Source organism: Homo sapiens, chromosome 13, assembly GCF_000001405.40.
Source record: "Homo sapiens chromosome 13, GRCh38.p14 Primary Assembly".
Taxonomy (NCBI): Eukaryota; Metazoa; Chordata; class Mammalia; order Primates; family Hominidae; genus Homo; species Homo sapiens.
In genome coordinates, this window is record NC_000013.11 from 26,768,123 (window position 1) to 26,840,211 (window position 72,089).

Sequence of the window (72,089 nt, forward strand, 5' to 3'; positions counted from 1 at the left end):
AAAAGGGAGTGTTCACCTGGAGTTTCAATCAGGTTGTAAAAAGAAGAGATTGTTCTTGCCTGGCCTTGTAATAAAGACTATTAACCCTGATTTGGGCAGTGTCGCTCAGATCGGTAGTGCACTGCCAGCTCAGGGTTGGAATGCACTGTGGCCAGGGATGCTAGGAAGTTATCTTCTCAGGTCTTGACACCCTCGCTGTGTCTGGGCAAGAACTAGAGGAGAGGAGCCAGTGATCAGGTATGGTATTGATTTTGTGAATCACTAATGACTTGGGAGCACTGTTTGTGCAACCAAAATGCTTTATACTTGAGTTGAAGAGTTAAACGTCTGCAGGCCAGCTTGACAACACATGCTTTCTCTGCAAAGGAGCAATCCTGGGAGATCTATCACTTAATGCACTGTGAATCATGTGTTTGCAATCTCTCTCTTTTCTTGTGACCTACATTTAATGGTACCTGATGTACTATGCTGTGTGGTTTGAAGGAAATGTGTACTGTGAGCAAAGCCACAGCCTTTTCTTCTGATGGGATTTTTAGATTCTATTGCCCTCCTGCTGGATGTGCCTTCTTGAAAAGAGAAAATGGAAGGATAGTCCAAGGGTGGCTAGAAGCAGGGAAGTAGAGTATTTTGCTGATGTGCTACTTTGCTTCTAAATTTTCTTTTACTATATTAGGAGACTTAGGCGGCCAATTATAATCAATAAATTTTAACCAAAACATGATGGTTCAGCATGTCCACATTCTGTAGCTCTTGAAATACTGGCTTGAAATGTTGCTGAATGAAATGGGAGAGGAAGGAATGGCAAGGTCCCAGGGTGTGGGTGCAAGGCCCTGCCCTGGCTTGTGAAGGACGCACCTCCTCTTCACTTCTACTCAACTCCTTTAGCCACACACAGAGGTTGGGGACACTATATTTACGCCCAAAGTTCTGCAAGGTATGTACCCAGAGTGTGATAATGTGTGATGAGAAGAGCTCTACCATGGTCTTGCTCACAGTGAAGAATTGTTAGTTCTCTGTTCTGTCTCCAGATGTTGCCTACCCAGGCCAGGGTCATATGTGGCTAAGTGATTAGCACATATTTTGGTTGGTAATAAAGATGACCCATCTATCCCAACTTTTCATCATTCTACATTTGATTCTACATGCTACACTTGAGGCTTGCACATAACTGAGTTTACAATGATCATGTAAGACCAGTGGTACCTTGATGTTTGGATTTCATGCATTGGTAAATTTCACCAACAGCAGCAAGTACAAAAAGGAGAGACCAACATGGAGTTGCCAAATTTATATTTTGCTGAACACACTCACTTAAATGAGCACACTTCTAGCTACTTTCATTATCATTTCACAGTAAAGACCTTTTTAGCGCGCACACACACACACACACAGACATATCTCACACAAAAGGAGAGTGCTTACGTTAAACACAACTTGTTTTGTAAAAACTCACTGTATTGTTCTGATTATTCTCATTACCCCCATATGGGTGAAAACTGCCATGGCTCAGATTAGTCCGGGGAATGGCTCTTGAGAACCACTGATGGCTGTGATGATGCACCTTTTGTATCCACTCAAAGGGATCATAGAAAACAGTTAATACTTTTTGTCAAATCAATAGGGAAAATGCACAGGCAAAATTGCAGATTATAAGCAGTTGTTTTCTTATGAACTCATGAGCATTCCTCACCTCTCTGAATCGATAGCCAGTGTTTATGGAGCACCTAATGTGTGCTGAGCCCTGCGCAACAAACTCAACCCTTTATGGGAATTAGAAAATACTCATGCCGCCAAAAGCATGTTGGGATGTTGTTGCTGGGGGAAATGGCTGGCCAACTGCCTCCCAAGAAGCCTCAGGAGGCGACATTCATTTCTCTTGGTTTAGGCCCTCACCTTCAACATTACACACTCAAAGACGTCATTTATGTCAGCACATTATGAGTGGCTTATGTTTGAAGGGAAGATTCACATTAACCCAATTATTATATAATAAATATTTACTGTCTTGGGAGCCAGATATGAGCAGACCTATGTGGCCTTGAGCAAGTAAACAACTCGCTTCAGTTCTCTCATTTGTAAAATGAGAATATTAACAGCACTTACTGCCTAGGGCTAGTGCTGCATTATATGGGCTAAGGCACACAGTATACTCATCCCAGCCCGGCACAAAGCTAAGGCTCAGTAAACAATTGTGATGACTGTTCTTGTCACTATCTCTAGTGCATTATCTCCTGTCTCCCTGTGCAAGTGAAGACCCACGTGAATCCCTTTCTTTCTGCTGTACTGGCCAAGTACTTGGCATTCTCCTTGGAGTCACTGCTCACAAAACATCCAAGCTGTCAGGAAATCCTGTCAACTCTCCCCTCAAAATACATCCAGAATCCAAATTCGCCAAAACGTGGGAGCAACCAAGATGTCCTTCAGTAGGTGACTGGATAAACAAACTGTGGTCCATTCAGACAGTGGAATATTATTCAACACTAAAAAGAAATAAACTGTCAAGCCATGAAAAGACACAGAAGAAACTTAAATGCACATTGCTGAGTAAAATAAACCAATCTGAACAGGCTACATCCTGTACAGTTCCAACCCTAGGAACATTCTGGAAAAGGCAGTGGAGACAGTTACTCTAAGGTAAAGATCAGTGGTTGCCTGGGGTTAGGGTGGAGGGAGGGAAGAATAGGTGGAGCACAGAGGATTTCAGGGCAGTGAAACTATTCTGTATGGTATTACAATGGTAAGTCCATGTGATTATACACTAGTCCAAACCCACAGAATGTACAAAACCAAGAGTAAACCCTAATGTCAACTACGGACTTTGGGTGATGACGACGTGTCAACGTAAGTTCATCAGTTGTAAAAAACACACCACCCTATGAAGGATGTGGATAATGGGGGAGGCTATGTGTGTGGGTGGGGGTGGGGGGTGTGGGGGGGCGGTTATATGGGAACTCTCTGTACTTTCTGCTCAATTTTTCTATGAACCTAAAACTGCTCTAAAAAATAAAGTCAATTTTAAAAATAACTAGTAGAGGAACACTGTAGAAAATAAATTCCAATAATGAATCAACCACAAAGTGATCACATAAAAAATATTTAAAATGAAAAAAAAATAGCCCCACAATCCCACCTCATCCACTGCAACCATCTTGGTCCAAATGAGTGTCACTGCTCACCTGGGTAACCCCAAGAGCTCCCCTCCCCTGCTGGCTTCCTCCAGCTGCTTAATGCTCCTCAGTCAGATAATGTTTTCCCTTGGCCAAAACTCTCCAATGAGATCCTGTCTCCCTGAAAGTGAAGCTGAAATCCCCTGCCCTTCCTGGTCACCTGGGCCTCCTGCTCCTCCACCTCTACCCCTCCTGTCCCTTTTCCTCTCAGCACCCTGGTTGTTGCTCCACCCGGAAGGCTCTTCCCCTGCGTGTCTCACGACTGGCTCCTGCCTCCCCTGGGTCTTTCCTCAAACTTCCCACTTTCAGTGGGTCCTGCCTCAGCCACCTTGTCTAACTTGCATACCCCAACACACATGAGTCCTCTTTGCAGCTTTATTTTTCTCTTTAGCACTTATCACCATTGATGTATGCGCTATTTTATTTCTTTCTCGTGTTGTCTCCTCTCCACTTTTCCACCAGGATACAAGCTTGACAAAGGCTGGGATGTTTGTCTATTTGGTATGTGACTGTAACTCCAAGGCCCTAGAACACTGCCTGGCAGATAGAAGGGCCTTATTTTTGATGAATCGGTCAATGAAATTGGAATAGGGAGCTAGGAAAATCGACTGTTGAGAGGTTGGCCTAAGACAGCGGCAGCACGAGCCTGGTGGCAGGGCGGGCCCTTCCCGGGGCCTGGGAAGCTAAGCATCTGGTGGCCCTGAGAGCCTCTCCCCGGACCAGCTGGGAGGGCCTCTGCTGCGGCGTCCGCCATGCCTGGGAAAGTCATGTCAGAGTTGGACGTGCTAATCTACAGGGCCAGGTTTGAGGCAAGTCCTGCTTGCATCTTTTGTCTTTTTTAAGTGACTTGCCTTAGTGCCAGCAAAGGCACAGATCATGTTAAGAGCTAAATCGTGTCCCCCCTAAATTTATATGCTGAAATTCTAACCCCCAGTACTTCAGAATGGGACTGTACTTGGAGACAGGTTCTTTAAAGAGATGATTAAGTTAAAATGAGGCCATCAGGACTGGGCCTTAATCCAGTATGACTGGTGTCCTTGTAAGAGGAGATCAGGTCACAAACACACACAGGGAAGATGAAGTGAGCATGCAGGGAGAGAGAAGACAGTCACCCGCAAGTCAAAGAGAGTAAAGAGAGTGGCCTCAGAGGAAACCAACCCTGCTGACATCTTGATCCTGGACTTCCAGGCTTCAGAACTGTGAGATGATAACCCTCTGTTTTTTTAGGGCCCCCAGGCAGGGGTATTCTGTTGTGAGTGGGCAGACCACAGTTGTGGCAGGATGTCAAGTTCTTTTGGGAGGGCCTCAGATGGATCCCCAAATTGTGTTTCAAGGGGCTCTGCTGCTCCACAGTTTGACAGCACATGTGGGGAAAGTGTACCTGCTTGGCACCTATGCCTAGCATGTCCCTTCCCTCCCAGGGCATCGCGGCCAATTCCTAGCAGTCAGCCTCCTTTCCGAGGACTTTGCCCGAGGACTTTCTGGCCTAGAGCCTGCTTTGCCACCTGCACTGCAGGTTGGAAGTGCCAGGAAAGTTATACCCCTGGGAGCAGTGGAATTGGTGTATAAATACCCCAGCTTCCTCTCTCCTTTCTGTGTCTCAGTGATAGGGACTAACAAGTCGCCATCATCTTTTCAGAGTGAAGAAGCCACCGCAGGCTGGAGGACATGTCAATTGCTGTGATTGTGCTGCCCACGCAGTTACAGCCAAGCATCCTAGCACTTTGCATTTATAGCCTATTATTGTTTGAAGGTTTCAAACTCAAGGCTACAGTTTATTTCCTGGTGGTTTAACCAAGTCCCTGGTGCATGCTTTACTCTGAATCCTGGCAGGCTTCAGTCCCAGTTACCCACAGAGGGAATGTACTAGGCAGCTCAGGCCGCCATAACAAAACACCACAAACTGGGCGGCTTAAAGAACAGAAATTTATTTTCTCACAGTTCTGGAGGCTGGAAGTCCAGTGCTAAGGTCCTGGCAGGGTTCAGTTCACAGCGAGGACTCTTCTCCTGGCTTGCAGGTGTCTGTCTTCTCCCCAAATCCTCACATGGCCTTACGTCAGTGCCTGAGTGCAGAGAGAGTGAGCTCTCTGTGACTTGTCTCGTAAGAACACTAATCCTATGGGACCAGGACCACACTCATATGACCTCATTTAATTACTGCCATAAAGGACCTATCTCCAAATACAGCCATACTGAGGATTAGGGCTTCAACATGAATTTCAAGGGGATACAAATGTCTAGTGCATAACAGGTAACTTGCTTTACAAACTCTTGCTAATTGCTGCTTTCTCTTTCCTCTCTCACTTCTCCACTCTCTACAAATGTTTCCCGGGAAGACCTCCAAAGTAAATTACTTCCATTGGATCTTTGTTGCTCAGGGTCTGCTTCTTGGGGAACCCAAATGAAGAAAAGCTGAATACTGCATGTCCTCCTAGAAAAATGATAGCACATTCTAGCATACTATAGGTTCCAAGAAGTCCTCCAGAAAGTTTTTTTTTTTTTTTTTTTTTGAGATGGAGTCTCACTCTGTTGCCCAGGCTGGAGTGCAATGGCATGATCTCGGCTCACTGCAACCTCCACCTCCCCGGTTCAAGCAATTCTCCTGCCTCAGCCTTCCGAGTAGCTAGGACTACAGACACGTGCCACCACGCCCAGCTAATTTTTGTATTTTTAGTAGAGACGCATGCATATAATTTATTTGTCTTACAATTATTGCTGGGTGAGGCTGGTGAACCTGGAGGCTGCTGAATTCTTAGGTTGGAGGAATGTGTGTAAGAACAGAGGTTCCAGAGCCGTTAGGATCTGCACTTTGCAATCCTGGGCACCTGCGTTTGTCATTTATCCAAACACACTGGGCTAGATGCTCCTGACACAAAGCCCCAAAGGACTTGATTCCTGCCCTCCTGGGGCTCTTGGGATAGTCAGAGAGAAAAAGGAATAGCAGCAGTTCCAGTAGAGTAGCCCAGGCTATGACCAGTGTCATATGTGATCTGCTACTGGCTCCTGGGACATTAATGATGGAAAAGAGAAGGGGTCATGTCCTACCATGGGCTGAGCCTCCAGATGCTGCAGAGATGCTTAAGCTGGGCCATGGGATGCTGTTTTATTATTCTGTTTTCAGATTTGTTCGTATTTCAGTCAACCACCTCTGTGGACACTAAAAATGTCTCTTTCATTTCCCCTGAGATGAATCAGATTAAATGATGTTGAAATAATATCTTCAGTTCAACACTGAATTGCACATATTCATATTCTGACTATTTAAAAGGATTATTTATAGGCCAATATTCTTCCTATTAAAATTAAGTGGCATGAGATTTGAATTAGCTCAATTGAACTCATATCCTTCGCTAATGTATTTATCCATTACTCAGAGGAGTCTGGTGAAAGGCCATCTTGGTTTCATTCAATAAGACACACTCAGCTCTGCACTCCCTATTGTGGACTTTAAAAGTAGTCCAGGCCTGGAGGAAGTAAAAACTCCCTGTCTCCCACCTTTAGTCTACTTAAGAATAAAAATGATGCTAGTTTCTTAGGGTTTGCTTTTTGAGACTGAATTAATCAACACATTTGAAACCCTTGGAGCAAAGCCTGGCATAGAATAGGTGTCCATGAAGTGCACAATAGCAAGACATTATTAGTTATATCACTCCCAAAAGTCTCCATTTATTCAGGCACAAGGAGTAAATACTAGAGAACTGGACGGGGAACCAATAGACCCAGTTTTGGATTTAGGTCCTAGCTTTGTCTTGGTGACTTAGGCCATGACCTTCTCTGTGGGTCTCAAGTTTCTGATCTATAGAGGCAGCAATATCTTTCCAGGTTGGAAAAAGCACCATGCGTGGCTGATAGTGAATTGATGTGGTTGTGCTGCCTACTGTGATGTGAGCCAGGCTGAGCTCCTTGGTTTTCCAACCCCAGCATTTTCAAGCTTGTTTGATATAGATTAGACTCCAAGCATATAAGCAAAATGAGTTGGCAGGTTTGTATGTCACTGAATATCTTGGATGTCTCAAAGACCAGGGCTCCGTATTGTCTTTTAGTGGCTCAGCCACCAGTTCCTTAGCCACAACCCGTTTATGGTCACCCTACACTAACGTGAGGATTAATCTGAGGTGTGGGTGGTACTTAGAAGCCACCTAATGAGTGTTTTCAAACTGCTGTTGGGACCCCCATTCATGGATCATATCAGTGAGCAAATTTCTTAGAAAATAAAATTAAATTTAAAATGAAAGAATGCATCACAAAGGAGCAAACATTTTTCATGAAACTTATGTTTCAATTCCACATAAACATACAACTATATGTATGAATGCCCTGAGTAGCAAGCAACTCAAATTTGGGGTGTAGTAAAAATCAGTCATACACACAACAATGTTTGGTCAATAATGGACTGCATATAGAAGTTAGTTCTGGCCAGCGCAGTGGCTCACACCTGTAATCCCAGCGCTTTTGGAGGCCAAGGTGGGTGGATCACCTGAAGTCAGGAATTGGAGACCAGCCTGGCCAACATAGTGAAACCTCGTCTCTACTAAAAATATAAAAATTAGCTTGGCGTGGTGGCAGGTGCCTGTAATCCCAGCTACTCCAGAGGCTGAGGCAGGAGAATCGCTTGAATCCGGGAGGCAGAGGTTACAGTGAGCCGAGATCACGCCATTGCACTCCAGCCTGGGGGACAAGAGTGAGACTTCGTCTCAAAAAAAAAAGAAGGTAGTTCCATAAGATTATAATAAAACTCACAAATTCCTACAGCCTGGCACTGTAGCCATTGTAACCAGTACATTACCTTTTCTATGTTTAGATACGTTTAGATACACAAATTACCATTGTGTCACAATTGCCTGAAGTACTCAGTATAGTACCATGCTGGACAGGTTCGTAGCCTAGAAGCAACAGGCTGCCTTCTTCTTGCTCTCTCTTGTCCTCCTGCCTCCCACCACAGGATGATGCAGCAAGAAGTTCCTCACTAGGTGCTGACTCCTTGATCTTGGATCTCTCAGCCTCCCAAACTGTGGGAAATAAATTTCTGTTCTTTACAAATTACCCAGTCTGTGGTATCATGTTATAGTGGCATGAAACGGACTAAGATACCATTTTAGAAAAATTTATTGTGAGGGTTGAAATCAAAGGAGTTTTCTACTGAATCTTTCATCAGTTTAAAGAAATTCACTGAGTAACCTCATCTGTGAATTTTAGATGGCTATAGATCTTCACAGCCTCCTGCCCTCATTTCTCACCCCATCCTACCACCATTGTGCTGGGCACACATCCAGAAAATAGAGTATATTGGGCCATTTTTTTGCATTGCTATAAAGGAATATCTGAGACTGGATAATTTTTTTTATTATACTTTAAGTTCTGGGATACATGTGCAGAACGTTCAGGTTTGTTACACAGGTATACACGTGCTGTGGTGGTTTGCTGCCCCCACCAACCCATCATGTACATTAGATATTTTTCCTCATGCTATCCCTCCTCTAGCCCCCCACCCTTCGACAGGCCCTGGTGTGTGATGTTCCCTTCCCTGTGTCCATGTGTCCTTATGGTTCAACTCCCACTTATGAGCGAGAACATGTGGTGTTTGGTTTTCTGTTCTTGTGTCAGTTTCCTGAGAATGATGGTTTCCAGCTTCATCCATGTCCCTGCAAAGGACATGAACTCATCCTTTTTTATGGCTGCATAGTATTCCATGGTGTATATGTGCCACATTTTCTTTATCTGAGACTGGATAATTTATAAAGAAAGAAAGTTTATTTGGCTCATGGTTCTGCAGGCTGTATAGGAAGTGTGGTGTTGGCATCTCCTTCAGGAGAGAAGCTCATCTCCTTCAGAGGGAGCTTCCAATCATGGGTGAAGAGGGAAGGGGAAGAGGGAAGCCAGCACATCACATGGCAAGAGTGGGAGCAAGAGAGAGAGTGGGGATGTCCTACACACTTTTAAACAACTATATCTCGCGAGAACTCACTCACTCTCATGAGGACAGCACCAAGATATTCATATTCATGAGGGATCCACCCCTGTGACTCAAACACCTCCCACCAGGCCCCATCCCCAACGCTGGGGATCACATGTTAGTGTGAGATGTGGGGGAGACAAACATCCAAAATATGTAATAGAGAATACATTTTTGAGGACAACATTTATATAGCTTTTGTTACTCTTGCAGATATCATATAGGGGATTATAGAGTTGCCTTAAAACCGTGATTCCCAACCACGGGTCCCAGCCTCACAGATTTTGATTTTGTGGGGCTGAGGCTCAAACTGGGCCTTGGGATTTTTAGACATCTCCCAGGTGACTCCATGTGTGGCCAATGTTTAGAACCACTTCTATAAAAGGTGAGAAGGGTGTGACAATTGAATCGAACTCAGCAGAGATGCATCTGGAAAACAACTTTGCACACTGTGATGTGTCATCCCTCGGCTTACCTGCATAGCAGATGCAGGTGCTGTTGCAGGCACCACCAAGAGGGCCAAGAAGTCAGACCATACAGACACTTGAGGCAAATTTAATCTTCATGGAATTTAACAATTTGCCAACAGCTGTGAGCAAAGTTCCCTGGTTCATTTGACATAGTGTCTGCTTTTATTTATCAACCAGACAGTTGAGAAAAAAGTCCAAATAAAACCAGTTGCACCTGTTTCTATAAATGATGCAGTGCCCTAGTTTTCCCCGAGCTGAGACTCACTTGATTCCCCCTTTCCAAAGTCATTACTGCTACAAATTTAAAATATGCACAGACAAAAACAAATTGCACAAGACCAAATCGAAGATTTTCTTAGCTGAGGTCATTGATTTCATTATTTTCTCTTGCTTTTTTGTCTTAGGTATATGTTAATGACTTATTCTATTATTTTTGGCTTATGTTGGTACTTGAAGCACAAAGCATTTTTGCAAAACAAGAGCTATCCTTGTGAACATTAGCAGTTTTTTTTGGATTGTGGAAAAATGTACATAACATAAAATTTACCATGTTAACAGTTGTTAAAGGTGCAGCTCAGTGGCATAACTCTGCTCATATTGTTATACAACCATCTCCACCATCCATCCCCAGAACTCTTCACTCACAAGACTGAAACTCTATATCCATTAAACAACTCCCCATTCCCCCTCCCACCAGCCCCTGGCAACCGCCATTCTATTTAATACTTTCTGCCTCTAGGATTTGATTAAATACTTCATGTGAGTGGAATCATGATGTATTTGTCTTTTTGTGTGTGACTGGCTTATTTTACTCAGCATAATGCCCTCGAGGTTCATCCACGTTGTAGCAAATGTCAGAATTTTCTTCCTTTTTCCCCTCCTTTTTTGTAGCAGTTTTTTTTTTTTTTAGCTTTTATTTTCAGTTGTGGCGAAATGCATGTAACAACATTTACCATCTTAACCATATTTAAATGAATGAATTGGACTGGGTAGAGATGCATGTGGAAAATAACTTCGTGCACCGTGATGGGTCACCACTTGGTTTGTAAATTCACATTGTATGTTAAGTACATTCACCTTGTTTTGCAACCATCATTGCCATCCATTTTCAGAACTCTTTTCATCTTACAAAACTAAAACTCTACTCATTAAACAACTCCCTCTTCCTCCTTGCCCCAGACCCTGGCAAACGCCATGCTACTTTCTATCTCTATGGATTTGACTACTCTAGGCACCTCGTATAAGTAGGATCATACAGTATTTGCTTTTTTGTGACTGGTTTACTTCACTTGGCATATATCCTCAAGGTTCATCCATGTTGTCACACGTGTCAGAATTTTCTTCCTTTATAAAGCTGAATAATATTCCATCACCTGTATATACCCCATTTTGCTTATCCATTCATTTGTCAATGGCCACTTGGGTTGCTTCCACCTTTTGGCTATTGTGAATAATGCCATTGTGAGCACCGGTGTGCAAATAACTTTGGCAATTCTCGAGTGAATTGTATGAGGCCTGGAGCATCGACCCACAGCAAAGGCCACCTGAGAGACATGAAGTCAGCAATATGCAGGATGGGTAAAATGACTTCATATCCCTGTTTGAAATGTCTGATTTCATTCTGCTGGACTGTGTTTTGAATATTTTATTTCCTGGCATAAACAGTCATATATAACCGTGGGCTACTTCAGAAATTCATCTGCAAACTAGAAAGCATTTCTTGTGAAGTCTTGTGAGATTGGTTGCTTGGGAACCATTTGATAATCCTCATTCACTGAACCAATGAATAAAGGAAGAGGAAGCTGCTCACTGTCTGGAATGTCTTTTTTAGTGTTCCTCCATCAAACGCTAGAGGCTCTATATTTTTTGTAAATCTCTCAGGTTGCGGAGGCTGCAGAGCTGCGTAAGACACAAAACTGTTTTAAGAAGCCTAAAATCCATCTAGACAACTTTTCTCTGTGCCTGAATGCTCCTGTGCAGGAAAGGGATTGCAGCTACAGGTCTGAGAGTAAAAACTAGTGTGTCAGTTATACCTGAAAGGGGGCTCATGCCTACAATTCCAGCACTTTGGGAGGCCAAGGCAGGTGGATCACTTGAGGTCAGGAGTTTGAGACCAGCCTGGCCAACATAGTGAAACCCAAACTCTACTGAAAATACAAAAATTAGCTGGGCGTGGTGGTACATACCTGTGGTTCCAGCAACTCAGGAGGCTGAGGCAGGAGAATCGCTTGAGTCTGGGAGACAGAGGCTGCAGTGAGTCAAGATCGTGCTACTGCAGCCTGGGCGACAGGGCGAGACTCTGTCTCAAAAAAAGAAGAATGGTAAGATCAGGGAAGAAAAGAGATAAGGCTCCCATGTCAGACCATTACCATGAAAAAAGGAAGGAAGATATATGAAGAAGGAAGAAAGATGTAATAACTGATTTGTAGTATGTAAGTGAGTTAAAGAAATTGGAAATACATACCCACAATCCATTATTTACAATTTCAATGTTCAAAACCTGAGAGGTTTTTTTTTTTCTTTCTTTCTCATTTGGTAGAAAAACCTGACCCAAAATCATGTGAGGTAAATTAAGGTCTTAATTCATTACACTATTCATACCCCTTGCTGCAGAAATGCTAATGAGTTTAATTATGGGGTACTAGTCTCAGACTGGCCCCAAAGGGAGTTATATAAAATATGAAGTTTGTATTATATTAGAAATCTGAAAATTTCTGAAATCAGGAACATATCTGGCCTCAAAGGTTTTGGATAAGGAATTGTGGATCTGCTTAGCATACCTAGGAGGCAGAGAAAAGAGCCTCCAAAAATGACAAGCACAGGAGGAAGCCTGGCTGCTTCCAGTAGACTGTTTTATCTGTGCGGTTCCCTCCTTGGGAAATGAAATAGCATCATGATAATTAGATACGCTTCTGCTCTTGTTTTCTGGATGAAAGGCTTCAAATGTATGTTTTTTTCCTATGGCACCGAGTTCTGAGCAAAGTGTTGGATGAAGTGAATAATCAAGGAAACTGAGCTGGCCTGGAGTTCTGAGTGTGGCCAGCACGGACAAGATGTGCCCCCCACTAGTCACAACACACATGTGTGTGCACACACACATGCACACAGTGCTGATGACTCAAGACCAGCAGAGTCTTTTCCCTGGGGTGGAGAGAGGAAGTGGAAGTGTGGAATTGGAGGGTGGCAGGGAGAAGCAAGACAGGGAAAATGAATCAGTCATTTGGTGGGATACAAAGAAATGAAGACCAATTTATAGAAGGTAAATGTGGAGTAAGACTGCATAAGTGTGTAAGTGTATGTGTGTGTGTGAGAGTGTGTGTGTGTTGGTTGCTTTTTATCCTCAGCCTGCAAGCACAAAGTCAGCATCCCAAGTAAAACTAGGGAGCTGTCCTATATACGCTTCACACACGGGGATTTTAAGACCAGCCCTTTTGCTGTCTACATCAGTCTCCAACAACAAAACGGATGCATCTGTTCTCTCAGAACCTTGGCTAAAGTCTCAAAGCTGAGTGACAAGAACTCTTTAGTCTAAAAGAAGGTTCTGGACTCATCCATGCAGAAGTTGTTAAAATATAGCTAGGTCAGCCCAATAACTTCTCCCTCAGGCTTGATGAGGAGACTAGAGTTTTACTCTGGAGAAGTCTTTGACGGGGATTTGTGGACACAGAGTGCGGTGGCAGTTCTGTTCTATGGCAGGGCAGGGAGGGTGCATCTCCCCACTGACCTTGAGCTGGGCAGAGGAGCCCCAGGAGAGCACTCCACAGACATGGAGCTGCTGTAAGTGCCTCATTTCACCGCCAGCTTGCTGAGCTGTAAGAACAACTCGCAGGCCTGGCCCATGCTGGAAAGGGTATGCTATGCATCCCTTCGAGTTTGGGGGCACACATGAGGAAAGCATCTGGTATCTGTCTCTCTCCTGCATCTTTCTGATGGGGGGTATGGCTGGAGCCAGTTATGGCAGAATGAAGAGAAGTCACTGTGGGACAGGCTGCTCTCACACATTTGGGGTCCCATGGAGGGAAATGAGGCTCACATCCTCTTGGAGGACCCCACCCAAGAGCACTGACTGCTAGGACAAGGGATTTTAGCCCAATGAGCTAAAGGTATATTGCTGAGGTGTAGGTGCTACAGGAGTGGCCAAAATGGAGAAGCCCAAGAATGTAGCTCACAAAAGAGCACCAAAAGAAAAATCAAGGAAGAAAGAATGCATTTGAAAGTCTACCAATGCAGAAGGCAATGGCAGACAAGGGGGAGTATAAACAGCACTGGCTAATCATGAAGGTCCTTTGTCACTATAACCTCCATACTCCTCCCTCCTCCCCCATCTCATCTCAACTTTGAAGGAGACAGAAGTTATAGGAAGGGGATGAAGGTGGATCAAAGAATGTTATAAGTCAAACCAAGCATACCCCTCATTTTCCTAACTCCTGTTCTCCTGAACTGTGGTTGGGTATGAAAAGGAAAGAGAAGAGGTTGCTGATTATTCCTGTTGTTGAGTAGTTGGCTATCAACCTAATTATCTTTCCTGATTGGGATACATTGTGCCTCCTAGATCCATGGATTCACATTGTTCATCCATTCTGGAAAATTATCTCTTTATATACTGCCTTTCCTCCATTCTTTCAATTCTTTCCTTCTGGAACTCTGATTAGATGTATCTTAGATGGTCTCATTCAATATTCCACATCTGTTATCATTTCTTTAATAGTTTCCACATCTTTAACTCTTGGCTATATTCTGGATAATTTCTTTGGTTGCAATTCCTAGTTCACAATTGTCTCTTCAACTGTATCTAATCTGCCATTTGACCCATTCACTGAGTTTTTATTTCAATTAAGATAATTTTGGTGTTGCTTCTAGAATTTAGATTTTTAAAACTCCATCTGATTATTTCTAATCATTTCTTGCTGTTTGATAACCTTTGTGGTTGCATTTCTAATTTCTTTTATCTCTAATATGTGGCTATTCTATATCTTCTATCTGATGATTCCAATGTCTACAGCATTTGGCTATCTAAATCTGTGGTCTGTTGTTTTTGCTAACTCTCTCAGTTACAGTACCTTTCTCTTGGATTGTAAGTGCACTGATCTTAATCTGTGTGAGTATTGTGGGTCTAAACTGCGGTTTCCAGAAGCTCTCCTGCAGAGTATTTGCTTTGACTTTTGCCAGAAGCCTGGGTGCAATCATCAGCTGAAGATTTGTTTAGCCCCTGTTGTGAATTTAGGCTCAGTTTGAGAGTCCCTGACTCCTCTTCTCAGCCCTTTTCTGACTTATCTCCCATACGACTGCTGCTATCAGTGATTGCTGAGAGGGAATCCTTCTCCTTCCTCCTAGCTTCCTGCCACCCTGGCCTGATCCCTTGCCCAGCAAGTGGGTGTTTGCAGAGCAGGGTCAGGGGCCAGGACTAAGAGTAGACAGAGCCTGGGAAACAGGGAGGTCCCTGGTGTAAGGGGGACACTGGTTACATTTTGGGAGTCAGGCTTGAAGAACCAGGAATGCCGAAAGTCAAAATGGCAAAGTTCATAGCCTAAATGGCCAAAGGTCAGGAGTTCAGGGCAGAGATCCCAGAGCATCTGATTTTCAGGCCCATGTTCTTTGCACTTCATGTGCATCCTGTGGTGGAGCTGGCCCTGTGACCATGACCATGAAGGTGCAGAACTGTGCAGATGCAGCTCCTGCCAGAGCAAATGTGCAGGAAGGCTGGGCGCATGATTACTGCCTCTCCAGGACCAGCCCTACACAACCTGCCTCACTCTGGGAGCCCCCAGTACACTGGCCTCACAGGTGTGTGCAATCCCATGAAATGTGCTGTGGAGCTAAGAAGAGCTTCTGTGCCATGTCAGATGGAGCTCCTCTGACACTCAGCAAAACTTGTGCTGGGAAAAGAGTCTCAGGTTGCCCCAGAAGGCTCCAAGGCCTTCAGTTCAATGGCAAGGTGTAGTCTCACCTGGAATTCATTTAATTAATTCCTTGGGGGGAAGCCAAGGATCCCCTCCAGTTTTGGGGTTCCCACAGCTGTTTGTTGAGTGAGGGTCCCACAGGAGCCCATACAAAGCCTGGGCTGAGCTGAGAGGTGACCTCGGTGGTCTTCAGTTGGCTGTGACTCAATCTTACTGTGGAACGTACATTTCCATAGAACTAGGGCAGAAGTCGTTGTCAGAGTCACATAGGTGCCTTGAGGAAGGAGCCAGGACTTGAGACCCTAGGGCTGATGGATTCTCTTTGCTACCTGAAGCACGTACACACCAAGTATGGGCAAGCTTGTCTATGGAATTAAATCTGAATGTTGATGATGAAAGTGAGAATAAAAGCATAATATGAATTTTATGTATTGCTAGGGATTTTTTTTCTCATAAGAAGGAAAACATGAGCATATTCGTAAATATAGTTTTCTTACATCAGGACAGATGGATATGACCATTTGAATAAGATTGGAACCTTAGCTCTTAAAGCAGGGGATCGGCTTTCTGTCTTTAACAAACTCAGATATGCAGAGGCCAGAAAAGTAGGATCATTGTAGTTAAAAACACGAGTCAGCCACTGAAAAGCATCTCTCTAAGCAGTTGGATTTCAGCTGATTTGGTAAATATTAATATAGCCCTGTGTTTCATTTACTCTTGGATGCATAAAGCATCAAGTCTTCTTTTTCTTATGAATACTCTAAATTAATTTCCTGAAGACAATTTTAGAAGCCTTGTTTTAAAACGTTTAGGGAAAAATGTCTACCAAGGTGATTATTCTGCAGAAAGCCATATTCCTTTTGATGTGTATCAAGGCATGTTTAACTTGACTCGGTAAGTAAGCATTGAGCACTCTGGACATGAGAAATACAACAGTGAGCACAATGAAAAGGCCTCCATCCCTGAAAGCTCATCACCTCGTAGGGGAGGTGACAAAAAGTAAATCAACAAACACAACAATTGTGATTGCAGTAAGTTTTGTGAAGGCAATTTTTGTTAGACAAGAAATTCTGTTAGAACAGGAGTTTGATAAAGATTCATGTCTCCTCTGTGGGTGCCACATGCCCACTGTCTGTCCCGGTCAGGAGGGGTGATCTGGTGGCAGGACAGGCTGGTAAGTGCAGTAGAGCCAGGAAGCTGCAATTGAGGAGCTGTGCACTGGAACTGAGGAAGCAAGACAGGAAAAGGAAGCCCACTCCACCCCTAGTCATGGACCTGCCTCTAGTCACGTTACCGTGGAAGTTCCCAGAACACTCTGTGCTTCTCTCCACTTAGCTCCTAGACTTTCCGCTGGCTACTGTACTCTTAGGTTCCAGGACCAAGAAAAGCCTTAGGTTGTCCCACGTGGTACCTTTTATTATTAAGATACAGGAGAGGAAAAAGGAAATGGCAACCCCTATGCAGTGGCCTTGAGTTGGCAGTAGCCTGGTGGTGCTGCAGCTCAGGGGTGTGCAGGCAACGCGGTCACAGCCCCCAAGCAGGAGGTCCCCACTGCATCTGGCTCAGGCTCTATCTCCAGTGTGATTCAGCTACACCACTGCTGCTGCAACCTGACACACCCAATCACTACAGCATTCCTTGTGCCCTGTCCCTTGGTCAACCTCAGTCTCCCTACATCTTATGTTCTCACTCTGATATTTTCTGCCTGCCTGGGCTGCTCCTCGTTTTGTATAGATGATTTGTAACGGACAGAACTTTGCAGCAACTGTTCAACCCTCTGGGTCAGGTGCCCATGGCCGGTGCTACCACCTGCAGTGCCTGTGAAAGGGGAAGTTCCCTTGTTCCCCTCGCAGGGCGTGCGATGGGGGAGTGGCTTGCTTCTTCAGTGCCCCGCTGCTCAAATCTCTAGGGGAGCCTACAGGCGGGCAGGCTGTGGGGCGCCGACCCTACAGCAGTGTCTAGATGAATGTTTACAGCTCCTGAAGCCCCGTGGGCATGTGCTACAGGGTGCTTTCTTAGTTTGCTGTCTATAGGCGCTTATGTTAGCTCCATTAGACCCTCTACCTTGTCGCAAGGACAGAGAGCTTTCTGTATCCCGGGTTCTTGCCTTGGAGTACCAGAAGAATCGGATCACACCTGGGCTTGGAGAATGAGTGCAAGGTTTTGTTGAGTCGAGGTAGCTCTCAGCATATGAGGGAAGTCAGAAGGGGATGGAGCAGGAAGATTTTTCCCTGGAGTCAGGCCACTCAGCGGCTCAGCAGCCTGGGCTCTCCTCAGACTGCCTCAGCCAAACTCTGCATCGTTCTGCTTCTGCCTCAGCCAAACTCTGCATCATTCGGCTTCTACCGGTGGCCTGCCGGCATGCAGGCACTGGAGATCCAGCTGTCTGTGTGTCTGCCTACTAGGGTATCCGGGTTTTTATAGGCACAGGATGGGGGCATGGCATTTGGGCAGGAAATGCCTGTCCTCCCCGACGTCGGTGGGGGTGGAGCCCTAGCCAGGGACCACGCCCTCCTCTACCCAGCACTTCCCTTCCCCGTATCGTTTAAAGGGACCAGCTGTTCCCTTCCCAGCACTTCCCTATCACCTGCAGGCAAATTGGAGAAGAGATTCCCCTCCAGAGCAGATGATTCTAAAAGGGCTTGTCTTTGGGTGGACTAATTCAAAAAGGAGCCCTTTCCCCAGGCTGTGGCACCCCCAGCAAGTACATGCTTTTCGGCAGCTGAACACTGCCTGGATTTCAGACCTCAACTGCCCTCTAGGCCAAGTGTCTTCTTCAAAGCACAACCTGCACATGTAGTAGCCCTGCAGGTGTGAATTCTCGATCCCAGCAGCTTACTCACGGAGGTGGGGTCAGGTGGTACAAACATGCCCTCTGGGTAGGAAGCCATTCAGAAGAAAGCTGGGGCTGGAGTGGACACCCGAGCCTTCCCAGACTGGTCTGTGGGCACTGTCACTACAGGAATTGCCGGACCAATGGAAAAAGGTATTCTTTCATCTTCTCCTGGTGGCATGGACAACCAGGCCTTTGGGTTCTAGAACTGTGGGCTCCCTTGCCCTAGAAGTCATAGGGAGTTGGTCCAAGTAGCAGAGATTTCCACTTTTAAATAGTCAGTGAAGGGCAAGACAAAAAGCCCATGTCTCAGTGAACTGCTGACCAGCAGCCCCTGCTACAGAAAAGAGACTGCATTCACATTTCCAGGTAGCTTGTGTGGGGTTGTTTTAAACAGATAAGAGAATGCCCTCTTTTGGTGGCAATTGTAACATTTTATAGCAACTGAAAAGCTAGAATCTTTGATAGGTGTGATTTACAAGCAATCTATTTTTTGTGGTCAAAAAAAGTTCAAATAAATGTTTCCAGGTGTCAGCGCCTGGTGGTGTGGCTTTGACTTTTAGACAAGAACAGATGGCTGGTATTTTGGGTTATGCAGATCCAAATTCATTTTGGAATCAGGGAGAAGACACAGTTCATACTAAATCTTCTCTGCATGAAAATAGCCTGAAAGCAGAGGAAAAATTCTCTGACATCACTTCCCAATTATTCCTGACTGGGTAAGCACCGGAGTGACCCAAGGAATAGGGGAGGGCTGGGGAGTCACACTGTCAAATAAAGTCTGGCTCCAAGTTGTCACTTGCTCCCAAGGATGAGTAGCCACTTGGAGCCAAATCTGGTTTGGTTTGGAATAAAAAGAAATGGAGCACTTCCTGCTCTGTGTGTTGGGAGTCACACAGCAATTCGTGCCTGTTCCAGCTGCTCCTCCACCACCAGCTCCTGAGTCCAAGTCACTTCGTGTCTTCCCTGAACCACTCCCATAACTGCCTCTGGGGGCCTGCATTCACGAGGTGCCCTCCAGAACATTCTCCACTCTGCATCCAGGGACAGCTTGTGAAGGCAAACATGCTAATTTCACCAGCCCTGTGCTCCTTCCTATTCAAACCCCCTTCTGTGGCTGCCATTGCTCTGTGGCTGCCATTGCTCTGAGAACCCCATTCTAGATACTGGAATCCAGAATGGGGTTCATAGGACACACTAGCTGCATTTTGCTCCACACTCCATCTTGCTCTCGGAACTCTATCCTACTACCTTCTTTCTCCAAAAACACCCAAATCCCTCCCATCTTGAGCATTTGCATGCACCTTCCTTCCCCTGGACTGCCTTCCCCTTCCATCTAATGCACACCCATCCTTAGACCTCCTGTCAGCCCCGACTCCCCAGGGCAGTTTTTCCAGAATCTTCTGATGGGTCAGATCATGTATTTATTTGACATGATTAAATAGATACAGCAATATAGCTCTTTTCAGTATAGATCTTTGTCATGCAGGTGTCACAGTTGTGAGCTTACATTTGTGATATGAATTTTACCAATGCCCTTCCCCACAGTCTGTAGATACCATGTGGGCAGGGTCCTCTGTGAGCATTCGCTCCTTAATTATTTTGCTCACTGCCATATCTTCAATACCGCATGCTGTGGCCAGCATAAGTAGATCTTCCCGTACTGTTGCCACATGAGTGAATCAATGACTATAGAACCATCAAGCATTTGTCAACAGATGGCCCATGAGGACTGCCAAGGAACTTGAGGCAGTCTGAAAACTCTAGGATCCAAACAGTCTGAAAGCATCAAGGCTATGTGATCTCAAAGGGCCTGTTAGGTCATAAAATGGTCTAATTGTATGATAATGAGGGAGGATTTTTAGGCAAATGATGGATGGAAAGGAACAGACTGGAAATGAGCTAATAGAAAGAAAGAAAACAGAAAACATGGCTAAAAGACTTTTTTTCCTTCCCATGCTTTTATGGTGATTTCACCTTATTCATTGCTTCTCACATAGTGACTTCTGCTCACTCCTTTCTGCCTTACTCAGGGGCTGTGTTTTATTTCCCTGTATATGCTGAATGTTCTGAATCATGTGCAGCAAACAGTAGGTACTCAACAAATGCCTGCTGAATAGAAAGATCAATATATCACTTAAACAGATATGAACACAATGACATTATTCTCCAATGTTAAATCAGATTTTATAGTAATAACTGATTGTGGTCATTGGATTATTTTACTGTGGTTTCATTAACTGTTTGGGAATCTGTGTACTGTATTAACCTCCTGACCTGTTTCATGTAACTCAATGGGTGACTTGAAAGGGTTTGTGATAACAGGGCTGGGAAGGTTTCATGCCCTCAATCTGACTATCTCCTTTTGGGCAGGTAGCATGGTTTGCACACCCCTGGGCAGTTGATCTCTTGCACCACCTCTCCTGTCTGCTCCTCCTGGCTCTAGTCACTAGTCCTTCCCTCATCTCTGCTCCTGTCCTGTGTTTGGTAACAGATGCAGCAACCACTGTAGGATAGAAACACATAGCTTTGGAAGCTACCAGCTCTGTTTCTGTAAAAATGTATTTATTTAACCTAAGAGTTTACTCAACTCAGTTTGACCCATTTTGTTCAGAAATATGTCTGTCACTACTTTCTGGATGGTTCTTAAAAAGAGTTTCAGCTAATGCAACCAACTTGTTACCCTGAGACCGAAAGCAGGGGGTCTGAAATTACAAACACTTAGAGTGGATATTTGGTTGGATTTGGGCAGTTGCCAGGGATCGTCTGCTAATTTTCCCTTCCCTAAAGAAGCTGTATCTCCAGGCCTTTGCTCACGCTATTCCTTCTGCTTAGAACACCCTCTCTCTGGCCCTCCTTGCCTCACTAAATTCAGCTCATCCTTGAGTTCTCAGCTTAGACTGCACTTCCCTCTGGAAACCTCCTTGGGCCCTGACACCCTGGGCAAGGGACTGCTCCTCAGAGCTCCCGGCACCTGGTGGGTTCCCTGGAACAGCTTCTAACACACCATATTTACTTATTTCTATTTCCCATTACACCTAAAGCTGAGTGAGCCTGTATCTTAGCTCTTGCCAATTTCCAAGGACCTAAAATAATGCCTGGCACGTAGTAGAGACTTAAATATTTGTTTGCTGCTAGATGAACAGATCCAGGAGTCCTCTCATTTCACTGTGCCTGGGAATAAGTCTCCCTGAGACACAGGGGGACTGACGGAGCTGGGCTTTTCCTTGGGGACCAGAGGTTTAGGACTAACTTGGGACTGAGGGCCGGCCTGGAGCTCTCCCTGCATGTGCACAGTGAGATAGGTTACAAGTGAGCTTTTTTTTTTTTTTTAAATCATTTTCTTTGTTTGTTTGAAATGGAGTCTCACTCTGTTACCCAGGCTGGAGTGCAGTGGCGCAATATCAGCTCACTGCAACCTCTGCCTCCTGCATTCAAGCGATTCTCCTGCCTTAGCTGCCTGAGTAGCTGGAATTACAGGCACCCGCCACCACACCTGGCTAATTTTTGTATTTTTAGTAGAAATGGGGTTTCAGCCTGTTGATCAGGCTGGTCTTGAACTTCTGACCTCAGGTGATCCACCAGCCTTGGCCTCCCAATGTGCTGGGATTACAGACGTTTATCATTTCATTAGATTACAGCCTGTTTATCATTTCATTAGAAACCTCTTTTATAACAATTTTATTTTATTTTGTTATATACCTTAATGACTAAGTGCTTATTCTCATTGATCATAATAAAAATAACAAAAAAGTTTGTGATGAAAAGACAGAAACCATTTAGCTATAAAATATCATATCAATTTGTCTCATATAGCCATATATTAAGAGCATTTTTTGGCCAGGTGCAGTGGCTCACGCCTGTAATCCCAGCACTTTGGGAGGCTGAGGCGGGTGGATCACAAGGTCAGGAATTAGAGACCAGCCTGGCCAATATGGTGAAACCCCTTCTCTACTAAAAATACAAAACTTAGCTGGGTGTGGTGGCATACACCTGTAGTCCCAGCTACTTGGGAGGCTGAGGCAGGAGAATCACTTGAACCTGGGAGGCGGAGGTTGCAGTGAGCCGAGATCTTGCCACTGCACTCCAGGCTGGGCAACAGAGTGACACTCTGTCTCAAAAAAAAAAAGAAGTTAGCATTTTTTATTAAAGGTGACTAGATTCTTTTGAGAAGAAGAATCTCTCTCACAGTTGCCATTTAATTATCTTTCTAGATATAATTTGTACAAAAGTGTGTGGGCGTTTTTTTAAAAAAAGAAAAACGCATTCTATGCACCTTTAATGTTGAAGGAAAACTTATTAACAGTATTACATCATCTTTTTGGTTCATCACAGTCTGCTAATACTTTACAATTCAAATAAATGGCCTGGAGGCTAGATAAGACCATTTTCATAATTTTAAAGGGAAATAAATTTCTGTTCTTCTTATTGTATTTCTAATCAGGCACTCACCTTTCAGAGGATGCCATATCCCAGATTAATTCAGCAAATGGCACTTCTATGTGGAATAATGCATGACTGTGTGCCTTTTGGTTTTCAGGACACAGCGTGTAGAGGGCTTATAACAAAATTCTCACCCTTTTAATATCAAGGGATGGTGAGGGCATGCATTTTTTTCCAGGCAAATTCCATATTGTATATCATTTGTAAAAACATTGACTAACTGCCTCTTTTAAAAATCAGGGAGTGCATTGCACTCAGGCACACAGAAAAGAGGTAGCATCACTTCAGTGAGCAGAACTATCTTATCCGTAAGATTTCCTCCAGCAAGGTAATTCTATTTATTTTACCCCTGAGGAGGGTTGGGATGGTTTTTAATGTAGCAGGTAGAGCTTCGAGGGAAGACAGATTCAAAACTTGCTCCACCAGCCTTGACAGTATCATGAAATACAGGAATGGTGTTTGCACTAACAGAAAGGAGCCTTTGTGTCTTCTTAGTTGCATTTACATTTCAGGTGCGCTGCTGTGTTTGGGCTGCAAGTAATTAACCTCATCGCTCATCAGAGGACATGGACTGAGCACCGGCCTCTGTGTGCGAGGACTGGCAAGGTGCAGAGTTACTGAGATCTGGAAACCCCATCTCCCCTCTCCAGGAAATTACATGCACAGGAATAATACAAAGAAACAAAGGAGGGACTGGAGAACACAAAGCAGCAATGTGGGGAAGGGAGGAGGCAGTGCCCACAGGAAGCCAGGGTGAGGTCCACTCCCTGCTCTCCAGCAGGCCCTCAGTGCCTCTCAGTTCTGATATGCTTTGGCTGTGTCCCCAACCAAATCTCATCGTGAATTGGAGCCCTCATAATTCCCAACTGTTGTGGGAGGGACCAGATGGAGATCATTGAATTATGGGGGTGGTTTTGCCCATACCGGTCTTGTGGTAGTGAATAAGTCTCATGAGATCTGATGGTTTTATAAATGAGAATTTCCCCACACAAGCTCTCTTGCCTGATGCCATGCTTCTTCTTTGCCTTCCACCATAATTGTGAGGCCTCCCCGGCCATGTGGAACTGTGAGTCCATTAAACCTCTTTTTCTTTATAAATTACCCAGTCTCGGGTATGTCTTTATTAGCAGCATGAGAACAGACTAATACAAGCTCCATCCCCAAGCCTGGCCTTCCACGTGCCACCCCTTCCCATTGGAAGAGCTCCCTCATTCTCTGCTGACAAACTCCCACCTGTCTGAAGGTGGCAACAATGGCATCTCCTTCTGAAGAAGCTGGCAACAATGGCATCTCCTTCTGAAGAAGCTGGCAACAATGGCATCTCCTCAGACAGCCCTTCTGGACGACTGCCCCCTCTGCTACCCTGGGTCCCCCTTAGTCTCTCCTGGTATATACCTACCTAACAGAGTTGTTGTCAGACTGAGCAAGCCTAGATGCAGGGAACTCAGGGCAGTGCAGCTACGGTGGATGCCGCCTTCCCTGGAATATCACTCCCACCCTTCAATTCATTCCGCCATTGTTTTCAGTGGTGTCTCCTGCCTCTTATCCTTTCTCACGGAATTCGCTGTGTTGGGATGCCCTCCACTAACCTGGCTGACTTCTTTATCCTTCAAGACCTTTGAGATGCACCTTAAATGCCAGTCCTCTGCGGAAGCTGACCTCAGAGCTCCAGTCTGCATTCCTCCCTGCATGCTGCGTGTACCTCTGTAACAGCACTTAGTTCCCCTTCTCCTGGTGAACTCCAGTATTGCCCATCTTTGCAACCGAAGACCTACCACAGAATAGGCATCTCTGCCTTTTTTTTTTTTTTTTTTTTTTTTTGAGATGGAGTCTTCACTCTGTCGCCCAGGCTGGAGTGCATTGGCGCGATATCGGCTCACTGCAAGCTCCGCCTCCCGGGTTCACGCCATTCTCCTGCTTCAGCCTCCCGAGTAGCTGGGGCTACAGGCATCTGTCACCATGCCTGGCTAATTTTTGTATTTTTAGTAGAGACAGGGTTTCACCGTGTTAGCCAGGATGGTCTCAATCTCCTGACCTTGTGATCCGCCCACCTCGGCCTCCCAAAGTACTGGGATTATAGGCGTGAGCCGAATAGGCATCTCATAATTATTTTTGTATAAATGACATTGATGGGGTTCAGGACACCTTACTCCAAAATATGGTATGATGGCATTGAGGAAACAGCAGAAGCAGGAGGGTTGCTCTTAGACCTTCTCCTGTCCTTCTCCCCTAAAGCAGGCCATAAAAGAATTCTCTGACCTTTCTCTCATCCAAGAGGTGGACCTCCCAATACACAGAGAAAAAGAACATCCTTACTTCTGAAGACACAGGGATACAGAAAAGACTCTGAACAAACAAGCCTTCCAAAATTCCCCCAGCGTATTGCCTTTATTCAAGGTCACACCCCTTTATTCAATCACACTTCTCCATGATTGTCCACTCTTCATCAAACCTATGCATAAAAATACACAGGTTTCCCTGTGTCTTTGGGTCTCCATTTCCTTATGAAGACTCCCATGTCACATAAAACGTATATTAAATGAATCCGAATGTTTTTTCTCTTGTTAATCTTTCTCTTTTTTCAATAGATGCCTCAGCCATGAACCTTGCAATGGGTGAAGAAAAGATATTACATTTTCTCCCCCCACAACATCATCTAGACTAGTCTAATCGCTTTCAAATAAGAAAATGAAGTACAGTTGTCCCTTGGAGTATCCATAGGGGATTGGTTCCAGGACCCCTTACAGATAACAAGATCCAAGGATGCTCAAGTCCCTGAGATAAAATGGCATGTTATTTGCATATGACCTTCACACATCCTCCATATACTTTCAATCAGCTCGAGATCACTTATAATACCTAATGCAATGTAAATGTCATGTAAACAGGTGCTTACTGTTTTGTCTTTAATTTATATCTTTTATGTTGTATTGGTTTTGTTTTTTGTTTTTTGAGACAAAGTTTCACTCTCGTCACCCAGGCTGGAGTGCAATGACGATGATCTCGGCTCACTGCAATCTCCACCTCTCGGGTTCAAACGATTCTCCTGCGTCAGCCTCCCTAGTAGCTGGGATTACAGATGCATGCCACCAGGCCCGGCTAATTTTTGTATTTCAGTAGACAGGGTTTCACCATGTTGGCCAGGCTGGTCTCGAACTTCCAACCTCAGGTGATCCGCCCACCTTGGCCTCCCAAAGTTCTGGGATTACAGGTGTGAGCCACTACGCCTGGCCTGTATTGGTATTCTTTATTGTTGTTTTTTCTCACATACTTTCAATCTGTGGTTGGTTGAATCTGAAGATGTGGAGCCCATGGATACAGAAGGCCGACTGTGCAAGGAGGGGCGGTTTCTCAACCATGGTCACACAGCTGGTTTGTCACAAGGTTGAGATGAGAGTCGAAGCTCTTGAGGGCCATCCCCAGGCCTTCCTACCGGGTCAGGTGATAGTTATTTCCAGGCTGTCTTTAAGGTATTGCTGTTTAAAGGAAGACTGAATATAAAGAGATATAAACCATCTCTAATGAGGGTTCAAATAAATATTTATGATGTGGATATTAGCCCTAAAACTAGCCCTACAGATATGAAACAAAATGTCATTCAGGATTAGTAACTTGCATGTGTGTTTAAAAATGCAGAATGGACTGGGCACAGTGGCTCATGCCTGTAATCCCAGCACTTTGGGAGGCTGAGGCAGGCGGATCATGAGGTCAGGAGATAGAGGCCATCCTGGCCAACATGGTGGAACCCTGTCTCTACTAAAAACACAAAAATTATATGGGCATGGTGGTGCGTGCCTATAATCCCAGTTACTTGGGAGGCTGAGGCAGGAGAATTGCTTGAACCAGAGAGTCAGAGGTTGCAGTGAGCCGAGATTGCACCACTGCACTCCAGCCTGGTGACAGAGCAAGACTCTGTCTCACAAAAAAAAAAAAAAAAAAAAAAAATGCAGACTGTCCTCTTGGCCAAATGGTGAATTTGAGGAGTATGAGGGGTGTGTGTTCACTTATGCATTCTTCACTTGCCTACATTCACTGAATGCCTATGACATGCCAGGCATGTGTTATGTGTCTATAGTCTACCGGTAGAAGGTGGACATGGGGCAGATAAGTGAAGTATGCATGGGGGGGTGTTATGAGCTGTAAGCACAGAAGGGAGCACTTGGCACTTGGTGATTGTTTGTGAATAGATAAAATCAGGTGGATAATTGGAATGGCTTCCTGAAGGGCTTAGAGCCCCCTCAGAGATGGGGAGGACAGGTGCAAGCCGCTACCTGGTGAAGCGGGAGACAGGTGAGAAGTATGCCCTAGGCAAGGGCAGAACACACAGTGCCTGAAAAGTATTTTGGGGCTCAGGTTAGTGCTTGAAAATAGTGTTCAGAACACATCAGCCCAAAACATGCCACTTTGTCATCTTGATTATTTTGAGCTAAAATAAATTAAGAACCACCAGTGCAAGAGAAGTGCTTTACCCTCAACTGCTGAAAATAAAGTATATGTTCTCCCTTCTGTAAAGGACGTGTAGGTCTAGAAAGGCAATTTTCATTAGTAAGGGTATATGTACCAGGAAAGAGACAATGTTTATCACCTGACAGACTTCTGTCCTCATGACCAGGCAACCTTTATTCGCCATAAGTTTCCTCACCTTGCCCTCCCCTAATTTGCCTCCACCACCTCCCAGAGGCCCCAAGCCCCTTCCCTTCCGTAGCTCAGGATGCTACACAAGCCTCGACCATCCAGCCTCTTTTTTGAGTCTCATATTTTTGTGGGACTCCCATGCCTAGCTACATAATCAAAATGTTTTTTCTCTTGTTAATCTGTCCTATGTCGATTTAATTTGTAGACCAACCAAAGAACTAGAAGGGTAGAAGGAAGCAATATTTCCTCCTCTACAGAGACAGGGATACAGGGAGAGGGAGAGTGGGGACTTCTGAGGCTGGACATGTAGGTAGAGGCCAGAACAAAAAAGGCCATAACACTATCACAGGCCCTTTGTAGCTCAGGCTGAGGTCTGGTGGCTGTCGCTCTGTTCTGCACACGAACATTCTAGTGCTACAGGGTATTCCGTGTGTGTGTGTGTGTGTGTGTGTGTGTGTGTGTGTGTGTGTGTGCAGGTGGAGAGGACTCAGGAGAATAATGGTACTGTTCCAGCACTGTTTTACGATTCCTAATAACCAAATTCTCCTAAGCAAAGGCTGGTATGTAGATGATAGTGTCACACTGCAAGAAACATTTGATTAAGTTATTGAGTGATCAAATGATCTTGATGCACTCACTTCATCTGCCAACCTTTGTCATGCTTGAATATAATTCAAAGGGATAAAAAACAGGCCCTTTTCTGGTAGTCTTTGCATGATTTTCATACTCTTAAAATGTTTCTGTAGACATCCAAAACATTTCCCCTTTGCTTTAGATAGCTTCTTTCTAAAAAAGAAAGTACCTGTTTAGAAACTATTCTAAATGGAAGCTTATTTATGGCTGAATTCATTGTAAGCCTCGGTCTTTCTATGGCAAATGAGGTCATGTCTGTTCCTAAAATCTAATGTTTCCAACTGCTCTGCTTAAGCCAGAAAGTCTGTGCTCTGGGTGGATGATGGATTTCTTCACGTGTCACATGGTCCTGAGCATATACTATCTTCTGTACCACTCATGCCTATTGTATTGTGGTTTTGTTTTTATTTTCCCAGATCCGTGTGTGTGATATAAGGTTATTTAATAATTCTGGATGCCTGGTGCCATGGCTCACGCCTGTAATCCCAATGCTTTGAAAGGCCAAAGCGGGAGGATCACTTGAGCCTTGGAGTTCAAGACCAGCCTGGGCAAAATAGCAAAAACTCACCTCTACAAAAAATTTAAAAATTAGCAGGCTGTGGTGGTATCCACCTGTGCTCACAGTTACTTGGGAGGCTAAGGTGGGAGGATCACTTGAATGCAGGAGTTCAAGGTTACAGTGAGTTATGATTGCACCACTGCACTCTAGCCTGGGTGACAGGGCGAGACTCTGTCTCACCAAAAACAAACAAATGAAAGCAAAAAAAAAAAAAAGAAAACCTGGAAAGTTTAATTTTAAATTGGAATGAAACTTTTGGACATTGGTTTCACAGTTTTGACAAAGGTTACCTACATCCTCATGTTGACTATCGTTAGTTCTTTGGATAGATTTTTTTTTAAGTTCTGAATATAAGTTTTCTGGATTTATCTTTTCCTTTAATAACTAAATAAAATTACATGCTGCCCTCCCTTCCAGTCAGGGAAGTCGGTGCCTATCTTGGTGCTTTGAGGCTTTCCTGGGCAAAAGCGTTTCCAGGGCAGTAAGAGTGTCACCTCTGGCCCATCTGCTGGTTTGCTGGCTGATTCTTCTAGCCCTGTTGCCCTAAAATGTGAAAATTGCTTTTGGACTTCTGCTTTTAACAAAGTGACTTCAAGTTTTATGAAAGGCTTAGAGAGTTTGGAGTTAAAGGAAAATCATAATAAATAAACTAGTGGTCAAACAAACAAACAAAACAAACCGGGAAAAACACAACCAGGAAACTGCTAAAAACCTCAGCCACTCTTCCCGTTGGGAGCTGGCTGTTTCAGCCATAGCAATCTCTCCCGTGACCTGACCTGATCAAGGTTTTCTCCTTTACTTCAGACACCTTTCCCCCTTGTCTTTCCAAAGGGTCAGAGCCCCCACCCCCTTCTATCTCAGGGGACAACTGAATATCCCTGTTAACTGGCAGCCATCAGGGAGCTAGCAGGAAACAGGTGGAGAACAAAAGGGTTTGAGTGAACAAAGTTGGACGAACGGGCTCTTTCCGGGGGCGAAGGGAAGCAGCAGGGATGGTGAAGCAGGAATTAGCAATGGCGGAAGGATGGAATCACTCCTGGGCCTGACCAACGTTGCCAGAGCCTGGGGAGGGCTGAAGGGTAGAAGAGAGGGCCCCAGGGTAGAAGAGAGGGCCCCATCAGGAGCTGGGGCTCTAGAGAAATGCAGCCAACACTGGATCCTTGGGGGCCGGCAGGGATTGGGGATTGGAGGTAGTGTGCGATAAATACATTCACCGCTCTCTCCTTGCCTCTGCTTTTCTCCTGCAGGTGTCTCCCATTGACTGAACCCAACTGGAAGCCACAAGGCGGGGAAGCCTGGGTAGTACCCTCCCCAGAGGTCAGCTTCCATGGGCACAGAACGAGCAGTGGGGAGGAGCATTATAAGGGCAGGGAGGTGCCAATAATAACCAGCACATTTGTTAGAGAGAGAAATTTTACCTCCGTCTTTGTTTGAACCTCTCTCATTCAGATTAGTTTTATATTTGTGGTCTTTGCATAATCAAAATTCCGTCAAGTATTTTTCCCCCAAACTAAAGAGCAGCTCTCTCCCTAAGAGAAATTCTGCCATTTGCCCACAGCAACTGGCTCAGACTATACTAATGTCAAAAAATGTGTTCTTTCATGCTTCATAAGGCTACTACTCATCTACTGAATCCTTTATCTGTGTGTATTTTTTAAATGATCTTGTTGAAAACCACACACACACACACACACACACAATCTTAGCTGTCCAACACCCAACTCACAGTGTTCTCTAGCTCACTGAGAACCACCTCTCATTGTCTTTGCTCATTAATATAGAGGAGGAGAAAGAAGAGAAGAAGATGTGGTGCTGATGATCATGGTTCATAAACCGTTAAGTGTTTGGTGGTGGTATTTGCTGTCCCACTCTCTGAAGAGGCTCCGTTCTCCCCCATCTCCATGGGGTCACAAAGGTACCTGCTGCCAGGCAAGGCAGCATGTACACCCCAGGACCCACTTTTGCTATAAAAAAGGTTGGTGGGTATTCAAAGAGAGGTAAAGGATAGTTGTCATGTACTTATGGAATTATGGGCTTCCTTAATCCCAGCAGAAGAATTAAAGTAAGATTGGAAAGGAAGGTAGGCAATTGCCTGTGACTTTTTTCTTTTGGTCAAGAATAAGTACTTGCTGATTGTTCTCTTCCAGTGGCTTTTTAGGACATGTCACTAAGACCAGGCCAGTGTTTTACATTAGTTTCCTTCCTCTGTCAAGACAGAGGTGGCTAGACGTTGTACTAGGCAGTATGACCTCTGCGGGCTTGGTGACTGCTATCTAAGACGAGACAGAAGATGGAGAAAAAGCAGTAAAAACATGCCGCGTGTAACCACCTTCCCTCTCTGTGTCAACAGCTCAATTGCTTGGTAATGATACTTGCTGAATCTCCACCAGAAGATGGTGAGACAAAATGATATAACATACTTCTGGCTGGGTGCAGTGGCTCACGCCTGTAATCCCAGCACTTTGAGAGGCCAAGGCAGGTAGATTACTTGAGGCCAGGAGTTTGAGACAAGCCTGGCCAACATGGTGAAACCCCATTTCTACTAAAAATACAAAAGTTAGCCGGGTGTGGTGGCAAGCACCTGTAGTCCTAGCTACTTGGGAGGCTGTGGCAGGAGAATCACTTGAACCCAGAAGGCAGAGGTTGCAGTGAGCCGAGAACATGACACTGCACTCCAGCCTGGGTGACAGAGCGAGACTGTCTAAAACAAAAAAGAATTTACTTCCTAAGAGAGGCAAGGGACTATCTAGAAATGCTGTGGCTTTTTCTCCTATAGCACTTGTATGACCTGCTGCGTTCATTTGGCACATTGCGGGTTATTTATTTTCTGGTATCTCAGTTTCCTCATCTATGAAATAGCAATGTTTCACTGGTTTTTGTGAAGTTTAAATGAGTTAATAAATGCAAAGCACTTCAAACAGTACTATTACTATTTGTGTTAGTCAGAATAGTTGAGCTACTTAATTCTTTTACTTAATATGTAAAATTTATTTTTCACTCATACAAAGTCTTCTGGAGTCCAGTGACTCTCCAAGGCAGCTCCCTTCCATGTGGAGACTCAGGGATCCAGGCAGGTTCCATCTTGTGGCTTTGCCATTTCATGAGAGGGAAAGATGAGTGAATGTCCTCAGACTCAGGGGAAACATCTGAGGCAGCATTCATCCCAGGATGTGTGCCCCCATTTCCACGTTCCATTAATCTGTAAGAAATGGAAATGTAGCCTACACATCCTTGGGCTTGACATGATCGAACAGTAGGACCTGGGAGCTCAGCTCTCTTGGTAGATATTTAGTGCTCTTGCACAGAAAGAACCATGGTATGTAGATTCTGGACAGTAGGAACCTTGTTTTCAGTTCCAGTTCCAAGCAGGGAAAGAATAGGTCTTATCTTTCACCCTCTAGCCTTTCTGTCACTGTAACAGGAAGCACCAATCCAGAAGGCAGGCAGAACTGCTGATCATGGCAGAAGGAGCATGGGCCCAGACACAGGGCACACAGATGCAAGATACTGAGGCATGGCAGGCTGGTGCACCTCTAGTCTTTGGAAGCTCACATTCAGGCAAAGCAAAGCCTTCCCTAGAAATCAGTCAGAATAGGCACAGCACTTCCAGATTTTACTGTAAGCAGGAATATGAGCAATGGCCAAGGCTAATCATCAGGTCACAGAATCTAGAAGCAGATATCTTGGCACAAGAACACCTAGAGACACCAAATAAGCAATTCAGACTAGGCCATGACCATCTATTAGCCATAGAGATAACTGAGTATCAGAGAAGGAACTGGAAGTGTATTGAGCATTTGTAATGCGCTGCAAGTGCCTTCCATGTAAAAACTCCCTTAATCCTCACAATTTACAAGTTAGGTACTATTTTTATTCATCACTGAGACAGAAGTTACCCAGCTTGCCCTCAGTCTGGAGCAAATTTTGATATGACACACATGTTCTAAAGACTGACTCAGCCAGTCTCAAGGAGTCCTTCCACCATCTTGGTCAGCAAAGCAAGGCACAAGGCCTTCTAGGCACAGTTACTGAGTGGGCTGGGGATGGAGAGGCCCTGCAGGAATATTTGAGAGCAGCTTTTGGCCCAGAGAATTTCACTAGTAGTTTTTCCCAACTGATACACCAAATAGAGGTACAAATTATTAACATTATTATATACAGAATGTAGTGCAAGTTAATGGTGCACATTATAGCTGTTCTCCACCCCTGAAGAAAACCTTAAGACTTTTATAGACAGAAACATTTCCATTCAACTGGACCCTAAATCTCTCCCTCACTGTCCTACATATGGTATTCTTATAGGTGCTCGATAGCTCAGGGAACACGCATTACAACAACTCCCTCAGACCAGGATAAACTAGCATATTACCACTCCAATGCATGTGGGGGCCTGTGCAGTATTGCTTCTCCCTAAAAGTCTCATTTTCTAAGAATAAATCAGAGAGCAATTTAGGTCCAGGGAAGAAGGCTATTAAATGCCACCTAATCCCTCCTCAGACTGCGGGTGCAGGGGTCTGGCTAACAGCAGCCTGTGTTTGTCAGGAGTTTTGGGTTAGTCTGGGCCTGTGTGGCCGTTTATAGAGCACGCCGCCAGGTACCTATTTATGTGACAGAACAAGGGGTCTCCTGGGACAGAGCAAGCCCAAGGGAAGGACCCTGAGCTCAAGGATGATGATAGCTCGTGGCAGCTGGAGGCACAGCAGGGCCCCAAGCCTCAGGTGTCCTCCTGCCTGGCTCCATGAACCTGTTCCACTCTGAGCTCTGGGAGGGATGTGAGCAAAACCAAGGAGAACAGCCTTCTCCCAAATCATGGTGAATTGGGGGCACTGGTACAGTGAGAAGGAGTCTCCCTGAATTGGCAAAGATCCATCTGATTTGATGCCCTGAGGACTCCAGCAGATTCCATGAGCAGCGTCAGCAATGCCAGAGGGTTTGGGCTTACAGCAGTGGGCTCAGCGGTCAGCACAGGGTTGACCTGGTGGGCATGGGCAAGAGCCGGAGTAGGCAGTGGCAGTTTGGGCTGTGATGGGAGATGTTTTTCTGTGACTTTGTGGGGGCTTTTGTTGGCTTTTTGGCACATGTTTGACATCAGGGGTCTCAGCTGCAGGGGCCTTCCCTGTGAGAGGAGAAAAATAATGAGTGGAGGGTGGGGAGGGAAGCCAAAGTATGATATTTATTCTATTATACCCCAGAGCTGGGTCTAAATCCACAGGCTGAAGGAACATTCTTTTCTCCCCTGGCTCCAAGCAGGAGCAGAAACCCCACAACATGGAGCTACAAGGGGCCTATGAAATCTTCCTTGGCAACCCCTACCACAATAATTAGGGTAAGAATAAGACATGCAGATGCCCTGTGTAAGGCAATAATTTAGCATACTTGGGCAGGGTCATTTATCATCCCTTCCAGCCAATATTCTTCAAGCACATGTTCAATGTCTATCTGAGGGAGACCAAGCTGTTGGTGTTGGATGGGACAATTCTTCCTCATGCTGATTTTCCTGCACATTGCAGGTGTCCAGCATCCCTGCCCACTGCCCACTGCATGCTAGTAGCTCCCTTCATCTCATGCTTCCAACGCCTCCTGGGGAGGCAGGATCCCCTTGCTGAGAACTGGCCCCACACTTGCCTGCGTCCCTGGGTGAACAAGGCCTTTGCCAACAGCCAGACCTCCCCCTTAGAAAGAATCTTCTCAAACATCTGAGAACATCAGGGTATACTTTTTGGGGGTTGTTGTCCCCCAGATTGACTTATCAAAACTCTACTATCAGCCACATCTAATACATGCTTGAGAGGTTGTAGCAAATAAAAATTTGTGTATCTCATTACATTTAGTACAGCCCCATTGAGTCTGGCTGCCTGGCTAGCCCACCCTGGAATATAGCTCTGGGGGCATTTCTACCCTATCAGTGCTTTCTGTTTTATAACCAGTGCTTTCTGGTTTATTTTCTATGCATTTAATCCTGCTTACAGATTTCCCAATCCATAGCCTTTTACTCAGTTTTTGGTTGAGGACCAAACTTACTACTTTTAAGGGCAGTGCATTCTTAAAGTCATCTCTTTATTCTTTGTTCTCAGCTCATTTATCAGGTAAGTATAAAAGAGTTTACTCAAAGTTCCAATTAGTGAAGCCATTGAATATTTGATTTTATACGAGTATACTAATTTGATACCTTTTTCTGCATCTCCTGAACCAGTAGATTCCGAAAACATGTCTGTAAAATGAACAGCAGCTCTTATATCTCTCAATGCTCATCCCCCCTGGTGGCTCCCGATACCCACGTGATAGAAGTCAGAATTCTCTAGCTTCATATTCAAGCCATTCATGATCAGACTTCACCTTCTTTTTCATCATTCTGTTCAAGAGTTACTCCCATGCACTTGATACCCTACCTACACTGAAAATGATGAGCACACCAGGAGCTGTGGCTTTTTCAGGATCACAAGAAAAACCTCTAGAGACAGATACCCAATTATCTGGTAGAATCCCAAGTGACTGTGTGGACTTTCTGATACCTGTGGGAAAACACAATGTGATGGGATATCTCCAGCCCAGCTCATACAGCTAAACACTGATGAGTGCAGCAGGCACCAAACCCAATGCACAGTTCAAAATCGTCCACAGTCTCCTTGTTGTTCAGCCGCCCCCTCTATAACCACAGCAGCCTAGGTCTGATAATAAACTGAGAGGACCCTCCACAAGAAAGTGAAGGCATTACACGTCGATATTTGTTCCTAGGTTCTTGTGTAGTTGTCTCATTCTTCTCCCCTCGGCTTCTTGATCTGTGGTCCTTGGAAGCCACATCTGAATAAGGGCATGGAAACTTCCATATCATCTGACCATGACGGAGTTACAGGATTCCCTCTAGCCTTAAACAACTAGAAAACTGGGCAATGTGTATGACAAAAGAGCTTTCATTCATTCATTGGGAAGTAAATGAGGCAAACTCTACAATTCCCTCAGTTTACTGCATGGAGAGAGTTTCCAGGCTGAAGCTCAGGGACAGGGAGTCTAGATAGGGCTGGTGGTTTGGCTGAGTGGAGGAGAAAGAATTCAGAGTTCAGGGAGGTCAGAGTGGTTGGAATTTCCAGGGTAAAATACTGGGGAGGAGGGAGCTTCACAGAGAGAAAGAGAGAGCTCCAGAGATCTGCAGAGGGGTCCCCTTGAGATTACGGATGAGAACAAATCTGTGTGTGCGTAAAAGGAAACTCCCTGAGGCCAGGAAAAGAGCAACCAGAAAGGAGCAGGCAGAACAGTCCCTGGAGATCACACAGGGCTGGGAATGATTTGTGCTGCCACCCACTAGGGTGGAAAGACCTCATAACACAAGCAGTATTGAGCAGAGGTTTCAGAGGTGGTAGCCTCAGTAATGGGACCACATTAGCCCTAGATCTGCCTCAAATAAAAGCAAGCCTTGGAAGGATTAAATTGCTGCTCAGAACAAAACCTAACAATATACAAAGGAATACAATAGAATCCAGCAACCAAAAGCATAAAATTTACACTGCTCAGCATCCAGTTAAAAATTACCAGGAATGTAAAGAAGCAGGCAATATAACCTATCACTAGGAGAAAAAAATTAATAATCTAAGTAGATTTTTTTTTTGAGATGGAGTTTCACTCTTGTTGCCCAGGCTGGAGTGCAATGGTGCAATCTCGGCTTACTGCAACTTCAGCCTCCTGGGTTCAAGTGATTCTCCTGCCTCAGCCTCCTGAGTAGCTGGGATTACAGGCACAAGCCACCATGCCAAGCTAATTTTGTGTTTTTAGTGGAGACCAGTTTTCTCCATGTTGGTCAGGCTGGTCTCAAATTCCTGACCTCAGGTGATCCACCCACCTCGGCCTCCCAAAGTGCTGGGATTACAGGTGTGAGCCACTGCACCTGGCCTAAATAGATTTTTAAAAAGATACAAATGGTAGAAGTAGCACACAGGGATGTTAAAGCAGCTATTATGAACATACTCCTTATCTTCAAGAAGATAAAGGAAAGCATAAACATGATGAACAACATGGAACATAAAAGCCCCCAATCTAATTCTGAGGGATAAAAAATATTATATCTTAAATGAAAAATTCAGTTGATGAGAATAACAGCAGATTAAACATTGCAAAAGAAAAGACCAATGAACTAACTTGAAGATACAACAGTAGAAACATTTAAAAGGAAACAGAAATGGAAAAGATTGTAAAAAATTGAGAAAAGCACCAATGAGCTGTGAGCTAATATCAAACAAGCAATCTAACAGATGTATAATTAGAGCTCTGATGGGGGAAAAAGCAGAGCAAGGGAGACAGAAAAATATATTTGAAGAAATGGCCAAAAAAAGTCCAAATTTGATGAAAACTATAAACCCATAGATACAAAAATCTCAACACACCCCAAGCACAAAAAATATCTTACAAATTACACCAAAGCACATCATAGTCAAATTGCTCAAAACAAATGATAGAGTGAAAATCTTTAAAGCAGCAGAAAAAAGACATTAACACAAAGGGAAATAAGGACTGCAAATTTCTCATAAGAAACTATGCAAATCAGAAGACCATTCCATCACATTATTAAAATACTGAAAGAGAAAGCTATTAATATAAAATCTATAGTCAAAAAAAAAACTTCAAAAAATGAAGGCAAAATAAAGACTTTTTCAGACAACTAGAAATTGAGAGAATTAATTACCAGAAGACTAGCATTATGAGGAATGTTAAAGGAAGTTTTTGGTGTTTTTTTTGGGGGGGGGTAGAAGAGAAATGCTGCTGGATGGGAATTGGATGTTGCACAAAAGAATGTTGAGCAGTGAAAATGACAAAAATGTGGGTATGTGGAAAATACATTTTCCCTTCACTTTTTCAAATATCTTTTTATTTTATTTTTTTTAATTTAAATTTATTTCTTAAATTTATTTCTATTAAATTTTCTTGTAACCATGTACAACTAAGTTGTTCTACTTTAATTTTTTTTTTTTTTTTTTTTTTTTTTTATTGATCATTCTTGGGTGTTTCTCGCAGAGGGGGATTTGGCAGAGTCATAGGACAATAGTGGAGGGAAGGTCAGCAGATAAACAAGTGAACAAAGGTCTCTGGTTTTCCTAGGCAGAGGACCCTGCGGCCTTCTGCAGCGTTTGTGTCCCTAGGTACTTGAGATTAGGGAGTGGTGATGACTCTTAACCAGCATGCTGCCTTCAAGCATCTGTTTAACAAAGCACATCTTGCACCGCCCTTAATCCATTTAACCCTGAGTGGACACAGCACATGTTTCAGAGAGCACAGGGTTGGGGGTAAGGTCATAGATCAGCAGGATCCCAAGGCAGAAGAATTTTTCTTAGTACAGAACAAAATGAAAAGTCTCCCATGTCTACTTCTTTCTACACAAACAGCAACCATCCGATTTCTCAATCTTTTCCCCACCTTTCCCCCTTTTCTATTCCACTAAACCGCCATTGTCATCATGGCCCGTTCTCAATGAGCTGTTGCGTACACCTCCCAGACGGGGTGGTGGCCGGACAGAGGGGCTCCACACTTCCCAGAAGGGGCAGCCGGGCAGAGGCGCCCCGCACCTCCCGGATGGGGCGGCTGGCCAGGCGGAGGCGCCCCCCACCTCCCTCCCGGACGGGGCGGCTGGCCAGGCGGGGGCTGACCCCCACCTCCCTCCCGGACGGGGTGGCTGGCCGGGCGGGGGCTGACCCCCCACCTCCCTCCCGGACATCAAATATCTTTTTAATTGATTAAAAAATAGTTGACTGTTTCAAGCAAAGTAATAATTAGTCATGTATTTAGGGATATATAGCATATGTAGAATTAAAGTGTATGTCAATCATAGCACAAAGGCCAGGAGAGGGATATGGAAGCATACTGTTAAAAAGTTCTTCAACTATACAAAAAATGGTATAACATTATTTGAAGGTAGACTGTGATAAATGGAAGATATTTATTGCAAATCCTAGAGCAACCACTGAAACAAAACAAACAGTTCTAGCTAATAAACCGAGATGAATTGATTAGGATACAGACATGCTCAGGGTCATTAATTAATACCCAACATTCTTATATCAAAATGAAGCAGACACAAAATTACTGCAAATATGGGGAAGCTAGAAAGGATCCATGTACCTGTCTAACTGCCTAGTCATGACATACTCCTACAAGTGCATTCCTAAGGTGCATATCAAGGCATTCTAAGAGAAAAGGTAATGTAGGATACCACTGGTACTACCAAACTTAGATAAAGATATATATGTTGTTAGAGAGGGCAAACCAAAAATAAAACTTGAAGCCCCCCACCCTGCCACAGTCATTTGAATGGACTTTCTCTTCTAGGCAAGTGCCCTCCAAGTTTAATCTGAAAGACTGGTTTGGGCCATGACAAGGAGGGAGGTGTTGGACATGCCTCATCATGCCCTCCTCCCTTTTGGAATTCAGGAAAAGTCAACCAGCATTAACATCAACACAGACCTTAAGTCTGATATGAAACATGTACAATCTATTCTCTCTGGAGTCTTCATCTGCATGGTAAAGCTTTGGTTTCTACAACCTCTTATTGTTACCTAGACTTTTCTTTCTATAGATAATAACTCTTTCAACCAACTGCCAATCAATCAGAAAATTTTTAAATCTACCTATAATCTGGAAGCCCACCCACCCTGCCCCTTGAGTTGTCCCACCTGTCTGGACTGAACCGATGTATATCTTAAATATATTTGATTAATGTCTCATGTTTCCCTAAAATATATAAAACAAAGCTGTGCCCCAACCACCTTGGGCACATGTTCTCAGGGCCTCCCAAGGACTGAGTCACTCATATTAGTGACAGGCTAGTGTCACTCACATTTGGCTCAGAATACATCTCTTCAAATATTTTTCAGAGTTTGACTCTTTTCGTTGACAACAGTGATATCAACTTTCACAAGACACTACCAAGGAAACAAAGAGGGAGAGAAATTCAGGTCAAATCAGTGAGACAGGTTTATGATATGGACTCCGCTTTTCCCCTTCAACTGAGAACTCAGTCTCAGTCAACCCCATTCCATTTTGAGTATCCTGTTTTTAAAACCCTCACTACACGGACTACCAATAGTTACTCAAACACACATGCTCCTCTTTCACATATTCTTTTTTTTTTTTTTTAGACAGAGTCTTGCTCTTCACCCAGATTGTGTAGTGGTTCAATCTTGGCTCACTGCAATCTCCGCTTCCCAGGTTCAAGCGATTCTCCTGCCTCAGCCTCCTGAGCAGCTGGGACTACAGGCGTGTGCCACCACGACTAGCTAATTTTTGTGTTTTTAGTAGAGATGAGGTTTCACCATGTTGGCCAGTCTGGTCTCGAACTCCTGACCATAGGTGATCTGCCCACTTCAGTCTCCCAAAGTGCTGGGATTACTGGTGTGAGTCACTGCACTCAGACTGTTTCACATATTCTTGCCTTTCCTCTGCCTACAATACCCTTCCCTATCTTGTTTCCCTGGCAAAGTCCCAGTCATCTTCCAAATCGATTAATATGTCATCTCTTCTGTGATGCATTCCCTGCCTTTCCCTGGTGATTTCTACTGGGTCCCCATAGCACCTGGAGTACAGCTCTAGTTTGACATTTATCACAGAGAATTGTGTTTTCCCTTTTTATTTTCCCCTAGAACAGTAGTTCTAAAACTCCAGCATGCATTAGAATCACCTGGAGTGTTTATTCAAACACAAATTCCTGCCATCTCCTTTCCACCCTCAGAGTTTCTGATTCAGTAGGTCTGAGGTAAGGACCAAGAATTTGCATTTCTAACAAGTTTTCAAGGGATGCTGATGCATCCAGGGACTACATTCCAAGAAACATTAATCAAAACAGTGAATTCTTAAAAACATGAAAAATGTTGTAAGAGATATAGGAAAAAAACAAACCAAAGTGTTCTTCCTACTCTCAACACAACACTGCTGACCCCAGATGTATGGGGCACTTCCCCATGCAGCACGCGGTCAATTTGTCCATGCACAGCAGCTGGGCATCCTTTAATTCAATCCATTTCAATTCAATTCAATTCTAACACTATCTACTAGGATACAGCGTTGGATTCCACAGGTTGAGGGCTCAGTCCCACAAGACTCCCCACTTCAGATGTCACTTGCAAGCCCCAGGTTGTGTTCTGTGCTTCTGACAGAGTGACTATAAATTGCAGGTTTGCATGACCTCCTCCTTAGGTGCGATTAATTTGCTACAGTAGTTCACAGAACTCAGGGAAATACTTCACCTACATGTACTGGTTTATTACGAAACATATTAGAAAGGATACAGATGAACAGCCAGATGAAAGAGACATATGGGGCAAGGCATGTGGGAAAGACGCAGAGATTTCCTTTTCCTCTCTGGGTGTGTCACCTCCACGTTCAGATATTCAGAAGCTCCTGGAACCCTGTCCTTTTGGGCTTTTATGGAGGCTCATTATGTAGGCATGATTGACTATATCATTGCCCATTGGTGATCAACTCAACCTTCAGTCCCTCTTCCTTCCCAGAGGTTGGGGTAAACTTAAAGTCCCAACCCTCTAATAACATGGTTGGTTCCCCTGGCAACTGATCCCATCCTGAGGCCATCCAGGAGCCCCCAGCCAAAGGTCAATCATTAGAATACAGATACGTATCCCTTTGGAGATTCCAGAGGTTCCAGGAGCCAAGTAGAGATGAAGACCATATTTATATAAACACACACACACACACACACAAACACACACACACAATAAATATATAAATATACAGGATACAAATATATAAATATACAAATATATAAAATAAATCACAACATCACAGATGTAATGTTCATGTTTGTATCCCTCACACCTAGGATGGTGCTAGCACAGAGTAGATGCTTAATATACATTTCTGTAGAGTGAATGGATAAATGCATGAATTAAAGCATAAATGTGATACATTATGTGATATAATGATATAAAATAATATAGCCTACTAGCACCCCTAGCAGAAATCACTGCAGCTTTTTTACCAATGCCATACTGCAGTAGAAGAGTATATGTGTAAAAAGCCATCAAATAAATATTTAGCTATTTGCCATTTATACATTTGTCACCTAATAAGAAATAAAACTCTGCAGAGCAGCAAATAATGGAAAAGGCATTTTAATCAGTCTTAGGAATTGCATATTGAGAGACACAGATCTAGCAAATAATTAATGGTCCTGTAAGGGCTGGTAAGGGAGCTAGAGTGAGTTTATACACTGGACGGTTTTAGCACAGTTCATGATTGATAATGGCTGATTAACAGTTTAGGATATCTTTAGTTGATCAATTTAGTTTCATGTAGTTTTCTCCCAAGGAGGTTGATGGTCAAGCCTAGTAGAAGCAGCTAAAGTCCAATGTGGCTGCTTTTATGATATCTGGCCCAGCCTAACAGGTCAGATTTCACCGGGTGTGTATGTAGCTATGTAACTGAGTACTCCCATTTTTTCTAAGAAAAAGAGAATGAGTTATTATTATTTTTTTAATTTTCTCTTCTCTTCTCTTTCCTTCTTTCCCACTGTTCCCGACTTCCTACTTGGCCCTTTAGAAATGCAAATATGACCTTTTACCTCCCCTTCACCAGACACTCCCTACAGGACAAGTTCACCTGATTATGTGCACCAAGGCAGAACTCTCCAGGAGAGTTAGCAGTTGATTTACAGAGCAAAGCACAGAATTCTCACCCACCAGGAGGTTGCCTTGGAACTCCCTCCTATTTGGGGAGTTTTTGGCCTAGTCCTGCCCACAAAGGTGCCAGCAGTCACCAGCTGAACTGCCCAGTAGATAAGACACCAGAGCTAACACAAAGACTCCCCACTTGATTGCTTCCTTTCCTGCCTTTTAAAAGTACCCGTTGTCAGCTCCAAAAGTGAAGCAATACACTTAAGGCAGGATGCCCGTATTTCTTCCCCTAAGCTAGCCTTGGAATAAATCACTTTTTTTATACCAGACCTTGCTCTTGAAAAGTGGACTCTGCAGGTGGCAAACAACTAACCTACAGTTTGGTTACAGCTGGGGTCAAACTCCCATGCCTCTCTGACTCCTTTTAGATACTTCTGACATAACCATCGGTAACTTGGTTTTTTTTTTTTCACACGTTGTTGTCCTACTTTCTTGCAAAATAGTTTTGAGACAGTTTTAAAAATTGAAACACACATAAAGAAGTACATTTAAAATTTTTTTAATGGAGTAAGAGTAAAAACAGTTCAGAAATTTATTACCCCAATATTCTACAGAAAATAAATTTCTGAACTGTTTAACCATTTAAAGACAAGTAACCATTTAAGATTTATTACTCCAATATTCTACAGATAAGTAGAGTATTGGGGTAATAAATATCTGAAGTCAAAGACAAAAAATAAGATCTGTTTCAGGACCTAAAGCAAAACAATGAATACTTGGAATAAAGAAGGTAAGCAAAGAAGACAGATAAGACATAAATGAAGAGGAAAGCCAAATGCAGCTTTAGTTCCATCTCAACTCCTCCTTGTCTTTAAACCAACTTTCCTATGTCAACACAAACTTCTTCAGTGCATCCAGAGAGAGGTATCCTCCATTCCTCTCCCTGGTCCAAGACCCCAGGCATCCTTCCCCCAGTCTGGTGGGAGTGCATTCCTTCCTCCTACCATGATTTTCTACTCTTCATTTCTACCTTTGCCCATAAGGGCAGCCTCTGAATGCCTGTGAGGAAGTGTGTGCTTTGAGCCCTTTACCCTTCTCATGTATCAACTGCAGAATGCTGGGAAAGCTGGAGGCAGTTCTCAGTGAATGTCTGCTGCACGGTGGAAGGACTGAGGAGACATTCTGTCAACATCAAATGGGGGTTCCCCTTGGGAGCAAAATTAGGAAGAATCCATACCAAAGGGACGGAACCAGACTTTTATAGAAATGTCACATCCCAAGAAATGGTTTTGGCAGCTGGTGTGTTGGGAGGTGTTTCAAAAAAGAAGGATTATCTCAAGTGATTTCAAGTGAATGGAGAAAGCCAGCCTAATTCTAATTGATGGCATGGTGCCATAGCTGAAGAAAGACTAGGAGCAGATGGTTGATGGGACCCTTCAATGGGGGTGGGTAGGAAGGCTAGAATAAGGCTGTGTCTCCAGTGCTGTCCGGAGGGTGGCACCTGACTCTCTGTTGGAAAGAATACCGTGGCCCCTCTTCCCAGGCTGCACACTCCAGTCCATCTGGCAGGCTTACTTCTCACAGTGAGTCACGAATTTGCCATTTTGGTTGCTGTATGGTGTTCTAGGGGCTGCCAAGTGGAGGTTGCCTTCACTCTCAAAAACTGACTTTGTTTCTCTTTGATTGCAAGTGGATGAACGTTGCAAGCCTCCAATAGATAAAGACAAGATGAAGAAAGGGATTTACCCCCCCCCCTTATATTGACCAAATACAGTGGCAATAATGTGCAGATATTACCCCACTCCTCCTGCTCGATGCCTGGTACTTCATCTCTGAATGGTCCTGGGTCCCAAAGCAAGGGTTGTTCAGGGGGACCATTCAGGGGACTGTCAAGGGGTGGCCTGAGACTTACAGCCAAGTCTTAGCAAGCATGAGCAGGTACCAAAGAAAGAAAGAAAGACATTCTGAGTCCTTTCCATTAATCTTCTAAGAGCAGAAACTATGAGCCCGTGGTGAGGTATTGCGGTGACTCTCTGACCTTCCAAAGGTTTTGTAAGAATGTAAATCCTTGTATTAAATCCTTATATCCTGGAAATAGCTAGGGTGGTATCTGTCTTCTGCAACTAAATCCTGATTGACTGACATACTACGAGAAGAAAAATACATAAAATGGAGGTGTCAGCTTCTTGGGCCCCGTGGAGGTGATTTCTCTAAGGATCTCCCTTCCAGTTCTTCTCAGCATGGTTGGTGGGAGGTGGCCCTAAGAGACTGAACAAAACCCAGTTCCTGATCTGAAGCTGAAACCAATCTTGTCCCGTGGTCAGTGAGGCCTTGGTAAGTTGTCTTCTTAGACAACATCTAACCACAAACACAAAGGTAGGGAGTTTATAATACGTCGTAGATCACATATTATACTAGGCAAGTGTTACTATTTTAATCTCCATTTACAGGTGAGGCTTTACCTGTAAAGCTGAGTGACTCATGCACAGGCCCAAAGTTTGATGATGGGGCCAAATGGACCCATTCCTGGGACCTGCTAATGGCCCATGGTGCTCATTGTCTACAGCAACTGTCAGTTTTTTGTTGTTGTTTATTTTATTTGTTTACTTATTTATTAGAGACAGAGCCTGACTGTGTTGTCCAGGCTAGATTGTAGTAGCATGATCCTGGCTCACGATGCCTTAAACTCCTGGGCTCAAGCAATCCTCCCACCTCAGCCTCCTAAGTAGCTGGGTTTACAGGTTCACACCATCATGCCTGGCTAAATATTATTTTAAAATTTTTTTGTAGAGATGGCAGTCTTGCTGTGTTGCCCAAGCTGATCTTGAACTCCTGACCTCAAGTGATCCTCCTGCCTCAGCCTTCCAAAGTACTGAGATTACAGGTGTGAGCCACCACGCCTGATCCAGTTTAGATTTTATTTCTAATGGTATTGTACTTCTTCATCTAGAAATGCTACCTATTTTCTCATCTATATTTGCAAGTTTGACAAATGTCAAAATTAGAAATAAGCCCACAAAAAAAGTATATTTTTGAGAGGAAAAAAGTCTAACTAATAATGGAAGAAACAGAACCGACTTAGTCAATTTTCAAAATTGGCTTTAAATACAGTATTAAGCTCCACAATTCCTTTTATAATAGTCATGTCTTGGGACTGGAAGGAAACCTGTTTACCATCTGTTATGCTTTCACACTCAGCATCTTATGAAATGTTACTTTCCAACAAAGAGCTGTCAGCAATTTCAGGTCAGGAAAAGTCATGGCTAATAAATGGTTTTTATTTCCAAAGAAACTGTAGAATTTTTGCTTATTGTATTATATTCATAAATAAAGGATATATTTTTTAAAGTAAATCAAGAAGGTATTTGAATTTGTGGATTTTCTTTCTTATAGAACACGTACAGGGCTTTGGCATTCTGTTAAGGAAAAGAACTACATTCTTCCGTCTCCTCCAGTAAGAGCAGGTTTCTTCTTGCACAAGAGCCAGCTCTGCCTCCTGCTTGGGCAAATCCAGGTTGCCAACGCCGGCTCAGCCGGCACACGTCCCTGTTGATTTATAGCATTCTGCAGGGAACTAGCCCTGTGTCAGTAAGGTTAAACATTTCGCGACATAATCAATTTTCTTGGTCAGTTTCTCTGCTTCGTCTGATTACAAACTCTTTCCTCTCTAAATTTCACTTTACCTAATAATCAGGTAGGAGATTTGACCATTCGTCACTCTCTCTCTCTCTCTGCAATAACTTTTATTCTGTAGTGTGTGATGCAGGCATTGGGCCCCAGAAAGCCCTGCTCCGTGTCATCTGTGATCTAATCCTTGTGGGGATGCTCGGGCCTCTGCCTGGCGAATTTCCTTGAAGCCACACTTCTAGAAAGTACAGGTGGTGTGCAAGTTCAGGGGGCGGTGGGGCAGGGCATTTAGACAGAGACCACCCCCATATTGTCTGTCAGATAAGCAGAGTTTAAGCTTTTTAAGCTTCTCTTATAAATAGCTATTCTTTTTCTTTTTTTCTTTTTTTTTTAAACGGAGTTTTGCTCTTGTCACCCAGGCTGGAGTGCAATGGCACGATCTCGACTCACTGCAACTTCTGCCTCCCAGGTTCAAGCGATTCTTGTGCCTCAGCCTCCCTAGTAGCTGGGATTACAGGTGCACACCACCACACCTGGCTAATTTTTGTATTTTTAGTATGCCAGGTGCAGTGGCTCATGCCTGTTATCCAAGCACTTTGGGAGGCTGAGGGGGATGGATCACTTGAGGTCAGGAGTTTGAGACCAGCCTGGCCATCATGGTGAAACACTGTCTCTGCTAAAAATAAGTAGCTATTCTTGGTTGAGGGCCTATTATGTTCTAGGCCCTGTTCATATATGATTTTGTTTTAGTTATTAGATCAAGCTTCCACAGGTAGATACTATCCTGCTTTTTACCGCAGAAAACTGCAGGGCATAGTGAGGTGAAGTCACCTGCCCAGGGTCATGCGAGTCTAGTTGATGCCAAAGTGCACGTCTTTTCACCTCCACACCCAGGCACCCTGCTGGCTGCTTCTCTCTGCTCCTGGGGCTCGTGAGGCCGGGGCCCTGCTCCCGTGGGAGTTTCCTTTCTCCCTGTCTCACTGCCCCCTAAAATTCCAACCCAAAGAGAAGATCCAGCTGGGATTCTCGCCTTCCCTCGGTCTTCTCCTGCCCTCCAATTGCTCTCTATGTACACGCCCATCTTCTCAGCCCCATTTGAAGCTTCCTGAGGGCAGAGACCCTTTGTGTCCAAGAACTCTGGGCATATGCTGGGTGGTTGGTGGTCAGGCCCGTGGGCACCCACCTGCTTGTGATTTCATTCGTTGTAACTGATTTCAGCACAGCTGCACACCTCTCAGGTGAATTGCAATCTTTACTTACATTCTTATCCTTGTATTCTCCAAGCTGCTTTGGCTGCTTCCTGGGGTTTTGTGTTCTCTTCCTGGAGATGATGTGGAGGTGTTGTGGTGAAGGGTCAGATGCATCCTTTCCTCTGTCCACTTGCTGGGCAGGGCACACGGGGTTCCTTCAGCACCATCCAAGTGGAACCCTGCAGATGGGGGTGTCCGGAGCACTCACAGAATGAAAGTCAGCATTGAGTCTGGCTCTGGTGCTTTCTTATCTAACTAATAATTCTCCACTTTCAAAAAACAATCTGCTAACAAGTCAGGTACATCTTTACCAGCTACTCCTCTTTCTTAGCCTCCTAATAATGCCCATCAGAAGATGACCACTAGGTCATGGCCTTTGGTCTTTCATCAAGAATTCATGAGCACTGGTTCGTGTCTTGCACTCCCACTGGGAGCAAGGTCTTGAGGCTTTCTCAGAGAGGGCACTGCAGGGCTGCAGGGGCACAGATTTACAACTGTGGTTGTTGATTAAACAACAATAACAGCAGCACAGAGCTGGAAGAGAATGAGACACTCTATTTTCTGAATGCTTGCAGCATGTCTGTCTTTCTTGGCTGCAGCATTCGTCATCACAGGCCTAGGGAAGAGCACGTCAATCCTGGTGAACTTATCGTGCAGCAAAGTGTCCCAGGAGAAAGGGTCTTCCTGCATCTCCTCTCAGCTCCTGCCTGTCGAGGGCTGTGCAGTCTAATCGGGGTCAGAAAAGGAAGGGAAGGTGTGGATGCCAGGTGGATCCATAAACACAGTCACAAGCTGTAGGCTTCTACTGGGGTCAGTCATTTTTCTCTGAGTTTAATAATGGATCCCCATTATTAAAGCCAGTGGACTCCAAGTGGTGGAGCACAGGAAGGGGGGTCCCTAGATGCTCCCTGAGGAGCCACACCCCAACCCCCTGCTCACCCTAAGTTACCTCTGAGGGGAATGGTCACTCGGGTATCAAACACAGAAGTAGCAACTGGACAACAGCTCTGTTATATTTCTGTCAGTGGGACAACAGCTCTGTTATATTTCTATGTCAGTGCTGCTGGGACAGGACACCATCTGGGTGTGGCAGCCTGGCCAGGTGAGCTGATCACTCAGAGTAGCCAGAGGCAGAAGGGCTGGGACGAAAGTGAGGGTGGCCAGCAAGATGGGCGCGAAGTGCAAGGCCCGGTCAGCAAGCTGTGCTAGCTGGCTGGGGCTGCCGCAACAAAATGCCACAAATGGAGCAGCTGAAACAACAGAAATGTCCTGTCTCACTGTTCTGGCAGCCAAGTCCACGATCAAGGTGTCCACAGGGTTATGCAACCTCTGAGGGCACTGGCGAAGGACCTGTTCCAGGCTTCTCTCCTGGCTTTCAGGAATTCCTTGGTTTGTGGCAGCAGAACCCCAATCTTTATGCAGCGCTCTGTGTGTCTGTTCTTCACCTGGTGTTCTTTTCACAAGGACACAGTCATTCTGGATTGGGGACCACCCTATTCCAGTGTGACATCATCTTGACTAATTACATATAACGACCCTACTTTCAAATAAGGTCCCGTGCTGAGGCACTGGGGTTAGGACTTCATCACATGAAGTTGCAGTGGAGCACAATTCAACCCTTAACAAAGTCCATTTTTTGGGAGGCTAATTGGGGGATCGGTCAAAAGGTGGGAGACCCAATAGAAAATCGCAGGTCGGTGAGCGACATGGGTCAGGGTAAACGGTTCAGGAGAAAGGTGAACTAACTTTTCAGGGGGTCTTGGGGCTGCTTCTCCATGATGCTGGCTGCAGGGCACAGTGAGATTTTTTAAAGGCAGTGAAGGATCAAATGCAGTCTTGCTGTAGGCCTGGGCTGCTGCACTGGGTGATCGTGAAGAATTCCTTCAGTTCAGTGTCATCTGACACGCATTCCGGAGCCCGAGCCATGTGCCACAAGCTGGGTACACAGTGGTGGATAAAAACATCCATTGCTGCCCCCAAGGAGCTCACAGTTTTATGATTAAATGGCAACATTTTTATAGTGTCCAAAAACAGTTCCAGTATTTTTTTAACCACATTTTTCTTGAGCTAGACAGAAAGTTAAAATGCAGTGAAACAATCAACCACATGTTAAAATTGCAGAACAAAATTGGTGCCGTGTCAGCTTTCCGCTGGTTTCAAAACAAGCAGTAATGAGCTAATAGGAAAAAAAAATAGTGAGGGCTGGGGGGGTGACATAGAGACGGTTCATGGTATCTCTCTCAGCATATTGTTTTACATTTAAAGAAATGTCTTCATTATTAGGTCTGCTGATGCCACGTTGTAGCAATGTTTATGTCTTGCTTGAGAATCAAGACAGCACCTCTCTGCTCAAGGTTACCTAAATTTATAATCATTCACTGGCAGGCAATGATATAATATAGTCTCTTAATAATAGAGTTAAATGTAATACCTGGCCATGTGTTGGGAAAAGCATGGATTTTCAAGTTAGACACATCTGTCTCCTGTCTAACGTCACTCTGTAACTGTGTGAACTTATTCAGGAAGTTGAGCCTTCTGTTTCTAGTTGGTAAAATGGGAATGATAAAGATTTTCTACAATTATTGGGAGGATTCGACAAGAAAACACATTCAAGAGCCTAGCCCAATCCTGGAGCATAGCAAGCACTTTTAAAAAAAAGTGTCTTGGGCTTACACAAACAAATGCATCTGTTCCTGTCGTGACTTTGCAGATTGGGGAGGCAGGGCTGGGGCTCAGGGCAAGAAACTGCCAAAGAGGAGGCAAACTCAGGGAACCAGAGGCGTAAGAACCCTCCAGGTGAGCAGCTCAGTGCCAGGGAATATCAGAACCACAATCAGGGCAAGGCTGAGAAACCAGGGAGGCTGTGATGGGCAGATGTGTCTACTTCCCAAATACCTTTGAATCTAACCACTTCTCTCAACCCCACAACCATTGTCTGACATTAGGACATCTGGGCTCCTTTAAGGGCCACCTAATTTATCTCCCCACCTCCCCTAACTTTCCCCTATCCACTTCCCTTTCTGCAGCAAGAAAGATGCTTAAAGATGCAATCCAATCTAGTCCTCCTGGGCTTAAAGACAGGATATCCAGCGCACCTGTCCTACACTAGTACAGGGGCTGGATTCCACCTGTTGATGTTAATGACGCTACATTGTTGACCTGCCAATTGAATAGAGAAGACATAGAAATGATTTTTAAAATATACTGTCAGCTGGGTGCAGTAGCTCATGCCTGTAATTCCAGCACTTTGGGAGGCTGAGGCTGGTAGATTGCTTGAGCCCAGGAGTTCAAGACCAGCCTGGGCAACATGGTGAAAACCCATGTCTACAAAAAATACAAAAATTAGCCAGGCATAGTGGCACACATCTGTGGTCCCAGCTACTCAAGAGCCTGAGGCGGGAGGATCACCTGAGCCTGGGAGGTGGAGGCTGCAATGAGCCATGATGGTACCACTCCAGCCTGGGCAACAGAGTGAGTTTTATTCTCTCTTTCTCTCTCTCTCTCTCCTCTCTCACTCTCTCTCTCTCTCTCTCTCTCTCTCTCTATATATATATATATATATATATATATATATACACACACACACAAACACACACACATACATATACATATATATATCACTGAGTTGAAAAGATTAAGACTTTTTTAACTTAGTTTATTTGGACTCAGTGTTTTGTTTGTAGCTTTTAAATGCTAATTTAAGCTTTATAAATCTGCTTTGAGATTTGTCCTGAATTTCAACACAATTCAACTTTCAGTCTGCAGATGAATTTGTCCACTGCCAAATATGCTGAGGTCTGAGCAAGGGCCTATCGTCTGGACCGAGAGGCATCCCTCACTAAGGCAGGAATATTTCAATAGGGATAAATGTGACAGGGTCCTCTGTCTGTCAATGAGTCCTGGAAATTGGATGCTGAGCCTAGAGACAGCTTGCAATTTGAGGGTTACTCTGCTGCCATTTGGAAGGTGTCAATAGGGAGTTGGGACTCTTCCTGTTCCAACAGACACATACTTCTTAACTTGTGAATCCATAAATAGCCTCCTGTCTGCTGAGCCCCAGTGTGCTGTGACAATGCAGGAGCGAGACAGCATGCAGAAGCTCCCTCTGTGTACTAAGCGCTTGCAACACCATCTGCTTTCGTCTGTATTTAGGGGCTAGTTTGTTAGCTCAGAGTGCTAAGAAGTTAAGGTTGCAGGGGCCTGATGCTGCCCAGGCCTTGTTCAATCAAAAGAAAACCTAATATTGAAACAGAAAAAAGAGGAGCCACAACTGAAGAATTTTGCATCTGTCGCCTGCTTCATTCTCCACCCAAGCTCAAAGTTCTCTCCTGTAGGGAATCCAGCCATATATTCCTGTGACTGTGGGTCTGCTCTGTTTGGGGCCTACTTCAGGAAACTGCAAATACCTTTGCTTACGGCTGGCTGATTACAGCTCCCTTAGCTTAGAAACACATGTGTGGTGTGTGGGTCCTGTGGACTGAATATATGTGTCCCCCCCAGATTCATATATTGAAGCATTAATCCCTATGATGGCATTAGGAGGTGGGGCCTTTGGAGGTAATGAGGTCAGGAGGATGGAGCTCTTATGATGGAATTAGTGACCCTGTAAGAAGAAACACAAGAGAGACGTTCTCTTCACCATATGAGGACACAAAAAGAAGGTGCCGTCTGCAAACCAGGAATCGAGCCCTCAGGAGACATTTGATCTACTGGTACCTTAGTCTTGAACTTTCCAGCCTCCAGAACTGTGAGAAATACATTTTTATTGTTTACAAACCACCCATTCTGTAGTATCTTGTTATAGCAGCCTGTCTTAGTCCATTTCATGCTGCTATAACAGAATGTCTGACACTGGATGATTTGTAAAGAACAGAGATTGCTTTCTTACGGTTCTAGAGGCTGGGGAGTCCAAGTTTGAGAGGCTGCACCTGGTGAGGGGCTTCTTGCTGTGGTATCCCATAGTGGAAAGCAGAAGGGCAAGAGAGCATGAGACAGACAGAGAGAGAGAGAGAGAGAGAGAGAATGCATGAGAGGGAGCCGAACTTGCTTTCCTAACAAACTTACTCATTACTATCCAAACTATCTTACAAGACAGTGTTGTTAATTTACTCAGGAGGGCAAAGCCTGCATGACCTCATCACCTCTTAAAAGTCCCACCTCTCAACGCTGTTGCTGACAAGGGATTAAGTTTCCAACATATAAAGTTTGGGGACATATTTGTCCCGCAGCACAGCCCAAATGGACTAAGACAGTGGGTGCGTGGGGTGTTTAGGATGGAAAATGGAAAATGTATTTGAGCGAGAAAGTTTCTGCCTCTGGTTTGTTACTCTAGGACACTAAGAAGCTACAGCTACCCAGGGGAATTGGCCCAGATCATGTAAATGTTGTGTATCCTGTTCCCACTTTTGCTTTTCATTCAAAACGTGGCCTGTGGAAGAGCAGCTTTGTGTAAGAAATTTGGGGAGCCGAGCTGGGAAGTGAAGGAAGGAGAAGCAAGCGTGTCTTATCTTGGGTGCTCTGATGGGCAGCAGGACGAGTTCCCTTCCAGTAGCTGGCGCAGGGAGAGGGTGGGGAGCTGGAGGGAAGGTCAGGGCCACATACCACCGAGTCCAGGGCAGGGTGGGTGCCCCAGCCGCAGAACAGTCAGGATATGGAGAGCTCTGTCTCCCAAATCCACAGAGCCTAGTTAACCTAGGCTGAGGCAAATGCAAGAGCCGAGGAGTGGGTGTCTGTGGTCAGGATCCACGGAGGTGCTGTGGAGTGGGGATGCCCAGCAGGACCTGGAGCCCTTGTACACAGTGCCTCTGCTGTGCTGGAGCTCCCTGTGGAGGCCTGATGTCTGAAGGCAGAGTGTGGTTTAACTGGCACCAGACAAAACTGGAAAGGGTGGGGCAGGAGTGAAAGGGTTGAGTGTGAAGAATATGGCTTTGGAGTCACATGGACCGACTCCAATCCCAGTTCTACCACTCGGCAGCTGTCACCAGGGCAAGTAGCTCATCTTCCCTGAGCCTCCATTTCTTCTCTCTAAGTAGGGAATAAAAGTACCTCCCTCACAAGGTTTTAGTGAGGACCCGAGATCAATGTATGTAAAGGAGACTTGCAACCGCCGTTATTAACTGCAGGAGTCAGTGATGGGATAGGGGAGATTTGCCAGGATCCACAAGTGTTTTCTGACACAGAGGGAAGGTTTACACGTTGTCAGTTATATATTCTGCAGCATTTATCACGCAGCATCACCATGTCTGAAGGGCTGTATCAAGGTTGCAAAGCCCAGGCCCTTCCCTGGAAGCCTCCATAGGCAGGTAGAGGATCCTGCGGTGGACAGATCATGCCTGCACTCTGGCCTCTCCCCCAGAGTCCAGCAGTGTCTGGAGAGATGGGAGGAGGAAAACTACAAATAGCTAAGCATATCAATAAACAAGGCACCCACTGAAGGATGGCTTTAATGACATGAGCCTACTTGGCCACCACACACTCAAGTCAAACAGTTAATGTAATTTCCTTTATCCACCACCTTCCCTGAGATCAAAAGTGTTTCTTGAGTCCCTTCAGAAAACATCCCATGCCTCGCACGACTGCCGCTTCCAACCTAGATGCGTGTAGGCAGTCCTCTCTGAGGTCTTATGGAACATCTGACTCCAGGGTGGTGGCTTTCTGAGAACCCTTCTGCCTGGCCCTGATAAATATCACTGTGCTGAAGTTGGCTGGGCAGGGCCTGAGCAGAACTTGCCTGCTACCAATATAGATGCAAACAGCTCAGGTTTATAGTCCTGCGAGTGTAGCAGATGTGATTTCCCAGACTTGGAAAGCTCCCGCAGTCTAGCTCTTCAGAACAAGAATCATGTTTATCTGCGTTTCTACAGGACAGTCCAGTGCAATCATCCTCTTAGGTCGGGCAAGAGGGGCCCAGCCATGGCAGTCGTGCTTCAGTGGGTCCTGCAAGTCACAAACAGACACCATATAAATTCAGTAAGGAACACAGCATCTCTGCCCCTCAGAACCCAGCATGCTGTGCTGGCTCAGAGCTTGCCCTAACCCTAAACATCTGCTGTCAAGACTAACACCATTCAGGGCCCAGGGAGACACTTCTCCTCTCTCTTGTTTCATGGCCACAGATAAAAAGCTGCTGTGTCTCACTGATACAAACATCTGTGACACCACAGAAGGTCACCCCTTCAGATACAGGCAGGATATGAGCTATGGAAACTTTGAGGTAAGACTAATTATTTAACTTGTTGAATCCTCCCTCTTGGCATAAATGCAATTGATTCTTGCATAGCTAATCTCATTTTCCCTTTCCTCCCTCTCATCTCCAATCCATGGTTCCAGTGCATGTGCTGGTTAGCAGCGGTTCATGGTAGAGGCTGGGCTCAGACTCTCTTAGTACTCAAAAATTGGTAAATAGATGTGTAGGTTGAAACTTAACATGTACAAGACAATGACAATGACACTAGACCCTCGGCAACTAGATGGATGCCAAATGCCAGAACCGTAAAATAGTTTTAATTTTATAAAAGTATTTAATAAGGCCAGGTGTGGTGGCTCATGCCTGTAATACCAGCACTTTGGGAGGCCAAGGCAGGTGGATGACCTGAGGTCAGGAGTTCAAGACCAGCCTGGCCAACATAGTGCAACCAGTCTCTACTAAAAATACAAAAATTAGCCGGGCATGATGGCGCATGCCTGTAGTCCCAGCTACTCGAGAGGCTGAGGCAGGAGAATCGCTTGAACTCGGGAAGCAGAGGCTGGGGTGAGCCGAGATCGTGCCATTGCACTCCAGCCTGGGCAAGACAGAGTGAGACTCTGTCTCAAACAAACAAACAAAAAATATTTAATAAGATGTAATCACTTTTTCAAAAAATGTAAATAAGCATTGCAGCTTTATTTAAATAAATTTGACTTACACTTTGGACAATTCGTAGCTTTTAAATTTTCATAGATGATTTTGTATATTTTAAGCCAAAAATAACTTTTGAAAACATACACTCAATTTAATTTCTGATGAAAATATATTCAAGTTTTGTACACTTTAAATGCAATGCTCTGTGTTTTCGATCCTTTGAATCATTGAGCTTGAATGCAGTTCAGATTGTGACAGGATAGGGTGTGTGAAAATGGAGCTCAAAAAAGAGCAAAATGTGAAAAAAGGCAAATAGAAAATCTTCAAGGGGACAGTCTGCTTAAATTTTTAAACACTTGAAAGGGTGAAATTTAGCACAGTCTGGTGAGCATAGCCCACTTAAAATTTACAGACAGGATGTAACCAATTTTTTAGTGGAGATTTAATGACTAATAAGCAAGAAAACTACCCTAATAAAATCAGCAATTTGAACAGGTCAAATAAGATCCCTGAAACTCCCTGTTGGTTACTGTCTGAGGATTTAGTTACTAATCAGGACAATGAGAATGTAAGTGGGCCTTTGATTCTGCTTGGCTGGGGCCCGTGAGTGTTCGGGGTAGTCCCGGGCTTTCTGGGTTCTCATCAGCAAACTGGCCCTGCTGGGGATGGTGGGCATAGATTCCCATCCTCTGAACCAGGGACTCTGCCACCAGGCCCCGGGGCCACCACTCACTGGATCAAATCCTTTCTTCTGGAAAATTTCAATTCAAGACAGGCAGAGGCAGAGTCAATTGGCCAACAGCATATTCTGGTAAGAACAAGGCCTCATACACAATCACAAAGTTTCTAGCACAGCATCAGCAAGAAAATAGGCTTTAATAATGCTTTTAAAATTTAATTGAAAATCGTCGACAAGTTTGCACTCCCCTGTGCAGGAGGATTCTTTTTTTTTTTTTTAGACAAATTCTCACTGTCACCCAGGCTGCAGTGCAGTGGCATGATTGTGGCTCACCACAGCCTTGACCTCCCAGGCTCAAACGATCCTCCCACCTTGGCCTCCCAAGTAGCTGAGACCACAGGTGCATACAGCCACCACACCTGGCTAATTTTTTTTATATTTTGTAGAGATAGGGGGTTCTCTTTATGTTGCTCAGGCTGGTCTCGAACTCCTGAGCTCAAGCAATCCTCCTGCCTCAGCCTCTCAAAGGACTGAGATAGGTTATCTATTCTTTAAAGAAATATATATTGAGCATCAGCATTGTGGCAGGCATCAGGAAGAACTGGGAATGAGGTAGGGACCCCGACCCTGTGGAGAAGGCAGAAGAGATTCAAAGAAACACGCGAGGTGGCCTGCAAGGAAACACTATTGCTTATCACAGAGAGGCACATTTCTCACAGAGAATTGGCTGGAAGAAGGAGCAGCCCCATGGTCCTCTGCTCCCTGCCCACCTGTGGCCTTCTTGAGAGTTCTCTCCCTGGCTGCTCCTAATCATGGTTTTCCTTCCTGTCTGCCTTCTTCTCTTCCTCCCTTTCGTAAGTAACCAGCCCCTGTGGGTTTATGTGGGATAAAACCTGGGAGTCTTATTAAGGAGAGGCAGTATTCAAATGAACGGAAATTCAGAGAAGGGAGGCTGCATTACTGAAGCACAGGGCTTTTTTTTAAGTCATGATGAATGTCCTCAACCTCAGAGAAGTAAGCTTGTTCTGGAGTTGGAGAGCTGGCTGCCTGAGGCATCTGGGATGTAAATGTGGTTTCCCCAGATTCAGTTGGTGGTGTTAAAAAAGAAAAAACACAGGCTTGTGAGAGGGCCCAGAATTAGAAAAAAATAAGAAGCTGGAGCTGTAGATGAGTGGAAGTCTCACTGATTCCTATAGAAATAGAGTATTTAAAATTAACTTGGTATAAAAATAATCAGGAATATGGAGTTGATTTACTATCTATGTTTCCCATTGCTTGATTCAATTTCTGTTTTGAGAAATCCATCATGTATTCAGGTTCCAAAGACTCAATTCTAGCTCTGCGTTTCAGTAACCATGGCTATGGCCCCTTCTCAGGAGTTCACACATCTGCAGGCTGGACTGCTACATTTGCCTATTTGACTTCCTCGGCTAGCTGGGGCTTTGACCTCGACCCTGCAGGTTGTCTGTGCCTGTCTGGGCAAAATTTTTAGATTCCTCCTGTATTAATCCATTTTCACACTGCTGATAAGATCATACCCAAGACTGGGTAATTTATAATGAAAAGAAGTTTAACATGGTTGGGTGCGGTGGCTCATGCCTGTAATCCCAGCACTTTGGTTGCCGAGGTGGGCAGATCACCCGAGGTCAGGAGTTTGAGACCAGCCTGGGCAACATGGTGAAACCCCATCTCTACTAAAAAAAAAAAAAAATACAAAAATTAGCCAGGCATGGTTGCATGTGCTTGCGGTTCCAGCTAATCAGGAGGCTGAGGCAAGAAAATTGCTTGAACCCGGGAGATAGAGTTTGCAGATTGCAGTAAGCTGAGATCACGCCACTGCACTCCAGCCTGGGCGACAGAGCAAGACTCCATCTCAAACAAATAAATAAATAAATAAAATTTAAAAATAAAGAAAAGAGGTTTAATGGACTCGCAGTTCCACATGGCTGGGGAGGCCTCACAATCATGGCAGAAGGTGAAGGAGGAGCAAAAGAACTTCTTACGTGGCAGCAGGGAAGAGAGAGCTTGTGCAGCGAAACTCCTCTTTATAAGACCATCAGATGTCATGAGACTTATTCACTATCATGAGAACAGCACAGGAAAGACTGGCATATGATTCAATTACCTCCCACTTGGGTTCCTCCCATGACACATGGGAATTATGGCAGCTACAATTCAAGATGAGATTTGGGTGGGGACACAGCCAAATCATATCACCTCCTTCAGAGAACATCTTGCACATTCCTAGCGTAGTCCAGTGACTTTGGGGCCTTTTTATTTTATTGATCTGTTTCCCCAAGGCTCACTGTTACAGCCACATACAAGAGCACAGGTCCGTGGCTTGATAATTCAGAAATAAGTAAGTCAATCTTTTTAAAAAGTTAAAAGCATGAACGAAAGCACAGAGTCTCAATGGAGAAGGCTGATGATTTTCTGGTGATCATGTCTTGTGTTTATTAAGTAATATCATGGCCATAAATTTGTTCTGAGACATACGAGGTGCAGGAAATATTACACTCCTTCATTCTTGTCAGTCATTTCATACCTGGCCTGGCCCCACCACCAGTGGGGTGGTGGCCATTACTTCTCCCCTTTGAGAGTGACCCATCCCTTGAACAAGAGGCTCTAGGGGTTCCACTGTCCTTCAGGGAAATCCCTGCCCCTGTTCCATTTCCCTAACCCGCGGCCTCAGGATCCTTGTGGGGTCAAGAGCTGTGCAACCTTTGTGCCAGTCTCTCCCTCAGTAACTCCCCACAGCATTACACTGCATATGCTTTAACATTATGCTAAGTTAAATATGCAAGTCAAAAAAGACAAAAATTATATGATTATGCTCCATCAAGGTCCCACCACCCAAGTCAGTTCCTGCAAGTGGGTGCAGGCCCTGCTTCTCTTCATCCTCCCTGGCTTGGGAAATCCTACTGCTCCATGGATGGGTGCACCTCCCTGCCAACACTCAGAGCCTCCCTCCTCTGGGGTAACCTAGCCCTGGGTATTATAAAGCTAAACTTTTAAAAACAAAGGCCCAATATCCATATGCAAAAGAATGAAGTTAGACCTCTACCTCACATCATAAACAAAAATTAACTCAAAATGGATCAGTGACTTTAGTGTAAGAACTAAGCCTATGAAACTCTTAAGAGAAGACATAGGGGTAAATCTTCAGGACTTTGGATTTGAGAATAGATTCTCAAATAGGGCACCAAAAGCTTGAGAAACAAAAGAAAAAATAGATAAATTGGACTTTATCAAAATTAGAAATGTTTCTATATCAAAGGACAGTCTCAGGAAAGTGGAAAGACAAATTATAGGATGGGAAAAATGTTTGCAAATCATGTATCTGATAAGAATCTAGTATCCAGAATATATAAACAATTCTTACACTCACCAGCAAAAAGGCAAACAATCCAGCTTAAAAATGGGCAAAGGACTTGAATGGACATTTCTCCAAAGAAGATATGCAAATGGCCAAACAGCACATACAAAGGTGCTAAACATTATTAGTCTTCAGATAAACGAAAATCAAACCTACACGAGATACCACTACACAACCATTAGGATGGCTATAATCATTAAAAACAAAAAACAAAAACAAACAAGCAAAAAAGAAGACTGGGCACAGTGGTTCATGCCTGTAATCCCAGCACTTTGGGAGGCCGAGGCAGGTGGATCACGAGGTCAAGAGATCAAGGCCATCCTGGCCAACATGGTGAAACCCTGTCTCTACTAAAAACACAAAAATTAGCTGGGCATGGTGATGCGTGCCTGTGATCCCAGCTACTCGGGAGGGTGAGGCAGGGGAATCACTTGAACCTGGGAGGCGGAGGTTGCAGTGAGCCGAGATCGCATCACTGCACTCCAGCCTCGCAACAGAGCGAGACTCCATCTCAAAAACAGAACAAAACAAAACAAAAATAAGTATTGACAAGAATGTAGAGAAACCGGAACCCTTGTGCATTGCTGTTCGGGAATGTAAAATGGTGCAGCTACTACAAAAAAACAATATGGCAATTCCATGACAAATTAAACAAAGAATTGGCCAGGCGGGATGGCTCACACCTCTAATCCCAGCACTTTGGGAGGCCGAGGCGGGTGTATCACTTGAGGTCAGGAGTTCGAGACCAGCTGGGCAACATGGTGAAACCCCGTCTCTACTAAAAATACAAAAATTAGCCAGGCGTGGTGGTGGGTGCCTGTAATCCCAGCTACTCAGGAGGCTGAGGCAGGAGAATCACTTGAACCCGGGAGGCAGAGATTGCAGTGAGCTGAGATAGGACCATTACGCTCCAGCCTGGGCGACAAAGTGAGACTCCATCTCAAAAAAAAAAAAAAAAAAAAAAAACAAAAACGGAAATCCTGCACATCCTACATCATGGATGAACTTTGAGGACATTATACTAAGTTAAATATACAAGTCACAAAAAGACAAATTTTATATGATTATACTTTTATGAGATAGTAGCCAAATTCATAGAGACAGAAAGTGTAATGGTGGTTGCCAGAGCCTGTGGGGAGCGGGGAATGGGGAGTGACTGCTTAACAGGTAGGGAGTTCTCTTTCTGGGTGATGAAATTGCTTGGGGTTTGATAGAAGTGGTTGTTGCACAGCATCATGACTGTACTAAATGTCACAGAATTGCACACTTAGAAATGGTTAATTCTATCTTATATACATTTCACCTCAATTTTTTTAAAAAGCTTGTTAATTATCCCTTGGTCTTTGCTTCCAGACTATGTATTCTTTTTTTTTTTTTTTTTGAAACAGAGTCTCGCTCACTCTCTCACATAGGCTGGAGTGCAGTGGCACGATCTTGGTTCACTGCAACCTTTGCCTCCCTGGTTCAAACAATTCTCCTGCCTCAGCCTCCCAAGTAGTTGGGATTACAGGCGTGCGCCACCATGCTGGGCTGATTTTTGTATTTTTAATAGAGACAGGGTTTCACCATGTTGCCCAGGCTGGTCTTGAACTCCTGACCTCAGGTGATCCACCCGCCTTGGCCTCCCAAAGTGCTGAGATCACAGGCATGAGCCACCACACCCAGCCCAGGCTACATATTCTTCAGTAATCTTGTTTTGGAGGTTTTAGGGGAATAATAGGAAGCAAATCCTGGTTAATTTCTGAGCGTTGTTTTTTTTTTCTCTAGTCCTCAAATTTTAGAAAGTGCTCTTGTATATATTATTGCCTTTGAACTTCACAACAATCCTAGAGGTAGATAAGGCAGCTGTCATCAACCTAATTCAACATATGAAGAAACTGAGGCTCAGAGACACTCACTGACCTCCCCAAGGTCATGCAGACAGAAATTCAAAAATATTCAGACCCCTGTTCTAAGAACATCCACTGTCAGATCTCCCTGGAGAGCAGGGGTAGGGTTCAGGCTTTCTTATCACCATGGATACTTGGGACCACCAAGGATGAGGCTGGGGGCAATTTCCACTGCATTGTTTCTGAGCCTTGTAAAGCCTTCATGACTATTTTAGCTAAACTCAACATGTGTACTGAGTGAGGCTGGACCCGCCCATGCTCCCACCCAACCCCATCACCCCACCACCTCAATCATCAGCTCTCAGAGAGGAGCTCTGCTCTGCATTTCAAGGGGTCTGCAGGTAGGAGGAGCAAACTGGCTTAAAGCCTGATCTCGCCAGGTAGAGAGTCCTCCTTGTCTTGTCCCCTCTTACCTTGGTCAGGGGGGACCTGGGTTGGAGAGGTTCTGCCCGCCGGGAGGGTGTTCTCACCCCTGGAGGACCAAGCAGGACCAGGAAGGGTTCAGAAGAAAATAACCTTTGGGGCTGACTTGGCTCAGCCTTGGCTTAAGTTTCAAGGGGAAGAGGTGAAAGTTTCTACCTTGGACCGTGCAACCATCCAAGAGAGGTCAGCAGATGAAAATTCTGGGCAAGTAGCAGAATTCAAGATATTTTGTTTCTCCTGCAGGCAGATGGTGGAGGGTGTGTTTAGATCTAGATGAGAATTGGAGGAGAATCTATTATGTGGCATCACAGAGCACTGATACTGGGATGCCCTCAACGTGGCCTAGACCTTGGGGATTTGGGGCTGGGATGCCCTCAGGAGCTCAGCCTCAGGAATGGGGTCACCAAGTGACAGAATATTACCATCATCAAAGCAAATGCACCATCACACAGTGGGGCTGGGGAGGGGAGATGGCAGGCCATGCCAGCCTCTTGGGATGTGGAATTGGGTGGGGGATGGGGGGCCTGCTGTAGGGTTACATTCAAGCCCAGTGTTGAGGAGTTGGAAGATGGCGATAAGCAAGCTTGCTGATGGGTAGGTGAATAATAAGCCTTGTGGTTGAACAAAGGCTGGACCAGGGCCCGTGTGTCCCGTTCCTTCTCCCTGGGAAGTAGGCTCTGTCATCTCCTTCTGCAAATGAATCAGTGAGTGAAGAAGTCAAACCCAGGAGCCTGTGTTGTGGGGCAGCCTGGCCCACAAACAATCCCAAAGGAAGGTAGTGTATTTTTCTTCTGCCTTTTATAGCATTTTCTCTTAGGTTTATTACGGTGGTGAGGATACTGCCAAAAGTCTTGAAAATACTAAAACACAGGGTCATATTTTTAAAGCCAAGCCTTTTTAGACCTGGGAAGCAGGGAAGCAAAGATAGAAGGCAGCAGGCTGAAGAAAGCTGTAACAGCTGTCATTAACATAAACAGTGGTCATCAAAGTTATAATATTCCTGCCACTGACAATAAGAAGATAATACTGAGGGCAGCCTTGGGACATCTGGGAGTCTGGGGTTGCCTTCTAGGTATTATCAGAATTGAGCCATGAAATCAAGGGATCCTGGCCAAGGCTTCCCGGGAGGGGTGAAACTGGACAGGCCTGGAGGAAAGATATAAAAGAGAAAGCAGGGAAACAAGTGGCCAACACTGCTTCTCCCCTGGCAATTTCTGGCCTGGGCTTTTTCTTGTCCGAGCCTGAACCACTGATTGCTTGGGTGAGAGGGCGGGAGCCTTTCCACAGCCCTGATCGTATCTAATGTCTCAATGCCAGAACACACCTTCAACATCTGACCCTAGTGCTAGAGAATGTGATCGGGGGACGTTGGCAGCAGACAGCCTCAGTGCGGCAACCTCACTTCCATCCATCCGTGTGACTCTCCTGATTTGCCCTGGGGAACTCTGGAACACTTTTGGAGGGTCTCCTGAGATCCATATTAGAAGCTCAATAAAGATCAACAAATGTTCTACCAATGTGGATGGCAAATTAGTGCATCACCTTCGTATCCCTCTCAGAAGGTCACAGGATAAATCTGCCATTGCCACGGGTGACCCCTCAGGCCAGGGGCCCTGGACCACTGCAGGGCCTTCTGTGTCCTCAGAACATCCTCAGGAGGCCAGACCTGGGCTCCATCCAATTTAGACTTGAATTTTTTCCCCGTGAGAGGAGCATCAGTACACAAGGCATTGTTTCCAGTGGGGGCAAAAGTCTGGCAGTGAGAGAGCCCAAGATGCTCCCTGTTCCCCCTCACCTTGGTGCAACCAAGAAAGGCCTCTGGGGGCTGGACATGCCTTTGGGGAGTCTGAGGCCACTCCTTCCTCTGACTTCCCTAAATCTTCCGTAAATATTTCCTACTCTCTTTGCTGTGTGTGGATGGAATTTACTAGGGGGACCTCGAAGAGATGCTGAGTTCTGTGCCCAGGTTGCCATGGAAGAAAAATCAAATTTCGTGCCTGTGGATCTAAAGGATGAGGGGCAGCTGAGAGCCAGCTGCGCACAAAAGACCTGGCACAGAGTGCGTGTTCAATAAAGGGTGCCTGCGAGCATTTCCTGACACTAACCAAGCAAGTGCACTGTGTTTCTGGGCTCCCAGCCAAGGGTCTCTGGTGTCCCTGCATTTTGCTGCAGGAAAGAGACCACAACATAGAGCAAGCAGAAGCAAAATCAGGGGCCTGGCCTTGGCTCCTGCAGAGGGACTGTTGCCCACTGCTCACAGTAAAAGTGGGCACCACACTCTGACTGTGCAGCTTTCATGATGCCACCTCCTCCAGGCAGGCTGCCCTGAGTTCCCAGAGAACCAGTACATTTTCTCTGACCTTACCACTCCTCTGTAAGGATGCCTGGCTTGTCCGCTGCACCTCATGGATGGCACTTTTTAATTTATTTTTTGGTTATTTTTATGCTTTCAAAATGTTCACTATTATACTGTCTGCTACTTGCACATCCTTGAGGGTAGAGACTTTCTGTTCATCTTTGCATCACTCACAGGCCTAGCTATGTGCTTCTCCCCAGGACACACCGCAGACTTTTGTACATGCAAAAAACTTCATTCCCAAAGAGTTTCCAACAAGGGTTTTAGAAGATTCAGTGCTCAGCCAAAGAGGATGTTCTGTGACCTCGATTTTTGTATGTCTCTCTGAACACAGATGGGCACGAGAGCGTTGACATGTCGCAGAGGTGGCAAAGGAACTTGTGGTTAGAGGGCCACTGTACCTCACACCCTGCTCTTTAGAGCTTCATAACTAGGGTGACCACATAGCTTGTGGCCCAAGCCACTGAACATTGAGAGTGAAACGGAGCCACTCTTTTTTTTTTTTTTTTTTTTTTTTTTTTTTTTGAGACGGAGTCTCGCTCTGTCGCCCAGGCCAGACTGCGGACTGCAGTGGCGCAATCTCCGCTCACTGCAAGCTCCGCTTCCCGGGTTCACGCCATTCTCCTGCCTCAGCCTCCCGAGTAGCTGGGACTACAGGCGCCCGCCACCGCGCCCGGCTAATTTTTTGTATTTTTAGTAGAGACGGGGTTTCACCTTGTTAGCCAGGATGGTCTCGATCTCCTGACCTCATGATCCACCAGCCTCGGCCTCCCAAAGTGCTGGGATTACAGGCGTGAGCCACCGCGCCCGGCCCGGAGCCACTCTTAATAGCTAGGCAGGACCACAGACATGGCCGGAACCAGGACGGGGCCACACCTCCAGCCTCTGGTCTCCTCCACACACTTTACCAAGCGAGACTCTAACTGCAGCCCTATGGTTTCAAAATTGTCCTGCAACTACTCTGGCCACTAAACTCAATTAGTATACTGTTTACTAAGAATCGGAATAGTGGGGCTAGAAGGGATCTTTACAAATTTCTAATCACCACTGCAGATGAGGAAACTGAGGCTGAACTTACTCAAAACTACTTCCTGAAATGCAGGACAGATTTTCTTTAATGCCATTTTTTAATCTTTTATATTTTAAAAAAATTGTTTTGAAATGGAGTTTGGCTCTTGTTGCTCAGACTGGAGTGCAGTGGCACAATCTTTGCTCACCGCAAACTCTGCCTCGCGGGTTCAAGAGATTCTCCTGCCTCAGCCTCCTGAGTAGCTGGGATTACAGGCATGCGCCACCACGCCTGGATAATTTTGAACTTTTAGTAGAGATGGGGTTTCTCCACATTGGTCAGGCTGGTCTTGAATTCCCAACCTCAGGTGATCTGCCCGCCTTGGCCTCCCAAAGTGCTGGGATTACAGGCATGAGCCACCGTGCCCAGCCTTTAATGCCATTTTAAAAATGCCTTTCCACAAAATGATTCCTCTTCAACTTATCTCTGCTTCAGATGAGCCAATTGTGATTCATTTGTTCATTCATTCATCAGGTTTAAAAACATGAACTATGGGATGTCTATGGCAGCACCAGGCAAGCTGATGGCTAAAGAGAGCAGTGGCTGCCTTTCAGGGGACTGCAGTGTCCTGGGAGAGAGACTCGGGGAGACTAGGAGATGGCGACGCAAGGGGAAGGGTCGGCAGGAGGTCAGCCTGGGAAGCGGGGCAGGAGCCAGGAAGGGCTGGGCTGCTCCACTGGCTGCGGGGCAGACAGGGAATGGGGGCCCAGGGGTTTCCCAGAGACATGCTGATGTTTAAGCTGAATTTTTAAAATTGAGCAGGTTTTTAGTTTGTTTAGTTTTAGTGATAGAGTCTAGATGGGATCTCAGAACCACTCTCCAAAGTCACGAGGAAGGAAAGGACACCTAGAAGTCAGGATTTCCAAAAAGCAAGGGCTATTAATCCAATTTTAAAAAGATGAAAAGAACATGTTTCAAAACTACATACCAATTGCTGTAATACTGAGCTTTATTTTAGAAATCTAGAAAATGGGCCAGGCATGGTGGCTCATACCTGTAATCCCAGCAATTCGGGAGGCCGAGGCAGGAAGATTGCTTGAGCCCAGGAGTTTAAGACCAGCCTGGGCAACGTGGCAAATTCCCGTCTCTACAAAAAATAAAAATATTAGCCAGGCATAGTGGTGCACGCTTGTAGTCCCAGCTACCTGGGAGGCTAAGGCGGGAGGATCACCTGAGCCTGGGAGGTAGAGGTGGTAGTGAGCTGTGATTATGCCCCTGCACCCCGACCTGGGTGACAGAGCAAGACGCTGTCTCAAAAAAAAAAAAAAAAAAGAAAAAAAAATCTAGAAAATGTTGAAGAGATGCTTGGGATTGAATATACAGTCTTTAAAGTCAGATGGACCCTGGGTGTATGTAAGTCTTTTTAGTTCTAAGTCCTTGAGCAACTTATTCAAGCTCAGTCCTATTGTCTGTAGACTGGAGATAAAAATATTTATTTCAAGGGGTCATTGTGAGAATTCAATGAAAATGTGAAAAGTGCTTTGCACAGTGTCTAGCACAGAGTAAATATTCAATAACTATATTATTTTTATTTATAATACAGTGGGATGAGTAATTAGGAACAAATTTGGTTCCCTTAGAATATTATACTAATTTAATTTTAATTTCAATTTTGGTAGTTTTATAGCTATACCCATGACGTATCAGGATTTTAGCAGAGTTCTGACAAAATCATCCTTATGCCACAAGCAACCATCCTTATGTTTGTGGTGGGAATTCTAGAGGGTGATTAATTGTCTTAGGGAGGCAGAGCAGGGAACCAATCAAGACCAAGTACAGAAGGGGCCTTTGTTTATATCTTCAATGTGTTATTATTTAAATAATCCCGAGGAAATACGGCAACATGTTGAGGTGGAGAATGCTCACTTCCCACCAGTGGCTTGTTTTTCTTTCAACAATGACTTTTGCCTTGGAAATTCTGTAGCAGCCTGCAGCCTGCCTAAATCACTCTCGGTTGAAACTGCTCCCTGAACAGTGCTGAATCTTTTGTGATGGATCATTACAGTTTGAATAATGTTTTAAAATTGGAAATGAGGGTGGTTCTGTGCATAACATCATAGAGCCAGCAGTAGAACTGGGATTGGAAGCTAAAAGCAGCACGAAGTGTGACATTTACAGCACATCTTGTTGGTTCCTTGCAGGAAAATTCTGTTTCCAAGATTCATACTAAGAGCCACAGACACCAGAGTGAAAGCCCAAGCCCTGATTTGCCAAAGCCATTTGAGATGTAGAATATTACCTTCCCCAAATCACTGTGAGTGAAGTCTTTCCTCGAATGCAACCAAGCTTTTCAAGAAACCACTTTTTAAAATGTGACTCTGACATTGTAAAATGGTTATTTTTAAAGTAAAATCAATTTTTAGTTAGTATTTGTGTTGCCAGACACATCAGATTGTTTCTTGGTTTTAGTTTCTTCTTCTTTTTAATGTATAAAATACAGGTTAAGTAGATCTAAATTATGTGAAATATGATACTCACTAGCTGTTATAAAATCCAAGTATTATTTTATTATAGAGTGAAAAGTCAAGTTAAAAATCTAGTTAATGCCTGGCCTGATTTGATATGCTGAGATAATCCTTTTTTTTTTTTCAATAGGGCTGATATTAGAGGAAATGAGCTTTATACAATGCCTTTGGGGTAGAGTGCACTTACTGTGTAGATAACTGTAACAGCTCACTATTGCTGCATAACAAGCAACCCCAAAACTCAGAGGCTTAAAAAACATAAACATTTATTCTTATTCATGAGTCTGCAAGTCAGCTGGCAGTTCTGCTGATCTGGGCCAAGCTTTGCTGACCTTGGCTGGGCTCCCTCAAGCTTCTTTGGTTGGCAGGCAGGTGGGATGGGGCAGGCCAGTTGGTCTAGGATGAGCTCACTTGCATGACAGTGGTTGCTTCGCTGCTGGCTGGGGCACTGCGATATAACTGTGTCCCAAGTATTTCACCCAGCAGGTTGTCCTGGGCTTGTTATCGCAGCTAGGCAAGGGTCTAAGAAAGAGAAAGGGGATGAGCAAGACCTCCTGAGAGCTAGGTTCGGTGGTAGCACACCAATTCTGCCTCTTTCTGGTGGCCACCAGTTCTATGAAAAGAGCAGAGATGCAAGGAGGGAATAATTGAGTCCACTTTTGCAATCAGTTGCACTACAGGAATCATGCCTTGAGGGAGAATGCTTTGACTTGTTCTTCTTTATTGTTGGGAAAGTCTTTTCTAAATGACCTTCTAATTTCTCTTCTGGTTACATATCGTAGCATATGAAGTGTTTTCTGGGATTTCACCAGTCACAGGGTGCTGAATCTCCTCACCTCCAAACATGGTTTTAGTAGAACTGAACTTAGAAATGGAAAATGTTATAAAAAATCTCCTGGAAGTGGATTGATTGCTTCCAAGCAAACACATGCTCTATTGTCTTAACCTCCAACTCTAAAACTGTTTAGTTTTTGATCACTGCTCAAAATCAGATATCATGGGGAACAGTACCTACTGAAATGCTTTCATCTACTAAAACTTGAGGTTGAATGAATTTCACTAATCCATTCTCATGAGGAGATTTTAAAGTGAAATTGGAGGAAACCGAGGTATTTGTATATGTGGACATGCGCACATTGAGGGAGGGAGTAGAGGATGTGTGCACATGAATACATGTGAGCTGCAGGGGGTGGGATCAGGAACCACCACCAGGGTCAAGAGAAACCTCACACAACAGGACTATGGGAAGACTGCTGAGGACAAATACAACTTGCTTTGCATTTTTGCTCATCATTCTAGTCCCTGTCCTCAGAGTTAAGAGGACAGATTTTGAAGTCACACAGCCTTGTGTTAAAGTCCAGATTGGGGGTAAGATCCCAAACTTTCTGAACCTTAGCTTTCTTATTTCTAAAATGAAGATGAAATGTTTGCCCCATTGGTGTGAGAGTGAGTGAGCTGCTGTACACAAAGCACTAGCATGGTCCCTCCCACAACATGTGCACTCAGCAAGTGGAAATTATCATAAGCCTTTCAACCTTTTAAGGATTTAATTGCTCCCATGATCTAGTCTAGGCAGAACTGGGAAATGACAAAGGCAGTAAAGAACAATGGAGTGAAAGCTGGAGACAGACCTCTCCTTCATCCTTCACTGCATCCATCCTCTCCCTTGCCTTGTAGACAGGGGTACCTTGGCATGATCCTGAATGGAGTGGGACTTGTGTTCTGTTTATGCTGTGACTGGCAAAGGGTAGGTTGTGGGTGTGCTAGATAAGAAAGATACTTCACTCTGGTCCCGTCTCTGGTCCTTGGACTAGCCCTTCAGAAACGACGGAGAACAGGAATTAAACGTCTCTGCTTGGGGAAATTTCAGACATAAACCCCTGGTCCCCTTCAGGACAATTTTGGGAAGCAGAGATGGATTTATATCTAATGTTGTGCACAAGCTCTGCCTGGCAGTTCAGACAGTGCTGCCAGCAGGGTGAGTTTTGCCCACAGGCATGTGGGACATTTGTTCCAAGGCAATGTCCCTCAGTACTGTGCTAGTCTGCCCTTGCCTCTTGGCTTGTGGGGAGCCCCCAGCAGAACTCCATTCCTCTATTTCAGAATGTGATCCCTAGTTACAGGCAACAATCCCTGGGAGGGGACACATTTGGTGCAACAGACACAATTATTGTAAGTAAAGGACAGAATAGCTGCCTGTATTAATTTGTTCTCATGCTGCTATAAAGAACTACCTGAGGCTGGGTAATTTACGAAGAAAAGAGGTTTAATTGACTCACAGTTCCACAGGCTGTACAGGAAGCATGGCTGGGAGGTCTCAGAAAACTTACAATCATGGTGGAATCCAAAGGGGAAGCAAGCACGTATTCACGTGGTGGCAGGAGAGAAAGAGAGCAGAAGGGGAAATGCTACACACTTTTAAACCATCAGATCTTGTGATAACTCACTCACCATCACGAGAACAGCAAGGTGGAAAACTGCCCCCACGATTCATGACCTCCCACCAGGTTCCCCCGCTGCCACCCACAACATTGGGAATTACAATTCAACATGAGATTCAGGTGGGGACACAGAGCCAAACCATATCACTGCCCCAGAATCACCAGCAATCTGTGGGGCACAGCTTGACAATTACTGAAAAAGTTCATCCCCAAGATTTAGCTGCAAAAGTTTATGATCCTGTCTGGCAGAGTTGCTGGAGCAGCTTCTAGAGGTAATAGCCCCAGGACTCCCTGAGGGATGTGCTTGATGTCCACCCAATGCCACACCCTGGCATCCATACCCTCCAGGTGAACCTGACTTCTCACAGTGCACTTCCCACTCAGGTCTGGAGCAGTTTCACTTTAGCTGGAAACTGGCATCAGAACTGGTCTAACAGGGGCCAACCACATGCCCTTTCACAGACATCGGCAGGGTGGACCCACAGACCAGATGCCAGCATTGTTATGAGAACAGCCTCCCTCACCTCCTCCATAACACACACCCGTGCCCCACCCGGAACCTTCCACATAGCTGTCCTGGTGGCACTGGGCCTGCCATTGAGCTGGCGCAATGAGAGTTGTGAGCACAGGGCAGATCGGGGGTTATTTTTAAACGTCCTTGCTGGGAGGCAGTGGTGACCTTAAAGTAGGTTGTCTCTTTTTCTGGCATTTCAGTTTTATTGTAAAAGCATTTGTTTATAGAAACAGAGAATTCTAAGTGGCAAAAGCACACACATTATGCAAACGACAGATGTTGGCTATTTCCCCTCTCAGCCAAGGGAAACAGAGGGACCAGCTGTGACACCCTCAGTGGGAGGGGAGCAACCAGTCACCCTGTCTTGAGAAGGACTGTCCTCATGAAACATGCTCCTCCTGGAACCCGGGGGTCTCAGGGGGATCAGGAGATCTCTGAAGATGGGAAGGGTCCCTCCCAGTCCCTGCGGACGGAAGTGTTGGTTCTGCTCCTGGGGTGGCACCGTTCACTCTCCGCCAGAAGTTCCCTGCTTGCTGTGTTCCCAGAGAGAGCTGGTGGCGTTTCCTGCCCTGCCCTAGCTCAAGCGAATCCACTTTGTTCTGTCCCATCCAGATGGAGAAGGTCATCATGAAGGGTCCAATACTGCTCAGAGAGCCAAATATGATGGATGCCTGAAGGTCTGTAAGAGTTCTCAGAAGTCAGATCTCTGAAGAAAAAGAAAAATCATAAAAATATATTAATATAATAATATCCTAATACATTAATTATATAACATATGGTTTAAAATGTATTAAATGAAATAATAAATAATATATTAATATTATACTATTATTAGTATAACATTTCAATGAGCAGTTCTGCAAAAATTTATGACATGGCTTATTATGCCAACATTATGTATGCCCGAGATTAGGGGCCCAAAGCCTTCAGTAGCTTACAGTTTAGGGAGAGAGAAAGATGCAAAGCCAAATCACTTTGATAAAATAGCAGTGCGGCGATGGGGGTGGGTAGGACGGACGAGGTTGGCCTGTGAAGAATGGATAGAGAAGTTTCCTACCACCAGCACTGGCTCGAGGTACCGGGCTAGCGAAAGGAGAAGAGACCCTCTAAATAAAGTGGCTAATGCGTGGAGAACCCTCTGAAAGAGTAGCCTTGAAAACATACTTGATGTTTTGACTCCAGCCGGAAAATCTCTGCTTTAAGGCCCCGACTCGTCAGGCGCAGTGGCTCACATCTGTAATCCCAGCCCTTTGAGGAACCAAAGTGGGAGGATTACTTGAGCCCAGGAGTTCGAGACCAGCTTGGGCAACATAGCAAGACCTCCAACTCTAAAAAAAAAATTAAAATGTTTTTTAATTAGCTGGGTGCATTGGGGTGCACTGGTAGTCCCAGCTACTCCGGAGGCTGAGGCAGGAGAATCACTTGAGCCTGGGAGGTTGAGGCTGCAGTGAGCTATGATCATGCCACTGCACTCCAGCCTGAACAATACAGTGAGACTCTGTCAAAAAAAAAAAAAAAAAAAAAGACTCCCATATAAGAACCTGCTTGATTCTCCTGGAGATGTGTGTCCACAGCATGTGTGCCTCGTTCCATGCCAGCACTTGGCACGCTGTCACTTAGTTTATTTACTCACCTCTCTCTCTCACTAGGTTCAGGCAGTATCCTGGCCATCCCACTGCGTCCCCAGTGCATGTCATAGTGTTGGTCACATAGTTATTAATCAATAAACGAGTGAGTGACTAAATGAAATGCCTTAGAGAAGGCTGAGTTGCTTTTCTACTCTGTTTACTAAGAAACTCTGAGTTCTTTTAGTTTGATTAGAGTGAAAACCCGGATCACTGCTTCCTGTGTTTCAGACCTACTGCCAGAATTTTATTTTTTCAGGGGCAAAATAAGGAACATAGGGATTTAAATGATTTGTAACACGATTACTACAGCTGTCCACTGAAATCCACTGATC

At 44.8% G+C, this 72,089-nt stretch overlaps 3 annotated features.

Annotated features, from left to right (window-relative positions):
• Positions 16,846–17,461: an enhancer, noted in NCBI's record as "H3K4me1 hESC enhancer chr13:27359105-27359720 (GRCh37/hg19 assembly coordinates)". NCBI's record gives its function as "activates a minimal SCP1, AML or CMV promoter by ChIP-STARR-seq in naive H9 embryonic stem cells {active_cell/tissue: H9 hESC(naive)}" and the evidence as "EXISTENCE:reporter gene assay evidence [ECO:0000049][PMID:30033119]".
• Positions 17,244–17,293: an enhancer, noted in NCBI's record as "active region_7494". NCBI's record gives its function as "activates an Ori minimal core promoter by ATAC-STARR-seq in GM12878 lymphoblastoid cells {active_cell/tissue: GM12878}" and the evidence as "EXISTENCE:reporter gene assay evidence [ECO:0000049][PMID:35858748]".
• Positions 17,994–18,043: a silencer, noted in NCBI's record as "silent region_5190". NCBI's record gives its function as "represses an Ori minimal core promoter by ATAC-STARR-seq in GM12878 lymphoblastoid cells {active_cell/tissue: GM12878}" and the evidence as "EXISTENCE:reporter gene assay evidence [ECO:0000049][PMID:35858748]".